This window comes from Lepus europaeus, chromosome Y (genome assembly GCF_033115175.1).
Source record: "Lepus europaeus isolate LE1 chromosome Y, mLepTim1.pri, whole genome shotgun sequence".
Classification (NCBI taxonomy): Eukaryota; Metazoa; Chordata; class Mammalia; order Lagomorpha; family Leporidae; genus Lepus; species Lepus europaeus.
In genome coordinates, this window is record NC_084851.1 from 14,660,582 (window position 1) to 14,732,670 (window position 72,089).

General features: G+C 38.5%; 1 protein-coding gene across 1 annotated transcript; it reads left to right on the forward strand.

Annotated features, from left to right (window-relative positions):
• Positions 1 to 20,723: 20,723 nt before the first annotated feature.
• On the forward strand, positions 20,724 to 26,738 carry LOC133754106 (zinc finger protein OZF-like). The gene is made up of 4 exons (XM_062184686.1): positions 20,724 to 20,850; positions 21,083 to 21,175; positions 25,602 to 26,206; positions 26,343 to 26,738. Exons 1-4 carry the CDS (start codon positions 20,724 to 20,726, stop codon positions 26,736 to 26,738), a joined length of 1,221 nt encoding a protein of 406 aa, XP_062040670.1.
• Positions 26,739 to 72,089: the final 45,351 nt, after the last annotated feature.

Consider the following 72,089-nt stretch of genomic DNA (forward strand, 5'->3'; position numbering starts at 1 on the left):
ATAGTTCTAGAGATTAGATATTTGAGAGCAAGATGATAATGGATTTGGTTGCTCCTGAGACCTCTCTTTGGTTACCATACAACCACCATGTGGCTGCACACTTACATGGTATTTCCTCTGTCTGTGTGCATCCCTCCTTATAAGAACATTGATCAGTTTGGATCAGGGCTTCATGCTTATGATATCATTTGATATCAATTATCTGCTTAAAGTCCTATCTGCAAATAGTGTCATATTGGTTGTCAGCATTCCTTGATATAAATTTTAGAGAGATACAGATCAACCTGTAGTACTTAAAAGGGCCCAGGGGTTTGCCCTGTAAGCAGCTGTCTCCAAGGAAGACTTGGTTTCTGAAATGTGTGTTGATGTTTCTCACAGTATCATTTTCAATACCGATGTAAATACTGGTGCATGAATGAACACGCATGTGCACAAACCCCTGTATACATATAGATACATTATTGTGAAAATATTTAATGGTTCATGGAGGTAAAGTAAATATAATAATCCATATGATGACATAGTGGGGCAAGCAGTGTGGAATAGAAGTTTGAACCTCTGCCTGCAGAGCCAGCACCCCATATATGTGTGGGTGCAAGTCCTGGCTGCTCAACTTCTGATCCAGCCCCCTGCTGATTCTCCTGGGAAAGCAGCAGAAAATATCCCAAGTACTTGGCACCCTGCACCCAGGTGGGAGACCTAGAAGAAGCTCCTGGCTCCTAGCTTCAGCCTAGTGTAGCCCAAGCTATTGCTGCCATCTGGGGAGTGAGCTAATGGATGGATGTTCAATCTTTCTCTCCCTCTCCATTTCTTCCTTTCTCCCTTCCCTTCCTTCCCTTCTTCCCCCCTTCCCCTCTGTCTGCATCTCTGCCTTTCAAATAAATAAACAAATCTTATTAAAAATCACACAGTAACAAACATTAAAACATGATGAAAAATAGAAAATGATACAACTGAATAAGTGTGTTATCCAATATCTAATTTCTAAAAACATAAACAGCAAACAGAGGGCTGTTTTCTAACATGTTCAAAATTTTAAATTTTAATTACTCAAAACTTAAACTTTTCATTATAGGGACACAATGGCAAGCTACATTACCAAAAGCATAAATCCAATGCCACTGTAGTAACTTTTTCATTGTTGTTTTATATTTTTTCAATATTATCTACTTAATTAAATCATGAACTATGGTGGGCTTTTCTGCTCTTTGAATACTACTTATAGCATTTAAGAAATTTAAAAATTTATCATTGAGTGTGTTTTTTCAACACAGGTACTGATATTGCCAGTTCAGTGAACACTGGGGTGACCATTGCAGGATTTAAAATGAAATTTATATTATAATAATATAAGTCTCCCTAAAATTTTCAAAGACTCCAAAGCACATCAATTATCACATCAGTAGTTTATTAGAGATATTTGATTTAGTTTAATTTTTATGGCTAATGTGTCATTACTATTTGGCAGTTAGAAATATAATTGATAGGCCGGTGCTGTGGCTTAACAGGCTAATCATCCACCTTGCGGTGCCGGCACACCGGGTTCTAGTACCGGTCAGGGCACCGGATTCTATCCCAGTTGCCCCTCTTCCAGACCACCTCTCTTCTATGGCCCGGGAAGGCAGTGCAGGATGACCCAAGTCCTTGGGCCCTGCACCCGCATGGGAGACCAGGAGAAGCACCTGGCTCCTGGCTTTGGATCAGCAAGATGTGCCGGCTACAGTGGCCATTGGAGGGTGAACCAATGGCAAAAAGGAAAACCTTTCTCTCTGTCTCTCTCTCTCACTATCCACTCTGCCTGTCAAAAAAAAGAAAAGAAAAGAAAAGAAATATAATTGATAAAGCAAGCATGTAAGCATTAAGATTGTATGTTTCCTAGAAAGAATTTTGGCATGACAGTGTGAGTATATGTGTGCTTTTATTTTAGTAGGATTTATAAAAAATGTTTTAAAAAATATATTACTCATTCATTTGAAAGGCAGAGTGACAAAGAAAGGGTGGGGGAGTTTACTCCATCAGTGGTCCAAGGCATAGCAAGGCCAAAGCCATAGCCCCAAATTCCTTTTAGTTTCCCATATATGTGGAAGGGGCTAAAGCATTTGGACAATCATTTGCTGTCATTCCAGGTGCATTATCAGGAAACTAGATCAGATTCTTAGTAGCTAGGACTGGAACTGGTTTTCTAATGCAGATCATGAGTAGTTCAAGTGGTGGCTCAGCCTACTGTGCCACAATGTCAGCCCTGACAAATTTTATTAAAAAAAAGGAATATTCTTGTAACATCTCTATAAATGGTTCCAAAGACACAGCAAGTAAAGAAATAATTACTGAAGACAGATTTGTTAAGAGCAGAGAGACTCAGTGCTTATGGATCCAGACCTGTTTCCTACCTTCCCTTTCATGATTCAGTACAATGGGAACTCCACTCCTAAGTGCAACTGAGAACACATGGCCCTCTCTCCTGCTAGCTGCCAGCTTGAGATGACATCCTCCTTTTTCTTTCTGTCCTCAGTTGCCTGCTGCCAGAACTATGCACTGTGTGAATTTAACTGAGAGGTAGGGCCCAGACCACACTTGAATAATGGAGACTCTGTATTGGGCATTAGGACACTTGGATCTCATCTCCCACAACATGCAATGTCCACTGTAGGCACATCCATAGAAACAGTACATTTGCAGTGACTTTGTGTTGAAAGTATTGGGGATATTGAGGAGACAGCCTTCTTTTTATTTACTTTTTTATTTTATAAGCAAGGACAATTAGCAATGAAAGAAAGCTTCCATCTGCTGGTTCATTCTCCATTCAAAATAAATAAGGTTGGGCTGGTAAGACAGGCATGATAACACTGAGAATTAAGTATTAATTGGGATGCTCACTTCCGTTTTCAGAGGGTTAGTTCAGATCCCAGCTACTTTGCTTCTAATCCAGCTTCACCTAATATGCCTGGGAAGGCAACACCTGTTGGCCCACACCAGCATGGGAGATGAGACCTGCATGGAATTCCTCAGTCCTAATTTTGTCCTGGCCCAACTTTGGCTGCTGTAGGCATTTTGGGAGATGGGGACATAAACCACCAGATGGAAAAATCTCTGTCACTCTCTCTGAATTTCAAACAAATTAATTTTTAAACAGTTATAAATTGGGAGCTAGGCACTCAATTTTGGTCACCAGCATAGCTGGTGTCCCAATACTCAAGCCTCTACCTTCTGGGTAATACGATCCTAGAGCGAGCATTAGCAGGAAGCTGGAGCTGAATCAGGAAAGAGCTAGGACTCAAACCCAGGCTATCTGTGATGTGTTGTCCCAAGCAGTGTATTAACCACTATACTCATCCTCAATACTTTAAGGAGATAAAAAAATATCCTAAAATTGATGATGGTGATGGTTACAACTGAATGGAAACAGTGAATTTTATCGATACTCTTAACTGGTGAATCTCATGGTAAGTTTCATTTATATCTCAATTATGCTATTTAAGAAAGTTATATGATTTAGAATATATTGTATTATTTCAAACTTTTCATGTAATATATATTTTAGTGTCTCAAACTCCAATGCACATAAAATGTGACTTTAATTTACATATAAATATGAATATAAATGTAAGACCAAGGGATGACAGCATGTTAACTAGAAAAAGAACAGTGATTGATTCAGGACCAAGGGATATTGGTTAAAAGATGGCATTAATCTTTTCTGTATATCTTTTCTGAGAATAAAATTAAGAAATGAATTAACATGAAACAAAACATGGTCAGACACCAGAGGCATGTGTCTATATAATTTACCAGAGATGAATCTGAGGAGACTAACATTTGGGACTGACATTGTGGTGCAGTGGGTTAGGACACTGCTTGCAATGGTGGCATCCTATATTGGCATGCCATTTTGAGTCCTAGCTACTCTGCTTCTGATCCACATTCCGGTGAGTGTGTTTGGGAAAGCAGTGGAACATAGCCCAAGAACTTGGATCCCTACCAGCCATATTGGAGATCCAGATAGAATTGCCTGGTCCTGACTCCTGGCCCCATCCTGGCTGTTGCAGACACTTGGGGAATGAGCCACAAGAAAGAAGATCTATCTATCTCTTTGTCAGTCTCTCCTGCCTCTTTCCTTATTTCCCTTTCAAATAAATCTTTAAAAAAGAAAAAAAAGATTAACCTAATTCATAATCCGTGTGGTGGAATCTTAATTACCCAATCTCCTTTCTATTTGTCTCTCCCTCTATACTACAGGGACTATTTATTCCCATTCATCCAGTACAAATTACTTACTAGAACTGCTGTCATGACTTGGTGCTCAAAAACTTGAACTGCAATCATCATATGATATCTATACTTAAGAAACAGATAAAGAAGTTGCTTAAGATTAGCCATCTATTTGTGAGTATGTTCTTCCCACTTTTATTCATATCAGGACTCCTCATTGAATCCAAATATCCAACCCCAGTAGGAACAGCTCCCATTGAAAGAGGTGTATGATGACCAGGGGGACAATTCCTGGGAATGGGTATGAGAAACCAGTACTTTGTGTTGCTAAACTAGTTCTTTGATCCCTGAAAGTTCATTTTATTACAAGGAATGTGCCATAGAGACCCATTTTTAAGCATGTAATTTCTTCTGTGTCCTGCGATGAGGGTACCTAGGCTATAAACTCAAGACTGAGGTTCCTGCTTTTGCACAATAGTCACTGAAGGGCAATGGCAGGACCAAAGAAGGCTTGGGAATTTCAACAGGGCAAACCATAGGTGAGGCACAAAGAAAGCCAGGGATAGGCTGTGGGCCAAGAGTCTAGCCCATCTCAATTCTAGCCATCCTTATCTGAGAGCTTCATGAAACCCTCTGGTAGCCTCTTTGCGTAGTTTGTAACATAAACCAGCAAGTAGAGGGGAAAGTTCAGATCCATTTCTTAGAACAGTAAGGGAAGATTTTTTAGATATTTAGATGGACAGATGGATTTCAGAAGCTATTAGTTATGTAATTAATGGAGATTGAAACTTTTGTGTTTGCAGACACTTTTTGTTTCAAAATATGCACTAGAATAGTTTTCTCAACTCTGTAATATGACCCAAGGATGGAACACTAATTATTTTGGTAAAAAAGACCAAGTATCTTTATATGACCATACTTCCCTTCCCCATACTTTCTATGGATTGTGTGAATCAAATATGTTTATAATGCAAGTTTTTCTCATTTAATGTCAGTTACCCATTTTTTGCCAATCATAAATGTTGCAGAGATTTAGTGTTTGTCCATTTCCAGTTTTTTTTTTAGTTTTTTTTTGACAGGCAGAGTAGACAGAGAGAGAGAGAAAGGTTTTCTTTTTCCCATTGGTTCACCCCACACTGGAGACTGCGGCTGGTGTGCTGCAGCTGGCGCACCATGCTGATCTGAAGCCAGGATCCAGGTGCTTCTCCTGGTCTCCCATGTGGGTGCAGGGCCCAAGGACTTTGGCCATCCTCCACTGCACTCCCAGGCCACAGCAGAGAGCTGCACTGGAAGAAGAGCAACCAGGACAGAATCCGGTTCCCCAACTGGGACTAGAACCCGGTGTACTGGCATTGCAGGTGAAGGATTAGCCTATTGAGCCACAGCACCAGCCCATTTCCAATTATTTAAAATGTGAGTAAATCAGACTATTGCTGATAATTACTTTGCAAAATATAAATAAAATGCAATACAGTGCCCAAATAGAATATAAAACATTTCAATACATTCTTTTTTAAAAAAGATTTATTTATTTATTTGAAAGTCAGAGAAGAGGCAAAGACAGAAAGAGACAGAGGTCTTCCATCTGATGGTTCACTCCCCCATTGGCTGCAATGGCTGGAGCTGTGCCGATCTGAGGCCAGGAGCCATGCATGACCTTCTGGATCTCCCAAGCACAGGGGCCCAAGCACTTGGGCCATCCTCCACTGCTTTCCCTAGCCATAGCAAAGAGCTGGATTGGAAATGGAGCAGCCGGGTCTCAAACTGGCACCCATATGGGATGCTGACACTTCAGGCCAGGATGTTAACCTGCTGTGTCACAGCACCAGCCCCTCAATACATTCTTTTTTTTTTTTTGACAGGCAGAGTGGACAGTGAGAGAGAGACAGAGAGAAAGGTCTTCCTTTTTGCCGTTGGTTCACCCTCCAATGGCCGCCGCAGTAGGCACGCTGTGGCCAGCGCACCACGCTGATCTGATGGCAGGAGCCAGGTGCTTCTCCTGGTCTCCCATGGGGTGCAGGGCCCAAGGACTTGGGCCATCCTCCACTGCACTCCGTGGCCACAGCAAAGAGCTGGCCTGGAAGAGGGGCAACCGGGACAGGATCAGTGCCCCGACCGGGACTAAAACCTGGTGTGCTGGTGCCGCAAGGCGGATGATTAGTCTAGTGAGCTGCGGCGCCGGTGCCCCTCAATACATTCTTATGATATCCAGGCAGTTTGTGTGGCAGCAAACTTACTAACAGTGTTGGCATGAATCGTGCTCATGAACATGTCTGTGTGAAGTTCTCTTGATTGTATTTGGCATGCAATTAAATTCTTCTCTACTCACCAAGAGTATATCAGCATTTGATACATAACACATCAACAAAAATATATGTTGTGGTTTTCTTTATAATTATTTTTTAAAAGGCAGAGCATCAGAGAAGGAGTGGAGGAGGGAGAGACAAAGGATGAGGGGGAGAGAAAGAGAGACTGTTTCATCTGCTGCTTGATTCACTCTCTAATTATCCTAACAGCCAGGGTTATGCCAGGCTGAAGCCAGAAGGAAATAATCTTACCTGGATCACTTATGAGGGTAACAGGAATCCAAGTACTTATCCATCATCAACTACCTCTCAGGTACAACAGCAAGGTGTTTTATTTTAAGTATGGAATAACCAGGATGAAAACCACAAATTTGCTTATGGGATGTGTGTCCCAAGCAGTAGTCTAACCCGCATCACCATATACAACCCTCTCAAGTTTTGTGGTTTGCTCTGGCTCTTGCCCAAATCCTGTATCTCCAATAGGCAAGTCCCAGACTTCTTCATAATATAAATGTTCAATAAGGTAAACTCCAACAAGCAAGTACTTTTCAAAGTGTGTAGGTGTCATATTTACTGATGTCCAGTGGGTAAAGCAAGAAAACTGGTAATGCCAAGGATCATTGTGATGAAGATTATTTGAAGGCTTGTGTGTTGGGAAGTGTGTTATTTGGGATAATTATGAGGAAAGTATAGAACAATAAGTATGTATTACATCCATTTTTACTGTGCAGTTGTAAAAATACACAGGTTGCTAAATGACTAAATTCTATAGGATTTTCAGTATATGGACTCCTATTCAGTACATCTGTTGTAATACCAAAGTAGTTAATAATCAAGTATTTTTTTTTCTGTAGTATGGTTTTAGTGACAAAATGATGTTTCTTTCTATGATATACTGAAATTTGTTTAAACAATCATCCTGAAAATAAGTTGCTTCGCAGCCATAAGATTAGTTTTTTTTATTTGAAGATTTATTTTATTTATTAGAAAGATAGTGTTACAGAGAGAGGTAGAGATAGAGAGGTCTTCTATCTCCTGGTTCCCTCCCCAGATGGCGACAATGGCTGGAGCTGTGCCAATCCAAAGCCAGGAGCTAGGAGCTTCTTCTGGGTCTCCCATGTGGGTGCAGAGGCCCAAGGACTTGGGCCATCTTCTACTGCTATCCCAGGCCATAGAAGATAGCAGGATCAGAAGAGGAGCCGCCGGGACTAGAACCATTGCCCATATGGGATACCGGTGCTTCAGGCCAGGGCGTTAACCCACTGTGCCACAGTGCCAGCCCCATCATTAGCTTTTTTAAAAATAAGTAGCAACAAAATGATTCCATTAACCTAAGGATAACTAGGTTTAATCACTGCTGGTTAGTAAAATTTTGGGGGCTCTTTCAAGATCTTCCCTTCCCCTTATTAAGTGTGAAGTGCTAACTCACCACAGAGATTGTTTCTGTTTCTCCAGCTAATATATCTATAATTCTGCATTCATTTCTACCATGATCTTCCTTAGCATAGTGGAGTCTAAGTGCAAGCAAGACCAGTTTTCTCACAACTCCTTGCATTCCCCTTCTTTTCCAGGTGTAATTGTAGATACCACTACATGCTTCAGAGGCCAAAGAAAATGAATACAACACCAGTAAGTTGTTTGCTTATTTCTCAACTTGCTTTACATTGTATTATAGGAGTTTTATGAGGATTTTTAAATTAAAACAGAAATGTAAAAGTGATAAACAAGGTAATATTGTCATAGTTATAAGATATTAGAGCCATCAGAGCTGATTGTAAATTTGTCTACAGTCTTTCTGATGCCTCAAAGACATATCTGTTACATGATTCAAATCAGAAATTAGAATTTGCAGAATTCTAGTGGAAAATGAATTCTGGAATGGTATTTATTGGTCATATAAATGCTAAAGTGGAAGTGGTTTAGTTCTAACCTAGAAATAAGCATACAACATTCTGCACTGGTAAGAGTTACTAACTGGTAATAAATTGGTTAATAAAGTGTCTTAGGAATTGTGAAAATACCCTTGGGAGGCTGTACCAGATTTATGGATTGGACTGGGGTTGTGTGGAGAGCAGAATCTCTTAGGATTATTAAACAGCTCTACATACATTTCTTCCTGCCACACTATACATGCTGGTTGTGCTGCAAACTTCCCAAAGCTCTGTCTTCCAGCAAATCATTCCATTCTTTACTCATACGTTAAGCTACTCAAAGTAGCCTCAATTCAATTATTTAAACATTTACCAATATTACTAAGTGTATTCTCTGGTTTTTGCCTTGCTTGAATCTTTTACATTTAAAATATATTTACATATTTGAGAATTAGAAAGAGAGACGGGTAGATTAGGAGAAATCAAAGAGCCTCTTATCCACTAACTTACTCTCCTAAATATCCATAGTAACCAAGAATGAATCCAAGAGCCAGGAATGTACTCCTTGCCCCTGACATGAGTGGTAGAAGCCAAATTAATTGAATTATCACCACAGCCTTCCAGCACATGTGGTAGCATGAAGTTGGACTCAAAAGCCAGAGCTGGGAATAACAAGCACTGTTAATTAGAATTAGAATATCTTTTTAAAATTTTATTTATTTATATAAATAGAACAGATTTCATGTATTTCCTATCTATGGTTTTAAGAACATAATGATACTTTTCACTCTCTCTCCCTTCCCTTCCTCCTTTTCCCTTTCTTATTTTTCTTTTAATTTTTGTGATAGCACATTTTCAAGTTACTTTATAACCACAAGCTCAGTCTCCACTAAATAAAGAATTCAACAAGTAGATAGTAAAACATCACTATTCCTGAAGAATATAGAAAAGGGATACAGATGATAATTAGATCTCAAGCTGTCAGTTTCACTCAGACATTTTTTTCTGCTGTATAGGCTACCAAAAATCAGAAAAAAATATTTTTGTCTTTTTAGGATTCACCTGTTTCAGTAAGCATAATTGTCTTCAATTGAATCCATTTTGTTGCAGAAGAAGGATTTCATTCTTTTTTTGGCTGAATAGTATTCCATCTTATATATGTGTGTGTATACACTTACACACACACACATACCACATTTACTTTATCTAGTCATCAGTAGATGGACATCTGGGTCGATTCCCTATCTTAGCTATTATGAATTGAGCTGCTATATAAAGTTGGGGGCACAGGTAACTCTTTCATATGCTGATTTTATTTCCTCTGGGTAAGTTCCCAGGAGTGGGATGACTGACATATGGTAGATCCATTTTTGGATTTCTGAAGAATCTCCAAAATGTCTTCCATAATGATTGTGTTAGTTTACATCCCCACTTAAGTGTATTAGGGTATATTTTTCCTACATTCTTGCTAATATTTATTTGGAGGGGGCCTTTTGGGTGAAAGCCATTCTTACTGGGGTGAAGTGAAACCTCATTATGGTTTTTATTTTCATTTCTCTTGTGCAAAGCTTGTTGCCTTGGCTTTGGTTCTAGGTGAACCCAGGATTGTAGTGTCTGAGTGAGTCCTTTTATTTTAGTGGATGTCAGCTGTGTCTGTTAGTGACACAAAGGTCTAGTCAGCTGCAGTTCCTAGAGATAGAAATGTGCCTTTGAGATGAATACGGGTTTCCTTGGGTGTGTATCTTTGGTCCACAGATTCTGTGTTTGTCTCCCTGATGACTGTGACAGCCAAGGGCTTGTTCTTGGTGCTGAGGAAGATGAGGATGGCTGGCCTTTGACTTACCGGCAAGCCTGAGTGATACTGGGATTTATGGCAGAGTTCTGTGGGTGTAGGACTGTGTGATATGGATTGTCCCCTCCTTAATTCTTGGTAAGAGAGTCCAACTGGTACTGTGTTTTGTAATAACAACAACCCTAGTCCTAGGATTAGGTGTATAGGCTTTAATCTGGAAAGTATGGGTCCAGAGAGGAGGAATGCAAGTAGGTTCTTCACTGTGTCCACCGGGTAGATTCCAGTGGCACTCAGAAATTTACAACAAATTGTTACAGTCCTGGTCTTGCAGGTATAGTGGATCATTGCCCAGATCTCCTGGGGTGGGAGCAAAAAAATTTTTTTTGACAGGCAGAGTGGACAGTGAGAGAGAGACAGAGAGAAAGGTCTTCCTTTTTGCCGTTGGTTCACCCTCCAATGGCCACCGTGGTAGGCACACTGTGGCCTGTGCACCACACTGATCTGATGGCAGGAGCCAGGTGCTTCTCCTGGTCTCCCATGGGGTGCAGGGCCCAAGTACTTTGGCCATCCTCCACTGCACTCCCTGGCCACAGCAGAGAGCTTGCCTGGAAGAGGGGCAACTGGGACAGGATCAGTGCCCTGACCAGGACTAGAACCTTGTGTGCTGGTGCCACAAGGTGGAAGATTAGCCTAGTGAGCCGCAGCGCCAGCCGGGAGAAAAATTTTTTATGGGCTGCTTTTGGTGGTAGCCTGCAGAAGCTAAGGTGATTTTCCCTGGCTCAGGTAGAGTGTGTGAGTGTAGCTCTGGGCTAAAACCCCCAAACTCCCAGAGATGCAGGATGCAGGGAGCTGTCTTTTGCCTTACACATTGTCCTGACTCTACAGTGCTGGTAGGAGCAGAACAGAGGCTCGCTGTGTATCTTCTCTGCTCAGTGTCATGCTCTGCAGGAGTCAGGGAGGGGAAGGAAACAAGGAGGCTTCCCTGCTCCAAGCTCAACAGTTGCTCAGACCCCTCAGCACTCCAGGAGGAGGTAGGAAGTCAGTGGGTGACTGACTGACTTTTGTTTTTTTACTTATTTGTCTAACATTTCGGTAAGTCACTTCTCTGGAAAATAGTCTTTCCTTTGTTCTCTTCATATCTCAGAGCAGCTTAAGTCATTGTGGCTATACCCTATTCAGCCATGTTGGATCTCTCCATGATATATTTTTGATTTGTAGCTCATCATTTATTCTGTTGTCATGAGTGTTGGACAATGGTTTATAAATATCATTTGGGTCAATACTGTCATTCCTGTTTATAGTTGATGTTTTATTAGTTTCATCAATTGCTATAAAATGTATATCAATTTTCTAACATTACTTTTGAGGCTTTTTCTTAAGTTTCTTTTTTAGTTTTGTGGACTTTGTTTCATATCATTTGAGGTTTTGTTTTTAGGCACATCAGCATTTATAATTATATGATCAGCCTGATGTATTATCTGTTTATTATGATGAAAAATCCCTGAGTATTTCTTTAGCCATATAAGACCCAAAAAATGGTTTGACCCTGCCAAGACAACCACAGGTGGTATTATTAATTCAAGAAGCTACTAACAAGCTAATTTTAAGTTGATAATTTTGTATGGACAGCACATAATATTGTAATATCCAAACGGCCTTTGGCAGTAAAAATTTCCTATGTTCCTAACTCCTACTAATCCAAGTATTCATTTTGTATCATTTTATCTGAAAATAGACTGCTTCTTTTATATTATGTTCTCATTTTCTTGTTCAGAAAATGTCTTTTGTGTATTTCATGGATTAATGTTTTATTTATTTTTATTTACTTGATAAACAAATTAAGAGCTCTATCTGCTGTTTCACTCCCTCAAATACCTGCAATGTCTGGAGCAAGGTCCAGGCTAATGCCAGGAGGCTAGAACTCAATCCAGATCACTCATGTGGATATCTGGGACCCAGCTACTAGAGCCATAATCTGACACCTACCTGGGTGTGCATTATTATGAAGTTAAATCACAAGCAAGGGTAGGAACTTTGATATGAAATGTGAGCATCCAAAGAAACAGCTTAACCCAATGAGTGAAAATGTCTGCCTTGTTCACCTCATATTTTAAAGTGTTACACTAGATAAAGAATCAAAGATGGAAGGATATTTTTTCAATGTAGTGAAGTTTCTTTCACCAATTTCTGAGAAGTCAGGTATCATTCATATATAGCTGACCCAGTAGGCTGTTGTTTCTTTCACAATGTTCAGGGTCTATTCTTTGTATTTGGAATCCTTCATTTTGTTATTTGCCTGCAGTAGCGTTGTATCTGTTGATTAAGGGGTCATCAAGCATTTCAAATCTATAAATTGATTTTTTAATAATATTTGAGAAGTTTTTCACCATTTCAAAATACATATTTTGTTTTTCTCATTGAAAATGCATACTATAAAACACGATGCATAAAGGTTATGGAAACTGTGTATTTGTAGATTAATTTTTTTAACCAAAGTGAACTTTTCTTTTAATTCTGCTTTTTAAATGTTAGATTGCTTTCTATATTGTTCCTGAACTTCTGAAGCTTTGCATAGTTATGTAGTATCTTTCATTAATTAAAAAAGGCTTTAGGGCCAGCGCCGCAGCTCAGTAGGCTAATCATCCGCCTTGCAGCACTGGCACACTGGGTTCTAGTCCCAGTTGGGGCTCCAGATTCTGTCCCGGTTGCCCCTCTTCCAGGCCAGCTCTCTTCTGTGGTCCCCATGGGAGACCAGGATAAGCACCTGGTTCCTGCCTTTGGATCAGTGTGGTGCGCAGGCTGCAGTGCACTGGCCACGGCAGCCATTGGAGGGTGAACTAACGGCAAAGGAAGACCTTTCTCTCTGTCTCTCTCTCTCACTGTCCACTCTGCCTATCAAAAATTTAAAAAAAAGGCTTTTGAGGGGTGACACTGTGGCATGGTGGGCTAAGCCTCTCTCTGTGGTGTCAGCATCCCATATTGGGACCAGTTTGTGTCCCAGATGCTCCTGTTCCAATCCAGCTTATGACCTGGGAAGGGAGCAGAAGGTGGTCCAAGTGCTTGGTTCTCTGTACCCACATGGGAGTCCCAGAGGAAGCTCCTGAGTTCTGATTGGCTTAACTCTGGCTGAGCCATCTGGAAAGTGAACCAGTGGATGGATGAACTTTCTGTTTCTCACTTTGTCTGTAACTCTACCTCTCAGATGAACACATACAGTCTTTAAATAAAGAAAAGTCTTTTGATCTATGCCCATCTTAGTCTCTTTGTGATAAGACTGTCCAACAGATTATTTAGAAAGAAAACATTTTTTGCCAAAATGTTTTTACTTTAAAATACTTTTTCAAAATGTATGTACCTTCCCTTTCTGTTAATAAAAGAGAGAGGGAGAGAAAGAGGGAGATTCTATCACCTGTTTCACTCACAACAGGAGTTATAACAGCCAGAACTGGGCAAGGCCAATGCCAGGAACCAGAAACTCCATCTGAGTCACTGCATTTGCGTCAGGAACGCAAATACTTGGGCAATTATACATTGCCTTCCTACATGCTTTAGAATCAAACTGAACTGGAAATTGAGTAGCCAGGACTCAAATCAGACTCTATGAGATGAGAGCTTCACCAGTGGTGACATAACATGCTGTGCCAAAAGACCAGCCTCAAGAAAACAGTTATTTCTTCTAGTCTGGGAGCTAGACGGTCTAAAGTCAGGAGGTCAATCTAGAAAGGGCCATCTTCCTGCATCATAATGTGGCAGATAACATCACATAGTAACAGAAAAAAGTAGAAGTCTTTTAAAATTGGTGTTAAGCTGTTCTTTATGATAGCAACTTTTACTGTGTGGACTAAACTTGCATTGAGCTATTTTTTTTCCTTTTCCTACAAATAGGTTTTCACTGTAATACTGTTACATCTATAGAATTTAAATAGCTTATCAGTCTTTACCTAACTTTATATGACTTGTAAATAATGAAGATACTTGGAGATTCTTTAGGTATCTTGTCTACTACTTTCAAAACCTAACTTAAATTTCTTTCTAGTTTTTCTTTCCATGAGTATAAGTCAAATTTTCATTTTTCCCCCAAGGATAGTGATTTTGAATTTTATCTTGAGTATTGTAAGGCATATGTTGCAGAAATTGTGGATACTGCAATATTCTTCAGAATGATTTGCTTTACATTAACTGGCTGGATTAAAATTCCAAATGCCATATTCTTTGCAGTGATCAATAAGTCATTGCTTCTCATAGTGTCAGTTTCACTTCTACAGGTATCCTTTTAGGTGCTCAGTTAGTTGTCACAGATTGGAGAGAACATATGCTGCTATTTGTCCCTTTGGGGCTGGCTTTTTTCACTCAGCATGCTGTTTTCCAGATTCCTCCATTTTGTTGCAAATGACTGGATTTCATTTTTTTATTTCTGTGTCATATTCTATAGAGTACATGTCCCATAATTTCTCTATCCAATCTTCTGTCGATGGGCATTTAGGTTGATTCCATGTCAGCTATTGTGAATTGAGCTGCAATAAACATTGAGGTACACACAGCCCTTTTATTTGCCAATTTAATTTCTCTTGGGTAAATTCCGAGTAGTGGGATGCCTGGATTGCATGGTAGGGCTATATTCAGGTTTCCGAGGAATCTCCAAACTAACCCTCATAGTGGCTTTACCAATTTGCATTCCCACCAACAGTGAATTAGTGTGCTTTTCTCCTCACATCCTCACCAGCATCTGTTGTTAGTGGATTTATGTATGAAAGCCATTCCAGTCAGGGTGAAGTGAAATCTCATTGTGGTTTTGATTTGCATTTCCCTGATGGCTAGTGGTCCTGAACATTTTTTCATGTGTCTGTTGGCCATTTGGATTTCCTCTTTTGAAAAATGTCTGTTAAGGTCCTTGGCCCTTTTCTTAAGTGGGTTGTTTGTTTTGATGTGATGGAATTTCTTTATCTCTTAGTAGATTCTGGATATTAATCCTTTACCAGTAGCATAATTTGCAAATATTTTCTCCTACTTTGCCAGTTACCTGTTCAATTTCCTGACTCTTTATTATGCATTACAGAAACTTCTGAATTTGAAGTAATCCCATTTGTTAATTTTTGCTTAGGCTTCCTGTGCCTCTTGGTTGTTTCCCAAGAACTCTGCCAGTGCCAGTATCTTGCAGGGTTTCTCTGATGTTCCCTAATAATTGGATCATGTTGGATCATAGATTTAGATCTTTAATCCATGTTGAGTGGATTTTTTGTAAGGTGTAAAGTAGGGCTCTTGCTTCCTAATTCTGCATGTGGAAATCCAGTTTCCCAGCACCATTTGTTGAATAGACTGCTCTTGCTCTGGGAATTGGTTTTAGTTTCTTGATCAAATATAAGTTTGTTATAGCTATTTGGATTGATTTTTGGTGTTTCTATGCTATTCTGTTGGTCTATCCATCTGTTTCTGTAACAGTAGCGGTGTTTTGATTATGAGTGCCCTGTAGTATGTCTTGAAATCTGGTTTTGTGATATGTCTGGCTCTGTTTTTGTTTTCTAGGATTGCTTTAGCTATTCAAGTTCTCCTGTGCCTCCATATGAATTTCAGCATCATTTTTTCCAGATTTGAGAAGGATATCTTTGGTATTTTGATTGGTATCACATTGAATCTGTAAATTGCTTTTGGAAGAATGGACATTTTGATTATATTGATTCTTCCAATCCATGAACATGAAAGATTTTTCCATTTTTGATATCTTCTTCAATTTCTTTCTTTAAAGTTTTGTAATTCTCATCATAGAGATCTTTGACTTCCTCGGTTAAGTTTATTCCAAGGTTTTTTTTGTAGTTATTGTGAGTGGGATTGATATTAAAAATCCTTTCTCAGCCATGGCATTGTCTGTATATATAAGGGTGGTTAATTTTTGTGTATTGATTTTGTAGCCTGCTATCTTACCAAACTCTTCTGTGATTCCAATAGTCTCTTGGTAGAGTTGCAGATCATATCATCTGCAAGGAGGGATAGTTTGACTTCTTCCTTCCCAATTTGAATCCCATTGATTTCTTTTTATTGCCTAAAAGCTCTGGCTAAAACTTCCAGTATTATATTGAATAGCAGTGGTGAGAGTGGGCATCCCTGTCTGGTACCGGATCTCAGAGGGAATGGTTTCAACTTTTCCCCATTCACTATGATGCTCTCCATGGGTTTGTCATGAATCATCTTGATTGTAATGAGGGATGTTCCTTCTATACATAACTTGCTTAGAGTTTTTATCATGAAAGGGTGTTGTACTTTAATTTATGCTTTCTCTGCATCTTTTGAGTTAATTGTATGCTTTTTCTTCAGCAGTTTGTAAATGATTTATTGATTTGCAAATGTTGAACCATCCTTTCATACCAGGGATAAATCCCACTTGGTCTGGGTGGATGATCTTTCTGATATGTTGTTGCATTCTATTGGCTAGAATTTTATTGATGATTTTTTCATCTATGTTCATCAGATAAATTGGTCTGTAATTCTCTTTCTCTGGTGCCTCTTTTTTAGGTTTAAGGATGAAGGTGATGCTGGCTCTGTAGAAATCATTTGGGAGGATTCCTTCTCTTTCAATTGTTTTGAATAGCTTGAGAATGATTGGGGTTAATTCTTTCTTTAAATTCCTGGTAGAATTCAGCAGTGAATCCATCTGGTCCTGGGCTTTTCTTTGTTGGGAGGGCCTTTATTACCATTTCAGTTTCTGTCTTAGATATGGATCTAATTAGATTTTCTATGTCTTTGTGGTTCAATTTAAGTAGGTTGTATGTGTCCAGGAATCTATCTATTTCTGCTAGACTTCCCAGTTTGTTGGTATACAGCTCTTTGTAGTAATTTCTGATGACTTTATTTCTTTGGTGTCTGTTGTTACATTCTCTTTCTCATCTCTAATTTTAATGATTTGGTTCTTCTCTCTCCTTTTTTTTGGTTAGTTGGTCCAATGGTGTGTCAATTTTATTGATTTTTCAAAAACCCAGCTCTTCGTTTTGCTGATCTTTGGAATTTTTTTGGATTAAATTTTGTTGATTGCTTCTCTAATTTTAATTGTTTCTTTTCTCCTACTAGGTTTGGGTTTGGTTTGCTGTAGAGTTTCTAGATCCCTGTTATGGATTGGTAGCTCATTTATTTGGTGCCTTTCCAATTTCTTAAAGTAGGCACCTATTGCTAGAAACTTTCCTCTTAACACTGCTTTTGTGATATCCCATATGTTTTGATATGTAGTGTTGTTATCTTCATTTGCTTCCAGAAATTTTGAATTTCTCTTTTGATTTCTTCAGTGACCCAGTGTTCATTCAGGAGCATGTTGTTCAGTCTCCATGTGTTTGCATATGCTCTAGAGATTCCTGAGTTGCTGATTTCCAGATTCATTCCATTGTGTTCTGAGAAGATGCATGGTAAAATTGACTTTTTTGAATTTGCTGAGACTTGGGAAGTGAAACAACTAATCGAAGATTTTTTTCCTATCTTTTTCTCTCTGTCATTCAGCCATGCAAATACATAAATACTTAAAAGGAGAGAACAACCTCTAAAATTTGGGTAGAAAATGTTAACATTTTTCTGTGTAGCTTGTGATTTGTAGCCTGAAAAAGTTGATCAACAGGATTACAATTTTCACTAGCTTAGGATATATATCTCTGACCCTACTCGCAGTGAGGTCTGCAGTTACATATGTACCATACCACTTGCTACCATCTCACACATCACTGAGTCTCTAGTGCTTTTATCTGAGATTCCATATTAATGAGACCCATTCCCATGGAAGATATTTGTGTCCTCAGTAAAATGAGAGTGAAAAAATCTCCTTCCTCTGTAGTCATTTTTGGCATTGGATTTAACCTCTCATGCTTCATATCTTCTACCTCTAAAAACTCTGCTGAGTTTTCTACCCTTGAATTTGAGCTTGCATAGTTTCTGGATATTGAGTTTCAGTAAGAATAGATTTTCCTAATCTAAGATTATTAATCACACACTGCATGTAATTCTGAAGTTGTCAAGTACTCAGTGTGAACTGTGGATTCACTTTTAATTTTATGTACATTTTCAACACAATTTACTGAAAAGTCTATAACCCCTAGCCTCTCTGCATTTCTTGCCCCTTTCCATGGACTTAGAGAGATCCATCTATTAAAGTGAACTGCTGTAACAGATGCTCTATTTGTTAGTGTCTCACAACAATAGGGTTGAAAAGCTAGGGTATAATTAGGTGACAAGTGACTCCCAGACACTGCAGGGCTTCCACATTGAAAGTGTGTTTCAGATCTCCTATTTTTCTTCATCCTGCTATAGTGACCTTTACTAGAAATGCTCATCTTTGTGATTGGAGAATATAGAAAGCATTGGACCAAGTAAAGCTCTTCTAGAAGTGACACGATTCATATCTACTGATATTTGCTGAGTGAGAATCATGTGACCTTGTGTGAGTTCTAGACTGGGAGAGGATATGTGATTTTCTCACAAGAAACAATACTGAAGTTGAGTGAGCAATGGTCACCACACATCAGTTAATCTTCTCTCACAAATATCTTAACTTCATTCCATACCTAGAGAGACAAACTTAAAAAATATCATCTATTCTCAACTTTGCAATCAAATCCAAGTTCTATAAATGAAACCAGAAATGTAACATATCCAGATGTGGCTTCTCTTGATTGTTAGACCTGTGTTGTCATGAGTAGACAAGGTGACTGCTTTGTTTTAATCAGTGTACATGATTTAAAAATGAGGAGGATAACCGCAACAGTCATTCCTTTTTTTCTGATTTGCATAGCTTTTTAATCTATAGTTCATAGTGAAGAATATTACCTTTAACACACACACAAACTCATGCTGCTGACACAAAAGCCCTTATAAAGTTAGCGGGTTCTATGTAGGTACTTGGAAAAGTTAAGGGAAGAAATACAATTAAAAGAAAAGTGTTCATTTTGGTTCAAAAATATTTTGAAATCCATGTATCTGAGGGAGGGATCTTTACAAATTTCACAGAAAATGCATATTATGAAAAAAACTGCAAGGATTTCAATGTTTTGGTATGAAAATAAACTTTTAAATACAATTTTTTTATTTAGTGAATATAAATTTCTAGCCAGCCATTCCTTTTTTATAATTTCATTTTAAAAGAAAAATTTAGGAAACCTGGAGGATAGCAGCACTGACTCATTTCAATATGACCATCCTGAGGATACATGTGGAGAGAGGCCTGTGCCCTGTAATTGAGACACAGTCTTTGCTGACACCTTCATTCTATACCTTGGTAGCTCTTCAGCCTGTTGTTTTCCAAGGAATCATTGTTTCTTCTCAGAAATAGCTTTTTTAACCATTATCAACATTATCCACATTACACTCATTGACCAGGGCTGACCAGAGCATGCTTCCTATGGGCTGAGCTGCCTTGTTGGCTGGCTTCTTGTTTATAATATAACTTTATCTTCTGGCACTTTTGAAGTAAATTTGGTTGTTTCTGACAGTATAACCCTTCAGAACGTGCATATGTGTGTGTGTATTTGTGTGTGTGAGTGTATTTGTTATTCCAGCCAGGTGTCGGCCTTTTGAAACATGACATTTTGTCTGGTTATGCTACTAGTGTTTTATCATGTTTTTTAGATGCACCTTGTGGTCTCCTTTCTGTGATTTTGAACAATTGAAAATTTTATTGAGAACAACATTCATTTACATGATTTAGCAATAGCTGTCATGGTCATAACCTTAATTTTCAAGTCAACATGGGTTTCAGTGATTGTATTGGCTTTCCAAATTATTTCTTACTGTATATTTTAATTGTAAGATTAAAAAAGGCAGACTTGTCAACCTTATAATAAAAGCAAAAATGAAAATGCTTTGAGAGTTTTCCATTCCTATGCATCCTCAAGTTTCTGGTTTCTTCTTCCCTTTATCTCTTTCTTGTATGATTCAGATATTATTATGAGCTCAGCATTTTCCTGTAGACATATGAGGTAGAGTGAACTGTACCTGATACATGTTACTGATATTCTTTTTCCTGCTTCAAACTCTATGTCCATGATGTAAATATTATTTGACTTATGCCTTGGTTACATAATTGTGGTAGTCATTAAGTACACACAAAAATTTATCAAATAATTAATGGAAAAATACATTATAAAAAACTATGCATAAATTTTAAAAAGTTTCCAATAAAATAAATGACCTGATAATACAGAAAAATTGATTTTTTAAAAAAAATTGCTTGTTCTCCAAATTGATATTCAACATTTTCTCCTGTAACTCATCTAATGCTAATTCAGTCATATGCTTACATTCATGTTTACAGATTACAGTGTGGGCTCTTTTCAAAATCATTAGGAGAAAGAGCAATTCCAGAATAACAAGGAGCAATCCATTGTACTGATTTTTGAATTATGAAATTAATATAGAAGCAAGACATTTTCATTGTAATTTTGCATTCTGTTGCCATATAGATTCCAAAATCATCTGCATCTTATATAAGATGCATAGAAAACACACACAGAAAAATGCACTCCTAGTCTTTTTGTGACAGAACTGGCATGATGAGCAAAAAAAAATGTGCTATTGCAGATGTTGGTGTCATTTGAAGGCCTGGCTGTGGACATCACTCAGGAGGAGTGGCAGTACCTGGACTGTTCTCAGAAGACCCTGTACAAAGATGTGATGATGGAGATTTACAACAGCCTGTTGTTTTTGGGTGAGTGATATTCCCCTCTCATGCTGAAGTGAAAAAAGTTACTTACCATGTGGCAAGCAAATTAATTTTTTAAAAGATTACATGCTAGATAAGCATAGAATTTGAGGCCAAGAAACATGAGGAAAGGATTGAAATCAACAATTTTGTTTCACAGTCCCTGTGAACAAGCTGTTGTCTTTCAAAACTCTAACTTAATGATTTGGTGACATCCAGCATTATTTCCCTTTAACAGGATACTGCAAAAGCAAACCTGAGGTGATCTTCAAGTTGGAACAGGGAGCAGAGTCATGGACAGTGACAAAACCCCTAAATCGTAGCCTGTCAGGTCAGTCAGCACCCATTGGACAGGGAGACTGGAATGGAAAATATCTCAAAGAATGTTGACTGGGTAGAGCATTTCTCACTATGTATCCCAAGTCCCAGTCCTGAGAACAGCTGATGTGATGCATCAGTCTCCAAGCAGGCTATCATTTTTGTGTTCATCTGCCTATTGTTTTCCTCTGGGTGAATACATTATCAGAACTACCAACAATGCAACCAATTTATTTTTTTTAATTTTATTTATTTATTTGAGAGGTAGAGTTACAGACAGAGGCAGAGATAGAGAGGTCTTCCATTCACTGCTTCACTCCTCAGATGGCTGCAATGGCCAGAACTGAGCTGATCTGAAACCAGGAGCCAGAAATTTCCTCTGGGTCTCCTATAGGGGTGCAGGGGTCCAAGCACTTGGGACACCTTCCACCACTTTTCCAGGCCATAAGCAGAGAGCTGATTTGAAGAGGAGCACCTGGAACATGAACCAGTACCCATATGGGTTGTCGATGTTTTAGGCAGAATTTTAGCTTACTGTGCCACAGTGCTAGCCCCATTGCAATCAATTTCTGCCTGTAACGAGACTAATTTTTAGGTTATACACATCCCCTGTATTCAAACTTGTCCTTCCTACTGTCACATCCTGTTTTTCTTCAGACAATTATTCATGTATTTATTCTTTTCTTTGACTGGCAGAGTTAGACAGTGAGAGAGAGAGACAGAGAGAAAGGACTTCCTTCCATTGGTTCACTCCCCAAATGGCTGCTACAGCTGGCACTGTGCTGGCCCAAAGCCAGGAGCCAGGTGCTTCCTCCCCGTCTTCCATGTGGGTGCAGGGCCCAAGCACCAAGACTATCCTCCACTGCCTTCCTGGGCCATAGCAGAGAACTGGACTGGAAGAGAAGCAACTGGGACAGAATCCAGCACCCCAGCCAGGACTAGAACCTGGGGTGCCGGCACCGCAGGTGGAGGATTAGCCAAATGAGCTGCGGTGCTGGTCTATTCATGTATTTATTGTATCAATGCTTATAAAAATTGGATCAACACAGAGGAACTGATTTCTTATTAGTTGCAGAAATTCAGTTCCCACTGATGGTTTTGACCAAGCACAGGCCTTACTGTTGCACAAATTTGAGTACTGAATTAGTGAATGCGAGCTTTCTCATTGTCTCTTTACTCTCTTTTTCTGTTTATTTTTATAAAGATTTATTGATCTGAAAGTCAGTTACATGGAGAAAGAAGGAAAGGCAGAGAGAGAGAGGGGTCTTCCAAATGCTGGTTCACTCCCCAATTGGCTACAGCTTCTGCCAATCTGATGCCAGGAGCCAGGAGCTTCCTCTGGGTCTCCCACAGGGGTGTAGGGTCCAAGTACTTCTACTGTACATCTTCTACTGCTTTCCCAGGCAATAGCAGGGAACTGAGCCAGAAGTGGAGCAGCTGGTACTTGAACTGGTACCCATATGGGATGCCAACACTGCAGGCAGTGGCTTTACCTGCTATGCCACAGTTGCAGTCCCTCTCTCCCTTTTTCTGTCTGATTCTCAAATAAATGAGTACAAAAATGAATGGCCATTGCAAGCAATTGAAAAGCGAATGAGTGAATGGGCTTTGTTTCTCTTTCTGTCCCTATCCCTGTAGTTCAAATAAATAAATCATGAAGAAAATACGATGCCAGTGTTGCAGGAAGCAGGTTAACCTGCTGAAATACTTTTCCTGCTCCTTTTAAAATATGATTATAATGTAATAGATTCGAAATGCATAAGAGAGTCAGTTTTCTGTAAAAAAATGGGAGAATTCTGAGTATCCAGCACAAATATTGAAAGACAGAACTTCAAGTTATAGAGCAAGAGTGTATACCAAGAACTGAGAGAATACCAAGTATGCTGGTTTCATAATGAGGTGGAAATACTTCTCAAAGAAGGTGAACATCACCCTAATGGCAGAACATATTTCCTTAAATTGGTTGGAAAGCATACAAAAAATGATGTATGGGACATTTATGGGCCTTCTGTGGTATTGAGAATCTGAAGATACTAGGTTTTCTTAGGAATCTGTGGAAAGCTGTCATCATAATGTGCATATAAAAGGTTTGGGTAGGGCTGAAATTGTGACAGTATGTTGAACCACTTCCTGTAATGACAGCATTTCATATGGGCACCAACTTGAGTTCTGGCTGCCCCACTTGTGATGCAGCTCCCTGGTACTGTGCCTGGGAAAGCAGCAGATATTTCTTTGCACATATCTGGGAGACTCATTTAGAGTTCTGTGCTCCTGTCTTTACCCTGGTACAGTGTTGCCATTGATTTCTTAACAATGTTGCAGTGGGTTCGTTTCTGAGAGGAGCAGTGTGATGGGGGCCAGAGGCGCAGAGTCAACAGACTCCAGGAGTTGGGTGAAAGCAGGCTTGAGGTGAGCAGCCCACAGACTCATTTATTACAGTTGGTACAACAGCTTATATAGCTAAGACAAGCCAATCTGGTCAAGGGGCGGTCTATGCCCCAACAAATCACAGCCTGTTGCCAGGCAGTTTCAAATCCATCCAATCACAGCCTGTCGCCAGGCAATTTCCAAAGCCATCCAATCACAACCTGTTGCCAGGCAGTTTCAAATCCATCCAATCACAGCCTGTTGCCAGGCAGGCTCCATTGCCAGGTGGGTTTCAAAGCCATTCCTAACTGATGCTCACTTGCCAGTGGCCACCTTGGCATGGCCTTCTCATTCCACTGCAGTACAGCCCTGACCATTGCAGCCATTTGGGGAGTGAATAAGTGGATGAACACTCTCTCTCCACCTCTCTTTGTAACTCTGTCTTTAAAATAAACAAATCTTTTTTTAAAGTTATTTATTTATTTATTTATTTATTTATTTATTTATTTATTTATTTGAAAGAGAGAGAGAAGTCTTTCATCTGCCAGTTCACTCCTAACTGACTGCAATGCATGGAGCTGAATCAATATGAAACCAAGAGTCCTTAGTTTCTTCTGGGTCTCCTATGCAGGTACAGGGACCAAATGACTTGGACCATCCTCTGCTGCTTTCTCAGGCACATTAGCAGGTAGCTGAATCTGAAGTGGAGCAGCTGAGACTTGGCACCCATATGGGATGCTGGTGCCAGAGGGCAAGGCTTTAACCCACTGCACTACAGCACCAGCCTCTGAAATACACAAATATTGCGAACATTTAAAGGAGGTGCTTTTGCTTAAGAAACCCCACAGATCTCTATAGCCATTCCCCTGGAAAAACTGAACATGCAGCAACCATAGAAAATGGATGCTGTTTCTATGTTATGGTCCTGCTTAGGGGAAACACACATGTCCTCCTCTGGTACCTATAAGTAAGTGATCAAATGAAGTTTTCCCATCTTCAAAGCTGAATGATTAAGGAAGCAAGAAAACTCACTTTTATAAGAATTGATGATGGCTGCTGGGAAGTTTGCAGCTTATTACTCAAATAAAATAGTTGGTAAATATTTCTACTAAGTGTTTCTCAACTTTTATAAATATTTACTTAGTTATGAAAATGTTTATTAGGTTCTCCTTGCATGGCAGAATGACAGTAACAGAGAAACAGAGAATGAGAGGAAAGTCCTCCATCTACTGATTCATTACCCAAATGCCTGCAACAGTGAGAATGAGGCCAACCTGAAATGAAAAGCCAGTAAATCTGTTTGGGTCTTTCAAGTGTGTGGCAGGCTCCAACACACTTAGAATCATCATTGGCTGCCTGCCAGGACACATTAGCAGGAATCTGTGTTGGAAGCACAGTAGCCAGGTCTCATCTGGTAATTTTGTGGGATGTATGCATCCTAAAAAATGGTTTGACCCACTGCCTGACATCACTTGCCCCCTCTCTCCACTTAAAACATTTAACATAGTTGAATGTATGAATCTGGGAAAGCTTCCTTTGTTTTATTACCTTAGTGTATTATGAAGAAAAAGATATATAGGGCAACATTGAATACCTCTTACTGACCTATTCAAATGCTATTCCACTAGGAAACTGCATTGCCTTTACTTGAACATTCTACAAGTAACACTTAGATATGTTTCATGGATATAGCATTTTTTTCTCATTTCAGCCTGCAGAAGGGATGACCTATTGGGAACCAACTGGAAAAGTCAACAAATAAATTTGAGGCAAGTTGTAATCACAAACAACAACTTATCAATGCACAAGAGAGTTAAATTAAAAAAGCAACACTTAATTTAAGCTCAGGCCATATTTTTACTGAAAGCTGAGACATATAATTTATTTCACAATTTGCTTCTCCCTAGGAGGCCTGATGAGATGCAAGCTGCAGAGAAATCTGATGGCACTAATGTACCTGGCAACTCAAGTGAATGCTGGGAGCATATCAGTCAGCCTCACAAGATTCAGACTGTTCAGCAGGTGTTTGAACACAGTATAAGGGTTCAGCAGGAAAAGGGTTTTCTTTACAGATGAAAAGGCTCATATGGGAGATACCTGTAATAAGTCAGTTGGCACTGTAGGAAAGACAACTGAACATGTAAAGAAAACTTCCCAGAAAAAGTCCTACCACAGTAAACCTCAACAAACACACAAAGGAAAGAAACTTTATGAATCTTTTGAGTATGAGGAAACTCTCATTTACAAATCAGATTTTACCACAAGTCAAAGAACACATACAGGAAGAAAAATCTATTCTTGTAACCCCTGTGGAAAATCTTTCAATTGTAAATCCTGCCTTTCTATCCATCATAGAACTCAGAAAGGGGAAAAGCCCTCTGGGTGCAATGAATGTGGGAAATCCATTTACCTGAGGTCAGATACTACAAATCTTATGATTCATTCAAGATACAAATCTTTTACATGTGAAACATGTGGCAAAGCCTTTTATTGGAAGTCGCAACTCATTCTACATCAGAGAATTCACACAGGGGATAAACCTTATCAATGTAATACATGTGGAAAAGGCTTTCATTGGAAAACAAGCCTTATTTCACATCAAAGAATTCACACAAAAGAGAAATCATACAAATGTGATATTTGCAGAAAAACCTTTTCATGGAAGTTAAATCTCACTGTACATAGAGAATTCACATAGGGCAGAAACCTTATGAATATAAGCAATGTGGAAAAGCCTTTATCCAAAAGTCAAATCTCACTTCACATCAGAAGATTCACATAAATGAGAAACCTTATGGATGTGAAATGTGCAGCAAGCCTTTCGCTGGAAGTCAAACCTCACTACAAATCAGAGAATTCACACAGGGGATAAACCTTTTGAATGTAATACATGTGAAAAAGCCTTTTGCCGAAAATCACAACTCATTGTACACCAGAAGATCCACAAAAGGGGGAAAACTTATGAATGTAGTACCTGTGGAAAATTCTTTTTCCAGAAGCCACAACTCACTCTACATAAGAGGGAGAAGATTTATGAATGCAAAATGTGTGGAAAACCCTTTTGCTGGAAGTCACAACTCTTTACCCATCAGAGAATGCATAGATCAGAGAAAATTTATGAATTCAATGCCTGTGGAAAAGTCTTTTGTAATAACTCAACTCATTACACATCAGAGTGTTCACACAGGGGAGAAAATTTATCAATGTGATGAATGTGGAAAAATATTTTAGAGTTTAAACTTCAGAAGGCATCAAAGAACTCACATGTAAGAGATAACTTGTCAATGCTATGGATAAGAAAAGACTTTTTGCCAGAAGCTACATCTCAACAGACAGCAGAACTCACAAAAAGGAAAAACACCTTTTAATGAAGTGATTGTGAAAATTCTTGATGCCAGAAGTCAGGGTTAAGCACACATCAAAGAACTCACAGATGAGAAAGCATGTGAATATAGGAAAACTTTCTACAATAAGCCAGATCTCACTATCAGGGATCTTAGAGGAAAAACTACAAAGGCAGTGGAAGTGGACAAAGCTTTTACTCTGAGGCAGATTTCAACAAGCATCAGCAAAATTATTCACAAAATTATTAGTACATAAAATAAATGCTAGCAAAATTACTCAATATTATTCTGCAAAACAGTAATGAAGGAGGAAAAACACCTGTTTAACATCACATCTCTGTAGGTATTAGGGAATTCACATGAGGGTGTAACACTGCACTGCAGAGGCTGGCTATGAACCCTTTGAAATCTACATTAGTCTCTGTGACATATACTCTGCTGTTTTACCAGCACTTATTATGAGTAGGGACGATATCCACATGTAATTTTTGGTAAGTAAATACTCATTCTATACTACTCAGTTTGAAATACAAGCCTAACATTTGCAAAATATTTGGTATAACTGTTTCACTACCTGCCCATGAGTCTTCCTACATTTATTCTAGTACAGATCAGTAATGTGACCACAGTTGTGTTACCTTATATGCCAGCCATAATGCTGTACTATTAGAGTTGGATGTTGGTTTTTTTCTACTTGGTAGGATTTGTCTTGTGACTTTTTCAGTCATGTGAATCCAAGATTTGTGTGTAGACTGTCTAATTTGTCCATATTACCAATCTATTTATAGATTGAAGAGGATTCATAAGTATTATTTTGGTGGCCTAATGTCCAAACTGTCTTCCTGGGATTGTTTCTGGGCCAATGTTTAATTTTTTTCCATTAAAAGACAATGACAGAAGAAAACATGTACACAGAGTTCTTATATTCACTGCTTCACTCCCACAGATGGCTGAAACAACCATGTCTAGGTGAGTCCAAAGCCAGGAGGCATAAATTCCATTTTAGCCTCCCACATGGGTAGCAGGGCCCCAAACATATTGATCATCAAGTACTACCTTTATAGGGGTATTAGCAATGTAGTGACTGAGAAACAAAGTAGCCAGGAGTCCCAGCTAACACTTAAATATAAAATGTCAGCATTGCCCACAGCAGCTTAACCTGTTGTTCCACAATGCTGGCCATAGTTCTGTTTATTTTTGTCCTTGTTCATTCTGTAGCTCTCTTGCCACTCTATTGTGGTTATGCCTGTTTGGAGTCATTTACCAATGTTGATTTCTGTTTTATTTCATTGTACTATCTGATGATATAGGCAGCTAGCTAGTGAGCTCTAGCAATAGAAGACTGCCAGCAGCATGTGTATTGCAGTCACACACTGTCCAAAACCCAGACCATCCATATAGCCTACAGGGTTTTCAACTAGAATTATTTTACATGGTTCCAGGCTCATCATACTCACTCCCCATCAAGAACCTGAGTTTTAATTCATTATGTTCTGGATTCGTATTTCTTAGAATAAAGCATATGTATTCCAGTTACCAATGCACTATAAACCTGTCCTGCTTTTTCCTCCAAAGAAACCTTTCATTTAACTATAACAGACTTCATGCATTTCATAAGTACAACACTCTTGCACCCATAATCCAGTCCCTCCTCACCAACTGTCTCCCATGCACAGTCCCATTCTCCACTAAGATTCATTTTCAATTAATAAACAGAAGACCAACTCTAAGTAAAGATTTCAACAATTTGCACACACATGAAATTGAGAACAATTTAACTCTCATAATACAACTCACTGAGGATAGAAGTCCTGCATATTAAGTTTGTGTACAGTGATTCCTGTTGTTAATTTAACAATTAACATGCCTGAGGCTCTTGACATAAACTGCTTGGGCTATGGAAGCCTTTTGAATCCTCAAATACCATCTGTATTTAGAAAAGGCCATACACAAAGTGGAAGTTCTTGCTTCAGAGAAAAGTACGTCCTTCTTTGGTGACTTCTTTCCACAGGGGTTTCACACAAAGATATCCTTCATATAGGACATTTTTAGCTGTGGTGTTGTAGTGTTCCATGCCTGAAATACTCTCATGGGCAATTCAGCCAGACCAGAATGAAGGGCTGATTATGAGGTCAAGAGTGCTATTTGAAGTGATTACCATTCTATGAGTCTGCTGTGTGGACTGTTTCCCATGTTGGACCCCATATTGAGGTCCATGAAAGTTTATAAACTATACTGTTAGAAAGAAGTCCATAGGAATGTATGCAAAACTATACAGCTTTACAGTTATAAATTTCTTCCTCCCTTATTCCCACTCTTATTTTTTTACTGAGTTCTATTTTTTTTTTGACAGGCAGAATGGACAGTGAGAGAGAGAGACAGAGAGAAAGGTCTTCCTTTTTTCCATTGGTTCACCCCCTAATGACCGCTGCAGCCAGTGTGCTGTGGCTGGCGCACCATGCTGATCCAAAGCCAGGAGCCAGGTGCTTCTGGTCTCCCATGCGGGTGCAGGGCCCAAGCACTTGGGCTATCCTCCACTGTACTCCTGGGCCACAGCAGAGAGCTAGACTGGACAAGGAGCAACTGAGACAGAATCCAGCACCCTGACCAGGACTAGAACCCGGGGTGCTGGCATTTCAAGAAGAGGATTAGCCTATTGAGCCATGGAACTGGCCGAGTTCTATTTTTAATTGACATTATACACGTATGATTAGCTCTGTTAAGTAAAGAGTTCAACAAATAGAATGAAAAAAAAGTTCCTTGATAGTCAAGATAAAGGCCATTCTCATTGCTTCTCAAAGTGTCAATTTCACTTCTACAGATCTCCTATTAGGTGCTCTATTAGTTACCCCAGTTCAGGGATTTCATTTTTTTTACTGCTGTAGCATTCCATAGTGTACATACCCCATAATTTATTTATCCAGTCTTTGGTTGATGGGCATTTAGGTTGGTTCCATGTCTTAGCTATTGTGAAAAGAGCAGCAATAAACATGGGGGTAAATATACTCTTATTTGCTGATTTCATTTCCCTTTTGTAAATTCCCAGGAGTGGGAGGCCTGAGTCACGGTAGATCTATGTTCAGATTTTTGTGATGCCTGATGGCTTTGTGGTTTTTTTGGTTTTTTGTTTTTGTTTTTGTTTTTGTATACAGTTGCTTTAGCTATTTGGGGTCTCTAGTGTTTCCATTTGAATTTCAGCATCATTTTTTTTTCACTCTTGCAACATTGTTTTTAAGATTTAGTATTTTGAAAGGAGAGAAGGAGAAACAGATCCTCCATCTGCTGGTTCATTCATCAGATTATCATAATTGATCAGGCTGGGGCCATGAGCCTCTTCTAGGTCTAAGAGGTGACTTTAGGGGTCCAGAAGCTTGGTCCATCTTCCACTGATTTCCCAGGGACCTCGCATGGAACTGGATTTTTTTTTTGGACAGGCAGAGTGGATAGTGAGAGAGAGAGACAGAGAGAAAGGTCTTCCTTTTTGCCGTTGGTTCATCCTCCAATGGCCGCTGCTGCCGGTGCATCATGCTGATCTGAAGCCCAGAGGCAGGTGCCTCTCCTGGTCTCCCTTGCAGGTGCAGGGCCCAAGGACCTGGGCCATCCTCCACTGCACTCCGGGGCCATAGCAGAGAGCTGGCCTGGAAGAGGGGCAACCGGGATAGAATCTGGTGCCCCAACTGGGAATAGAACTTGGTGTGCCAGTGCTGCAAGGTGGAGGATTAGCCTGTTAAGCCACAGTGCCAGCCAGGGAACTGGGTTTTAATTAGAGCAGCTAAGACTTGAACTGGAGCCCATATAAGATGTCAGCACTGTAGGCCATTGTTTATCCCACTGCAACACAAAGCTGTCCCAACCTTGGTGTTTTTAATTTTAATTTCTACCTCAGTTTTTTTTTCTGACTGACTGCATTACCTACACTCCTTTGAGATTTTTTTCTGAGTGTTCAGCAGAAGCCACATCATTACCATCTGCCTTGTTTAAATTTTCAGATTTTTTGGTTCTACAACAATTCTATGTTGACTGCTAAATACCTGTAGATGTAAGGCACATGACAAACTGCCAGCAACTGTGACCAAATAGTGAAATAGTGGTGTGGATAATGATAGGGCATGTTTGTGCCAGATGAAGGAATGGGGAATTTGTCAGGGAAAAATGGATATGAGCCCTGATTTCTGCTATTTGCCTGCATGTCCTGTTGCACCTGCAGTGCCAGACATCATGGTCCCAAAGCATGCTTGCACATCAGGGAGCACATGTACTTTGCATCCCTGGAGGTGCATTAGCAGGTGCCTTGAATCTTCTAGTTTGTTGGCATAGTGCTGAACATTGTCACTTGAACTCCTCATATCCTAATTCCTCCTCAACATGCATAAACTCCAAGGCACTTTGGCATCTTGCCTCTTGCTTGAGAAAGCAGGCATTGAAAGACATGCTGGCTTCTGGGCCCCCATCTCTGAAAGGCACTATGAGGCATGCTGCTCCTGGGTGCACAGAGAACTCTACCTCCCATTGAGATCTCCAGATTTGCCTTAGCTTGTATCAAGTATATTTCTGCCACCATGTTGACTATGAAACTCCTGCCTCATTCCTATCCAGGTGGCCTGGGGCAACAAAGACTAAGCAATAAGCACATGAAGTCCCCTTTGGGAACTCCTGGCTTCCAACATCTTTGCAAACCATGAGCAACAACTGTCCACTGCCTCATCCTGAAGACAGAGACAGCCCTAAGGCAGGAGAATTCAGTTTGGTATGAGAGTCCTGGGATATAGTATTTGCTAATGTAGAGGCTGTGAGACAGTTCCACATTGCCTTTATGCCTGAGAGTCACCCACGTTTTCCCTCTATTGGAATGCATTATCCCTGGAAACAGGATTGTGACTCAAGACATTGAGGTCTAAGAGTGAGTACCAGCTGACTGTGAGCACAATGCACAAGCTGCAAAGCAGTTTCCACTGGAGCACCAGCAGTGAAGCAAGCCTGTCCAGTGTGAAGCCTATTTTCCTCTTCCTATGTGATGGTATGGCTAACATGTCATACTTGGGATCAAGACCCTGTCAGGCACCAAGAATCTGAGCATTGAATCTAAGGGCAGCAATTTTGATCTACAATGCAATCCCAGGGTCATGTAGACCATGCTGCATTTAAACTTATGCTGAAGTTGGTGCATCACTACATAGTGTCCCCCACCCCAAGCACTCATATTTGTGAACCCTGGGCTGACCCTCTGAAGGGATGCTTGGGCAGCAGCCTGCCCAGATATTCCTTGCAGCCCATCCCAGAGTACCTATTAGATCTAATTTGGTGGTGAGAAGATTCCCTTTTTTCAAAATATCAGCCCCCTTGGACAGCACCCTACTGGTTGGTTGTCTTCTCTACCTCCTAGGAAGGGGACAAAGTGGGCCATGTGGGTTGGGGAGAAACTGCATGGGTGGACCCAGGTGCCCAGATGCTAAATACCCAGCCACTGGGACCAGAAAAATGGAACCAAATGTCTAGAAGTTACCAACCCAGTTTCTGGCTCTATCTACCTCTATAGAATGACTTGGACTTACTTAGGGTACCTAGGGTATCCCTGTATTCTCTCTCTTTTTTCTTTCCTTCTTGTTCTCATTTGACGTTCTTGCCTAACAATTGTCTGATTGGTGGGCTTTTCTGTCCTTACTAATAACATTTTTCTGTGCTTAAATGCTTTATCTTCCAGAATTTAGAGTTTTCCTGAGATTTCTGGAGTTTGTAGCAGCACTTTGTAAAGTATAATTATGTAACAAAGACAAGAATATTTTTGTTTTATGCTTAATTCCTCTAATATTAAAAAAAATTAAAGTAACTCTAGGTTAAAATCATGTGTGTTCTTAAATTTTTTATGTAAATTCAAGAATCCTGTCAGTAGGGGAAAAAGAAACAGGAAGCTTTAGTTATGGGAATGTCTTGGTAAATAAAGCTATGGCGTAAGAAAGAAGCCAATTCATGGGAAATTCAAGTAATACTCATCCTAAATTGAAAATGCTTGTTGGAGATATTTGGTTTCTTCACTGTGGTGTTTTTTCTTGTTACACTATGGCTCTATATTAAGTGGACTGTCTGCTTTCAGTGGAGCCTTAGAGGCTTGAGATGAGTGTGGACTGAGAGCTGTGTTTGGTTCCTCAGGGTTTAGGGTGTGTCAAAGATGACACTCCCAGGTTAGGTGTGGTAAATCTCTCTTTCTTTTTTTGATTTAAAAGGGAAGTAATTCCGCACAGCTGAACGTAATTGGAGGTAGTTAGCAGGCAAATGGTATACCCACAGGAGCCAGAGATCGGAAGCTCTTTCCCAAGGACCACACGGGGAATCTCTGCTGCCCTCAGTGTGGGCTCCAATTCTCCTGCAGTCTCCCACTGGGTTGCCAAGTTAGATGCTAATCTCCTGTTATTTCACCCCTCCCCCCAGAGTCAGGTTTTTCTGCTAGGCTCAGGGCTGGTGCAGACCTGAGGTCGCCCTGCTTATGACGTATGTCCAAAATGGTGCCTGCTCTGTCTTGCTCGCCTTTGAGAGGTGAGTGGAGAGAGAGAAACTTGTGTCTGTATCAGTCAGTTTTTTTATTTTTTTTCTCTCTCTTCTAGTTAGCCTGGTGAACTTTTCCCCACGGAGTTTCAAGCCTCGTTCCCTCTAGCCTCCTCTTTCCGCTTGCCTGCTGGTATCTCAGGCTATGGAGGTTCGGCTCACCTCGCGTTCCAGCACTGGTGCGTTGAGTCTGCTGCTGGTGTCCTGAACTTGGGCTCCCATGCTCTCCATGCAGGTCCACTGTGAATCACTAGTTCCGGAAGAGTTTCCTCTGCTGTTTCATCCCCTATTCTTCCTTGACCCTGCAGTATCTCCACTTATATTAAACTTTCTCTCCCCCCGGACTAATAGTGTGCTCCCTGCCTATTCCGCCATCTTGCCGCCTCGCTGGAACACAAAAACCAAGCTAACAAGAACAAGGAAGAAACTATGACGCCCCCAAATGAAAAAGACACCCCAATTCAAGATTATGAAGATGATGAGATCGAAGAAATGCAAGAAGCGGATCTCAAAAAATTGATAAGAACATTAAGAAGTTCTCAAAAACAAATTCTTGAACTACAGAAATCCTTCATGGACAAGATAGAAAATCTCTCTCGTGAAAATGAAATATTAAGGAGGAATCAAAATGAAATGAAACAACTAGTGGAACAAGAAACTCTGATAGTGACTAGAAATCATAATGAAATGAAGAGTTCAATAGATCAAATGACAAACACATTAGAGAGCCTTAAAAACAGAATGGGCGAAGCAGAAGAGAGAATATCAGACTTAGAAGACAGAGAACAGGAAAGGAAACAGGCAAACCAAAGAAAAGAAGAAGAAATTAGAAATCTAAAAAATATTGTCAGGAATCTACAGGATACTATTAAAAAACCCAACATTCGGATTCTAGGAGTTCCTGAAGGCATGGAGAGGGAGAAAGGATTAGAAGGCATTTTCAGTGAGATACTAGCAGAAAATTTCCCAGGTTTGGAGAAGGACAGAGGCATCTTAGTACAGGAAGCTTATAGAACCCCTAATAAACATGACCAAAAGAGATCCTCACCACGACATGTTGTAATCAAACTCACCACAGTGAAACACAAAGAAAAGATCCTAAAAGGTGCAAGAGAGAAACGTCAGATTACTCTCAGGGGAACTCCAATTAGACTCACAGCAGACTTCTCATCAGAAACCCTACAAGCTAGAAGGGAATGGTGAGACATAGCCCAGGTACTAAGAGAGAAAAACTGCCAGCCCAGAATACTATATCCTGCAAAGCTCTCATTTGTGAGTGAAGGTGAAATTAAGACTTTTCATAGCAAACAGAAACTGAAAGAATTTGTTGCCACTCATCCTGCCCTGCAAAAGATGCTTAAAGATGTGTTACACACAGAAACACAGAAACATGGTCACCAATATGAAAGAAGGTAAAGGAAGGAAACCTCACAGCAAAAGATCACAGGAAGCTCAATTTCTCTTTGACATATAATTAAACTCTGATGCTCTGTTAAAGCAATGTGTTAAAGTAATCTATTATGTTCTCTTGATGTCTGTTAAATTCTAATTGTTCAAAAACAGCTGAATTTTTATTAAGAGCTATGGGTTATGTAAATATGTGCTTATTTTCAAAGAATTGAATAATCACCTTGTAACAATGATCAAATTTGGTCTATTTTATGTCATGATTTTAAGAAATCTTATTTCAAGCAGATATTTTGGATTTTGAGCCTTCTTGGCATTCTTGACAGGCATTCAAAAAATCAAAGTCTCAAACAATCTGGTCTCTAAAATTTCCAGTAAATCCTGGACTTTGGTTTTTCCAGTTTGGGCCCAACTGAAAAAATCGAAGGACCTATGTCTCTCATCTTATAGAGACACCAACTAATCAGGCTATTTGGATTATATTAGAAGTACTGTCAAGATGTGATGTGGTACCAGACTTTAAGTTTCTATAATGGAAAATGCTATTAATACAAATGTTTGAGAATTAAAAAGTCTAATGATCTTGTGTTACTAGACATGAGAGTTATCTTAATGAGAAAGCCCCAGAGGCTTAAAGGGTTAAATACTTGTAAAATCCTACAGGTGCTTTCAAAAATACTGTGAAGTAAGCAAGTGCCTCTTGTTGGTTGATGAGTTTATAATTTTAAACATGGCGACTTAAAGTCTTTTGTCATCCACAGTTATATATGATATGCTGCTCATAAAACTAAAGTGTTGTTGCTTCTGTGTTTAGCTGTCCTCCTATAGGTTCCTATGGACTTTTTCCAGCCACTTTTATTGTACTCAGTACTTTGGGATGGCTCTGTAAACAGATGAAGCCAATAATGTATTAACAGTACCAACTGAGAGAAAGTATGGTTAACTGAGGTTACTAAAAAGAAAAAGCAATTCAAATCAATTGGCAATCTACAAAAAGAGTTAAAGATTTTAAAAGCTATTATTAAAATTGCTATATTGGTCTATTATGCTATATTATATGTGTGTACATATTGTATGTCCACATGGGGAAATTTTATTAAGAGTTTTATTTTAAATGGCTTATAGATAAGATTGTCTATAAATTTAAGCTGCTAAAATCAATCAAAGATACATTTTAATTTGTGTGACCTGAATCTCTGCATCATATGTTTTAGACTTGTTGGTAGAAAGAAACTAAAAACATTTTAGATGGTTGTGCTTAAGTTTACTGGCTAAACAAACTACACCATGTTAGATATTTAAGAGGTGTTTTCAAATACATGATTCTTAAAATTTATAGAAGGCATTGGACCTTCTGGTAAATGTTTTCTTAAATTGTTATCTAATGGTTGAAACAGTTTGCTAAGTATTCATGTGATATTGCTATTGTCAGCAAGCGATCTAGGACTTGCTCCCTCATTTCTCTATTCTAAGCCCAACTTGTTCTTTCATTTCTCTATTCTCTTCAAGGTAGGAAACTAATTCTATTATGAAGGAATCTGTAGGATGCACAATTTATTCTTTAGACCTTATAAAAGAGATGGCTAACATTTTTCTGCAATAGCATAGCCAAAATAAGAACTCAAATAATAATCTCATAGCTAGATTCACTTCGCCATCAGTGAAGTATACAGTAAGTAGAAAAAACCTCCCTTTCAGACCAAAGGGAAAGAAAGTTTTAAAGTGAGAATATAATTTTCCTCATGGGCATTGTCTACCTTAGAAAAACTACCTCAGAACATGCCTGTGACTATAGACTTGTAGTTCAGGCCACCGAAGATTAGAGATGGGACACGGGCACTCCCTTGACTTGCATCCTCTGGTCTGCTTGAACACAAACCAGGAGGAAAAGAAAGCTCGGCATCAGAAGCAATGGGTGGCAGGCCTATTAATGGCTGATCTGTACAGTGATCTGCCCTCAAGGAGACCCAACAGGCCAGTCCACTGCAGTGGCTTTCAATGTGGTAAGCCTGGGCTTCAGCAGAAGTCAGCTTGTGAAGAGCCCTGGCAGCTCTGCCAAGAGTTGGATCACTGGAAATGGACCTGCCCTGGAGTCGAAGGATGCCCAGGTCAGAGCCACAGATCTTATTGGCTCTAAGCTGAAAAGCCCTTCACTCAGCCCAACTTCCAAAGGGACCACTGCAGCTGAGGGGATGGTCAAGTAGGGTCAGCGACATTGCAGGCAGAACTGTAAATTTCTTGTTAGAGATGTCCCTTGCCTTTACCTGGCCAGCTCTCCTCCCAGCCCAGCCAAGTCATGAAAGTCAACAGAGTGCCTTCCCCTAGGAGGTTCACACCTCCCTTAGGATATACCCCATGTGAAGAGATAGATAGGTCTGGGCCTCTTAACTTACAAGGCCTAAAGCCCAACAGATTATTATCAAGCCCCTTCTATCAGGTTCTATTTGCCTCTCAATCAGAAAACTTAATTGTAGCTTAGACAGCACCTTTCTTAGCTCCGCTAATAATGACTCTGTCCTTTGTTCTAGGCCCTGTCTAGTGCATTTGGGCCTCATTCCTTTGTAATCATAACCTCTACTCTACCACCAATGGCTCTACTCCCAACCTGTGTGTACTGATGGTCCTCTTCCCCACTTCATGCTGTATAATTGTTCAAACCTGGTAAATGCCACTCTTAGGATCATTGGTTACTATCCTCACTCTGTCTTTTATGACCTTGTCTAAATATGATCAGAGTCGGCAAACTTGGAAGGCTTCCATAGCCTTGGCAACTCATGACGACAGCCTAGGATGGTTACTGGCGCCATAAACTAGAGTGTCAATTTGTTGGGTCAACAACAGGAGCCACTGTGCACTTGCTCCTCATGTGGGATCTCTGTCCTTAATGTGCTGTACATTGTGATTTAATGCTATAACTAGTACTCAAACAGTATGTTTCACTTTGTGTTTCTATGTGGGTGCAAACTGTTGAAATCTTTATACTAAATTGATCTTCTGTATATAAAGAGAATTGAAAATGAATCTTGATGCAAATGGAAGGGGAGAGGGAGCGGAAGAGGGGAGGGTTGCGGGTGGGAGGGAAGTTATGGGGGGGGGAAGCCATTGTAATCCATAAGCTGTACACTGGAAATTTATATTCATTAAATAAAAGTTAAAAAAAAAAGAAAATGCTGGTGATCTTTAAGAAGAAATAAGTGAGGCAATACAAGAATGTTTTAGAAGTTTGGTGGAAGATGAATCTTGTGTAGTATTTGGTTGGCTGACACTAGAAAAAAATCTTTATATGTATTTTTTTGACAGGCAGAGTTAGACAGTGAGAAGGAGAGAGACAGGAAGAGACAGAGAAAGGTCTTCCTTCTGTTGGTTCACTCTCCAAATGGCCACTGCAGCTGGTGTGCTGCAGCCAGCATCCAGGAGGTGGTGCTTCTTCCTGATCTCCCATGTGGATATAGGGCCCAAGCCCTTGGGCCATCCTCCACTGCCTTCCCAGGCCACAGCATTGGAAGAGGAGCAAGTGGGACAGAATCTGGTGCCCCAACCAGGACTAGAACCCAGAGTGCTGGTGCTGCAGGTGGAGCACTAGCCAAATGAGCCACAGCACCGGCCTCTTTATATGTATTTCTAAACATCAGTAATGCAGTAACATTAAAGGCACACTGTTATAAGATTAGAATTTAATCTTATAAATTAAAGCAAAAAGGTTTTGTACTAAACATTGCTCAAAAATTTTGATCTTTTTAATTTCAAAATCTAATGTCAACCCATCTTCTAGGCTATAGTGTTTTTTTGTCTTGTATTTAATTTGTGGCTATCCCCTTCCATTTTTACTCAGCTCCTGTCTGATTGTCTACCTCTCACTTTGTCTTTATGTGTTTAAGTTGTCTGAAGTAATGGGTTAATGTCATGTGCTAATTTTGTTAAATTTCTATGTGTTAATTATTTTATTCATTTTTCTATGTTTTTGTACTGATTTAACAAACTAATCTTAGTTTTGTAATAATTTTTGTGTCATTGGGAAGGAAATATATGCATTTTCTTTTGTATATTGAATTGTGATTACTTAGGTAGAGCTGAGCTGTGAAAGAGTCAAGGCTATTTACTTTTTTTCACACATTTGGTCACCTTGCAGTTGACTAAACCTAGTCAGTAATTCTTGTTGAATCACTGAATAAATCAATTTTTTCAGTGATGTAGTATCTTGATGATATTTTAAACTTCTGATAACATGCATTCATCTTTTTATTTTATTATTTTTTAAGATCCAAAGTTCTATATGAAATCCTTGAACTTTAAAATATCCATTTAGATTTTTAGAGCCTTCCAAGATCCAATCCCCCACTTGAATGGTTACTGAAGTAAAACCATGCTTACTACCCTGGGTACAGAACCTGAAGCAGATAAATCAACCTGGCTCTATTTCATTTTTCTATTCTTCATTTATATCCTCAGATTTAAGATGCACTAGACTGTGTGCACACTATGTTGGATTAAAAATTGTAGTTGTACTTTTGCAAGGACACTTAGAATATAAAGGGACCAAAATATGACAACTTGTCATTAGATTACTTTTCATTATCAGATTTGCAGTACATTAATTCACCTTTTTAAAAAATCAGCTTTAAGGGGGTTTTGGCTGTGGTGTAGTGCACTAAGCTGCCATCTGCAGTGCCAGCACCCCAGTTGGGTCCTGTTCAAGACCCTCTGCTCCACTTCCAATCATTCTCCCTGATAATGTTCCTGGGAAGGCAATGGATGATAACCCAAGTGCTTCAGTCTCTGCACCCACATGGGAGACCCAGATGAGGCTGCTGGCTTCTGGCTTCAGCCTGGCATAGTCTTGGACTTTGCAGCCAGTTGGGGAATGAGCCAGTGTATAGAAAATCTCTCCTCTCTTTCTTTCCCTCCCTCTCTCACTGTGACTCTGACTTTCAAATAAATATTTTAAAATAATCAGCTTCAGGGGTGAGCATTGTGATGTACTGTGTTTAACCACCACCCAAGATACCAGCATACTTCATGGGCACTGGTTCATATCCTGGCTGCTTCTCTTCAGAAGCAGGTCCCAGCCTAGGAAAGTAGTGACAGATTGTCCAAGTCCTTGGCCCCTTGATACCTATATAGGGGACCCAGAAGAAACTCCTGGCTTCTGGATTTGGCCTGCCCATCCTTGGCCAATGAGGCCATTTGGAGATTGGACCAGTGGATGGAAGATCTTCATCACTCTCAACATCTCTGTTTCTTTCTTTCTCTCATTCTGTAACTCTGCATTTCAAGTAAATAAATAAATCTTTAAAATCCAACAAAACAAAATGAATTAATAAAGGAAACTATTTTGTCCTGGACTTTTCTTTGATGCTGGACTCTTTATTACTAATTTAATCTTGCTGGTTGTTTCTCATCCATTTAGGGATTCTATTATTTCATGATTCACTCCTGTTAAAGTGTGTGCATCCAGGAATTTGACCACTTCTGTGTTATCAAACATATTGGCATATGATTGAATCTAATAATCATTAGTGACCCTTTGTATCTCTGATAACTGTGTTATCAGTTGTAGTGTGTCCATTTTATATTTACTTTCAATCACTTGAGACTTCTCTTTTTTTCTTAGTTAATCTAGCTGAGGAGTTTTCAATGTGTTTATGTTTTCAGAGAGCCAGGTCTTTATTTCACATCTTTAGTTTCTGTTTTATTTATTTATGCTCTGAGTTTTATTGTAAATCATCCCTAATTTAGGTTTGGTGTGCTCTTGCTTTTCTAGCTTTTTACATGCAGTACTATGTTGTAAACTTGCAATTTTCCTGCTTTTAAAATGGCTACAATGTCTATAACTGTGCCAGGATGAAGCCAGGAATCAGAAACTTCATCTGGATCTCCCACATTGGTATAGTGGCCCAGACACATGAGATGGGAGCAGGATTGGAAGTGGATCAGCCAGGACTTAAACTGATGGCCAATATGAGATATCAGCACTGAAGACAGTGGTTTTACCCTCTAGGCCATAGTGCCTGCCCATTTATAAATTCTATGAAACATGTAAAAACAATTAACATCAATACTTCTTAAACTATCCAAAAATAAGAGAGAAATAATTCTTCAAAATGCATTCTGTAAGGTCGCATTACCTTTAAACTAAAACCAAAGATACAACAAAAACTCAAATCTACAAACTAATATCCTTGGCAAGTTCAGATGGGAAAATTTACAAAAATACTAACACATTAAAAGGATTACATACCACAGTCAGAAGAGATTTACCCCAAGGATACTAGTATGTTTTTACATACACAAATCACTACACATGACATGCTATAACAACCAAAGTGCAAAAATTGTATGTTATTCTCAATATATGTAGAAAAGGCAGCTGATAAAAATTAGAGTCTTTCATTACAGGAACTCTGAACAAATTAGGTACACAAAGAATACACAATAACATAATAAAGAACATATACAACAAGCCAACAGCTGACACCATATTGAATGTGGAGAGGCTGAATAATTCTTCAAGATCTGGAATAACAAAAAATGTTCATTTTAAGCATTTCTATTTAACATAGTATGAAAAGTCATGTAGCAATTAGGTAAGAGAAAGAAATAAAGAGACATTCAAATTGGAACAAAGGAAGTCAAATTGTCACTGGTGGGAGATGACATGAGCACATACATAGAAAACATCACATACTCTAACAAAGATCTTTTAGAATTAATTAAGCAAATTTGCAAGATAAAATGTCAAAATATAAAAGTCAGTAGCAGTGATTTATACTAATAGCAAGTCTGAAAAAGAAATTTTAATACTATTCTTATTTCCAATGACTATAAAAATACCAACCTAAAACTCAGTTCAACCAATAGGACAATGAGACCTGGAAAACACTGATGAAAGAAATTGAAAAGGCACAAAAGAAATGAAGACATCTATGGCCATAGATTGGAAGAATAGATATCAGTAAATTATCATATTAACCAAGGCTGCATAATGATTCATGCAATTCTTATCAAAATGCCAGTGGCATTTTCATAGAACTAGAAAAAATATAAAAATTAATTTAAATACATGAAAGAGCCCCAAATAGCCAAAAATATATTGACTAAAAAGAACAGAACAGGATATATTTATATTACCCAAATTTAAAATATTTTTCAAAGCAAAGTAACAATGATGTTTCCTCTCACTCCAGTTAAAATGGCTCTCATGTAGATATCAACAAACAACAAATGTTAGGATATGGGGAAAAGGTACCCTAACCCACTCTTTTGGGATGTGAACTGCTCTAGCCACTGGGAAAGACAGTATGGAGATACATCAGAAATCCAAACATAGATCTACCATATGATCCAGCCATCCTATTCATGGGAATTTACACAAACTTCAAGAAATCAGCATATGAAGGAGTTACATGTACCCCTATGTTCATTGCAGCACAATTCAAGATAGCTAGGACCAGCAATCAACTCACATGTCCATCAGTTTTTGACTAGAAAAAGGAACTATGCTATATATACACTATGTAGTATCCTGTATTTTACAACAAGATGGGCACTATCAGAAACCGTTTTACTAAATGAAATAAGCCAATCCCTAAAGGACAGATATCATATATTTTCCTTGATCTGAGGTAACTAATACAATACCTGAAATGCAATGCCGTGAAATAGATATTTTGAGATTTGATGATTTTACAGCTCCTGTCTCTTCCATTAAGGAACAGTGTTTTTTTGTTTTTCTTCTTCATACTATTTGTAGAATTCTTTTGTTTAGTGTAGGATTAACTATATGATCTTTAAGTAAATTGAACATAGTTCTTGGTAAAAATTAGGAGTGGGAATGTGAGAAGAAAGAGGAAGAAGTTTTGGAGTTTGGGCAGGAAATAGGGTGGTGATGAGTATCACTATGTTCCTAAATCTGTATATAGGAAATACATGATATTTGTATAACAAACAAAATTTAAAAAGTAAAAACTGATTTCCATTGGGCATGCGTGTATATATATACCCTCTATATCTATATCTATATCTATATCTATATCTATATCTATATCTATATCTATATCTATATCTATATCTATATCTATATCTATATCTATATCTTTATAAAGATATATATCTATATATAGGTATATATATCTATATCTATAGATATACATAGATATACATAGGTATATCTATATCTATATATGTACCTGTATATCTAGATATAATATATATTAATAAATATATAATTATATCTCTATATATCTATGTAGTCTATATATCTATATATTACATATATATTATATATAGATATCTATATATTGTATATAGATTATATATATAGATATCTATATATCTATATCTACCTATTGGAAGATCAGAAGTACAAGTATATATATAGATATATATATATGGAGAGAGAGATATCTCAAATAGTGGCATTGCTGGAACATACGGTAGTTCTTTCAGATTTTTTAGGAATATTAACTCCTTTTTTGGGGATGTACTTAATTACATTGCCACCAAAATTACACAAAGATGCCCCTTTCTCCTCATCCTCTCCATCACTCATTGTCTTTGTCTTTTGGGTAAAAGGCAATATACTTAGAATAAAATAATAACTTATTGTAGCTTTCATTTGCATTTTCCTCGTGATTAGTTATAGCGAGCCTTTATTCATTAACCTGTTGTTCATTTCTACATCTACCTTTGAGAGATCTATGTTTCAATGTGTTGTTCATTTATAAATTGTATTTTTTGCTATCAAACTGCATTTCTCATATGTATTAATTATTAGCACCTTTTCAGATATATTGATTATAAATATTTTCTCCCATTTTTAAATTTATCTTTATTTTTAGAAATTGCTCTTTCATTTCTTAAACTTTTATTTAAGTTATACAAGTTTATGTATTTGATACATAAAGATTTAGGAACATAGTAATACACCCACCCTACCCTCCTTCCCGCCCATGTTCCAACAATTTTTTCTCCTCACTCTCCCATTCCCACTCTTAATTTTTATAAAGATCTATTTTCCATTTACTGAATGATCATAAAGTTAACCCTAAATTAAGTGAAAGAATTCAACAAATGGTATGAAGAAAAAAGATGTTATCCCTCAACAGAAGAGACAAGGCTGTAAACAATCATCAAATCTCAAAAGGTCCATTTCATACAATACATTATATTTTAGATACACTATTAGCATTGATCAAGAAAAATATATGATATCTGCCATTTTGTTTCTGGATTATTTCACTTAAAATAGTTTCCAGTTGTGCCCATCTAGTTGCAAAAGTGGGAAGCCACATCATATGGTAGGTCTATATTCAGATTTCCGAGATATCTCCATACTGGTGGTTACACCAGTTTACATTCCCATCAACAGAGGACAAAATAAGTCTTTTGAAGATACATTTGCTTTCCTATGTTTATTACAGAACAATTTGCAGCAATCAAGAAATGGAGACAACCTAAGTGTCCATCCACTAATGAATGAATAAGGAAAATATGATACATATAACCAGTGGAATACTATTATGTCATTAAATGATTTAAATCTTTTCATATGTAAGAAGATTGGAAGTACAGGTAATTATTTTAAGCGAAATAAGCCAAGCACAGAAAGATAAGCATTGTGCGATTTCACTCATGTGGAATCTAAATGGTTGATCTAATGTAAATTAGATATATAATGGTGGTTACCAGAGTCTGAGGAGTGGGGGGGGAGTGAAGGATGGAGAAAAAAATGATGAACAGATACTAAGCCATAGCTAGATAGGAGAAAGAATTTCTGGTGTTCTATTGTACAGTTGATTGACTATAGATAATTACAATGTATTATACATTATTCTAAAATAAACTGGGTGAAGGGCTTTTCAATATTTTCTTCAAAGGAAATGATGTTTGAGGAGGTAGATATGTTAACCCTAATTACACATTAAATTATAAATGTATACAAATATCAAGTCATAACATGATAGTCCATAAGTATGTATAAATTTTTGTGCTCATTAACAATTTTTTTTCAAATTATTATAGAGGAAGAAGGAAGGAGAGGGAGGGAGAAGTGCAGGAGAAGAGGGGAGAAGGGAGAAGGGAGAGGGAGGGTAAAATCAGGAGGGGGTAAGGAAAGTAATGGACAAGGGCATGGTGGAAGGAATTAAAGAAGGCAAGCAAAACCAAATATTAAGATTAAAAACAAATGGTGAACAAGAAAATATTGTGTTCAGCTTTTGCAGACAAAATGGAAATATATGCATTCATGCAAATAGAGATAAAATATTAAAATGCAGCTTTTTCAACATTCATTTATTCATTAATTCATTTATTAACTTTATTAAATTATACAATTTGTATTACCCTATGCCAAAAATTGGAGGAGAGTAAAAAAACAGTGTTATTTCAAATGAGATACTGTCACTGCGAATGATATTACATTTCCTTTTTAAAAGATTTATTTTATTTATTTGAAAGGTAGAGTTACAGAGAAAAGGAGAGAGAGAGAGATCTTTCACCCACTGGCTCACTACTCAAATGATTGCAATGACTGGGCCTGGGTCACTCTGAAGCCTGGAGATTCATCTGAGGCTTCCACGTGGATGCAAGGGCCCAAGGACTTTGGCCATCTTCTGCTGCTATCCAGGTGCATTATCAGGGAGCTGAATCAAAAGAGAAGCAGTCAGGGCTCAAACTAGTGCCACTATAAAGCAGCAGCTTTACCTGCTAAGCCTCAATGCTGTCCCTTTTGATATCTTTAAAATCATCTTCACTATATTTTCAATATCAGGTAAACAATTGATTGTTTTAAATTAAACTGTCACTACACTGACTGGTTGCTTGCAAAAAGTAAAAGAAAAATTTTTCTTAATAAATATAGGATCATTCAGAACCTCAAATTATGTCTGCATTTTTTAATGCAAAGTATCTAACATACAACTTAGATTTAATAGACATGCTGGGAAGAAAGATATATGAAACAGAATGACTGGAGATCTAGATATTGGAGTTATCAAGACTAGAATATAGCTAACTGACAAATATTCAAGATTCATGATAAGAGAGTTTTCACAGAGAAATAAAAAAATAGTCTAAAAATCACATAGACATACTTTAACACAAAAACAGAAAAACTAAAATAAGTGAATGAGATTAATAACAGTTTAGAAAAAGCTAAAGTGAAAGAGAAGTGGAATACTTGCTGGCCTTCAGAATTCATGGAGGATTGGCTCCAATGCCATTCACAGATATCCAAATCCATGGATTCCTAAATCTCTTGTATAAAATGGCATAGTATTTATACATAACATATTCACATCTTCTGGTACACCTTAAATCATCTAGATTTACTTAAATACCTAATAAAATGTAAATGCTATGAAAATAATTACTGTGTTATTGAAAGAATAATGTCAAGAAATATTTTTGACAGGCAGAGTGGACAGTGAGAGAGAGAGACAGAGAGAAAGGTCTTTCTTTTCCATTGGTCCCTCCCCCATGGCCACTATGGTGGGCACATTGTGGCTGGTGCACTGTGCCGATCCAAAGCCAGGAACCAGGTGCTTCTCCTGGTCTCCCATGCAGGTGCAGGGCCCAAGCACTTCGGCCGTCCTCCACTGCCTTCCTGGGCCACAGCAGAGAGCTGGACTGGAAGAGGAGCAACCAGGACTAGAACCCGAGGTGCTAGCACCGCAGGTGGAGGATTAGCCTAGTGAGCCATGGCACTGGCCAACAAGAAATCTTTGAATGTACAATTAAATCTATACATGTAGATTTCATTTTTTGAAAATTTTTTATTTATTTTTTTATTTTTCAAAATGCAATTTTTAGATATAATCACTTAGGTGCTTAAATGAATACATAAAAGACCCAGAGGGGGATCTTACCAGTACTCTAACAAGGTAAAGTATACAAATCCCTCTTTTTCCCCTAGCTTCCAGCTTTGCAAGAGGGAACACCTAGCAGAATCCAGTCCAATATATCACTATACCAGTTCTGTGCTTTGAAAAAATATCTGTCTACATGTGAGTCTGAATACATCAAATGCTGCTCTTGACCTTAAGACTTCTAAGAGTATTTATCATTTCTAGTGTGGCACTTCAGGATAATGAATAATGACCAAGGGAAAAAAAACTTTAAAGTAAAAGCAAGAATATATCATTTCTTCCCATATTTTTTGAAGCAGATTGTCAAATTCTTCAGCTTAAAAAAAAAGTCTAAAAAGACTGCTGCTATATTGTTCAAAGAACTGCATTCCTATAAAATGGACTTGGCCTATGTAGCTCATTCCATAAACACATTTAATATAAAACTCTTCATATTTTTAGCAAGGATAAGTAATTTTAAGGATAAATAATGGAGTTTTTATTCCATTGTGCTCTGGTATTTTAGTTTATTGAATATTTTTCTAACAAACATTTTGAAAAGTTTATTATCATTTTTTCTTTGATTACCTACCAGTTACTTAACTATGTGTTTTTTGTTTTGTTTTATTTTGTTTTGTTTTGTTTTTAAAGACAGAGTTACAGAGAGAAGTAGAGACAGAGAGAGAGATCTGGTTCACGCCCTGCAATGGGCAGAGCTGCGCTGATCTGAAGCTAGGAACCAGGAGCTTCTTCCAGGTCTCCCACATGGGTACAGAGGCCCAAGGACTTGGGCCATCTTCTTCTGCTATCCCAGGCCATCACAGAGAGCTGGATCGGAAGAGGAGAACTGGGACTAGAACCAGTGCCCATATGGGATGTCAGTGCTTCAAGTCAGGGCTTTAACCACCTACACCACAGTGCAGGCCCCTCAACTTTTCTTTTCAACATCATAAATACAACAGTTTAGAGTTAGCCTTTCTGCTTTTGTTTTTGAAAGTAGATCCTGGAGAAATTTAGAGTCCTAACTGGAGAGCTAGCAATAAAATAATATAATTTAATGATACACCACTGTCTCCTGTTTTCTTTTTTAAATTTATTTTAAAGGTAGAGTTATAGACAGTGAGAGAAAGACACAGAGAGAAAGGTCTTCCTTCTGTTGGTTCACTCCCCAAATGACTGCCACGGCCTGTGCTGCGACTGGAAGAGCTGGACTAGAAGAGGCGCAACTTGGACTATGCCCATATGGGATGCCGGCACAGCAGGTGGAGGATTAACCAAGTGAGCCAGGCACTGGCCCCAACTATGTGGTTTTAAAAGGTAATCTGCTTTAAATTCTCAAAGTCAATACTAAGAAAAGTATACAGCTTATCCTAATTGTTAACATTTATAAAATGTATAGTTCATTCAAATAAAAAATAATACTTTTTTTTCATAAATAATGCACACAAAGCACAAGAGCTTTTTAGTATATTTAGTGAAACCAAGCATTTTGACATCAACAAAAACATCTTTTTATCTTAAACTAAATTTTCAAACAGCATGCCATTTAGTTCATACTGAACTAAATTTCCAAAACAATATGATTTTTGTTTAATGATTTGCATAATTTAATATTGATAGGTACTTCAAGAAACATATAGTTTTACTGTCATAGTTTTGAAGAGAAGACATAATAAAAATAATATAGATACCACTGGAGGATTAACAGGACAAATAATAGAGATATATTACAGGAGGGTGAATCCATTGAACGAAAAGGAATTCTTTTTTTTTTTACCACTTCTACTGTTTCATTCATAACATTGATACATATGGCCCACAGAATTTCCATTCATAACAGTGAAAGAAGGTTTGTCTTATAACAGTGGACATCTCTACATTGTAATATTTCCCAATTCATCTCATGCCCCAGAAAATTCTGTTGTGCCTAACCCTGAACAGAACTCCCTGTAGTACATCTTGCTGCAACCTCAATCTTCTCCATGAGTCAGTACATTTTGGCATCAAGATAATGGTAAGTTCATTCCCTGGTCATGTAGGATAGCTGAGTTCACCACCATATGAAGAAGACGATCTCTCAGTTCAAATTTTTTTTCAGTCAGTGCTGTTTTAATGTGACTTGGTTCTTCATCAACTCTGACTTCCATCTGCTAGAAGATTCTGAAGAAGATGGGAATCCAGGCTTGGGCATACAGAACATCACAGCTTTGTTTAATTTGGGTGCCATGGTGCCATTTTAGGTGGCCCATTCCCAAAAGATAGCCCTGACCCCCAGATTAGATGTCATTGGCCTACCCCTTGCTTCTTGTTTTTTTGTTTTGTTTTGTTTTTGTTTTTTATTTCATAAATGTGAATTGACAAAGTGCAACTTTTGTATTGTTGTGGCTCCCCCCCCCCAAAAAAAAAGGAATTCTTAACAGAAGTTCAATACTTTTACTAAGTTCAATAGGAGAAATGACTATAAAGATGTTTGTAAAAACCTAAGCCCACAAAAGTGTATCAGAAGTCAATCTTAATAATGTTGCAGATTTTGCTCCAATTACAAAAATCAGAAAAGATGAAAGGTGTTTCTGATTTAGAATTATTTTCTAAGAACATTGGATTCATTTTCTGAAATGTGTTCTATCCATTTGCTTGATCAGAAAGCTCCAGCTTCAATGTTCATACTTATTTTCTAATGGAAAACAAAGTCTAGAAGTAATTAAAGTCTGATAAAAATGGATGGTGATCTTCAAGTATAGGCCATTTGGACTTTGTAATGAAGTCATAGTTATGACAGGTCGATAGTCTGAGGTTCATTTCCAATAAAAAGGAAAAAGTAAAAGAAGTCTGCTTTATTTCCCCTACCTTCTTAATAGTAACTAACAGATTTTACAAATCAAGCACCTTATAGCGTGACATGAAATCCTTTAAATCTGAAACAATATCTTAAGTCTCAATTTTTGAAAAAAAATCAGATAATCAATGAAGTTTTTAAGTAATAAACTGTGCTACCCACATTATTTAGGTGAAAACTGGACCATGAATTTAGGCCGAGTTTTCGATAGAAGATATTTCTTCTTTGATTCATATACAATAAAACATTTCAATATTTAATAAGAATCTCTGTTTCTGTATATTGGATCAAAAGTGTGTTATGTTTTAAGTAACAACTTACAGATAATTAACTCATATTCTGCATATCCAAATGGTGGCTTCATATGGGAGCCTTTCATCCACGTACAGCATCAATACTTTAAAAAAGCATGAATCTATTTTGCTTGAGGATTAAGTCTCATTCTCCATGGTTAATGCAGGATTGCTCATAGCAGCTTTGCCTTTTCCAGGGTCTATATTGCTTTCTGTCCAAGACTGAGAGTCAGTAAGAAGGTGGCTCTGGGATTCTCACAATGGCTTTGCAGGAACTTATGGTTTTCAGGATTTTAGCTGTTGAATTCAGTCCTGCAGGAGTAGATGGTTGTGCAGGATCCTGGTTAACAAGGCAAGCTTGGAAGGAGCAGCCATCAGACAGACGTGAAAAAATGGGTAGCAACCAGTACTTCTTTTTTTTTTTTTTTTTTGACAGGCAGAGTGGATAGTGAGAGAAAGAGACAGAGAGAAAGGTTTTCCTTTTGCCGTTGGTTCACCCTCCAATGGCTGCCATGGCCGGCACATTGTGCTGATCTGAAGCCAGGAGCCAGGAGCTTCTCCTGGTCTTCAATGTGGGTGCAGGGCCCAAGGACTTGGGCCATCCTCCACTGCACTCCCGGGCCACAGAGGAGAGCTGGCCTGGAAGAGGGGCAACCGGGACAGAATCTGGTGCCCTGACCAGGACTAGAACCTGGTGTGCCAGTGCCGCAAGGCGGAGGATTAGCTTATTGAGCCACAGTGCCGGCCCTAGTTTCTATCCCTTATACTAAAGAAAAGGTAAGGAACAGAGATGTTAAAATGAGGTAAAAATGTTGAATTTAACTGAGCAAGCCTGAGAATCTAAAAGCATTGTCCTGGTGCCTTACTAATGAATAAAAGTGATACCTAGACAGAAACCTTAGAATTTTCTCCTTATCTCTGTGTGAGATTACCACAGTAAATTACAGGATTATGCTTTGCCCATAGTAAAAAATGGTCTCAAAAATTAAAAAGTGGTTTTTGTTTCAGAGAACATAACTAGGCAGTCTATTCATATCAATCATCTCCAGGGGAGGAGGAGTGGGAGCAGGCCTGAGTGGAGGAAGAGGCTCCCACAGAGTAGGGAAGGATTGCATTTCAAACACAAGCAATTATGCAAACCCACACCCACCATGCCTAGAAAAAGAGAAAAGGACACTGAAGGGGAGAGCTGGGGACCTGCTGGAGGACTCCCTAAATGTTCTGAAGAGGCAGAAGACCTCAAAGTGGAAAAGGCTGCAGCCACCATACAGGGGAGTGGCCTGTCCCCACAGAGGTGAAGAAAAGCACCCGCTCCAACACAGGCCCCTGGTATGCCTCAGGCTCCAGGCATCAGCCTGGGATGCCTCAGGAGGAAGAGATGGAGGAGGAAGAGGCTTCCAAGGAAAAGACTGAGCCCCCCAGCATCAGAGATCATAGGAGACTAGCCACCAATATTTCAAGAGGGGCCTCCCCCACATTCCTGCCACGGACAGGGTGTTCCTGAGGACTTTGGCCATAGCCTGCAAACTGGGAACCTGTTCTCCCCCTCCACTCATTTTCCTCAGTACAAGTCCAGCCCTTGAAGATTAATCTGGACTAGGTAATCCATCTGGCCCTTCCTTGCAGGTCCCCACACACTTAACATCAGTCAGGGCCATGTTTAAACTCTGGATGAGATTACTCCTCAGTGTGCCATCTTAATTAGAGCTGTTTCCCAGGGCTTCTCCTGGGGCACCAGCCAGCTCCTTCCACCTCATGACATCCCTCTACCCTTCCCCCAGGCGTGCTGGAGCACTGGGTTTCTGTCCGGGGTAGGGAGTGAAAGGGACAGAGCATAAACAACAGGGTGGCTGCTGGGGCCTGGGAGAAGCAATCCTCAAATGGGGGTGGGTGTGTTTTGTTGAGTTCCTGTTTCCTCCCACTCCTATTTTACCAGTGGTCTAAATTCAGGTAAAATAGGAGAGCTTGTGGTGGATGGGTGCCCTTCCATAAATCTTTGATGACTGATAATATCCATTCTTCCTTTTGCTGACCCCAGGACTTCTGGGAGTTGTAATTTATAGGGGAGTTGTAATTAATTTTGGCAGATTTGGGATTTCCAAGTTGTTTGGGCCAAGGAACTGAGATGTGAAGAGTTGGCTTCACCCATTTGGGGGATGTTGAGCATCTGTCTCCCTTTAGATCTCAGGGGTCAGAGATGAGATTCCCTGGGGAGTCTCCTAGCTGATGTTCCCTCCCCACAGTGCTCAAGACCAGCCTATAGTCATATGTATCACCCAGAAAAAGGAAAAGACACTATTTTAGGAAATATTTTTAATAAAAGGTTCTTAATAAAAGGAAAGTTTAGAAAAGTTGTCTCATAAAATAGAGCTCCTGTCCCTTTGTGTGTTCTATGCTCTGCTATTCCCTCCTCCCCCATTGCTCTCACTGTTGGGGTGCATTTAGGGGCTTCCCTTCTGTTTGGGACTTATGACTTTGTATTTTGTAGTCAAGTCTCCTGTCTTCCAGTGTCACTTCCCATCCACACAGTCTACTTATTTCCCTTGTAGTTATGATATACTTATTTCCTTTATAAATATGATCTATAAGCCATTGAGAGAGCAGGCAGAAATGAATACCTGCTCCCAGTCTCTTCCTAGTGGTCGCTCTCTGCCTTTCTTTCATCTCTTTCTCCCTTGCTCCTCTCATTTGGACTTTCATGAAAAATGCTTACTATAGTTTTGAAAGTTTACATATGAGAAACATAGACTTTTTTTTCAGCTTTAGGAAAATAAAGTGTTAATTACTAAAAAGTAAGCAAATAAAAATTCTTCTAGTGGCAAGTACTTGGGTGAGAAGCATGTAGTTAACATGTTGATATCTTCTGATTCTCTTTCATCTCAGATATTACTATTTAATAATATTGATTCTGAAAACATAGATACAATCAAAAGAGAGAAAAAAAAACAAAGTTTTTCAAACAATAATTGCAAAACTTGTATGTAGCCAAGGTACCTATTGGGCAAGAATCAAAAACACATATGGTGATTTTCAAGCAATGACACCATACAATGTGTCAAGTATCACAAGAGTAATGCACTCCAGCCTTAAACAATAATAAAAAAGAAAGAACAAGAAAAATTCGGTTATCAATACTAGATGTTACCTACAGGAAGCCAGAGCTTTTGTTATTTCAATTTTATTGCTCAAAATGTAGATATTTTCTCACATGTCTAGCTAATCTAAAATGATGGGAAAGATAACAGAATATTCAGAAACATTCTTGGTATTTGGTAACTAAATTCATTGTTCCATTAAAGAAGCATTATTCTGACAAGAACATTCTTTTGAGAATAAGTAGTAAGTTCTATTTACCAAAATAAACCCTACCCCAGGTGATGGATACCTGGCACTAAATACATTTCTCCAGATGGTGTCTATTGATTCACTAATTCTGAAGGACCTGAAAGCATTGCAATATAGACTTTAAATTTTATTAATTCAGTTATCTCCCCAAATGATGGACTTGGCCAGGGCTAGGCCAGGCTGAAGCCAGGAGCCAGGAGCTTCATTTGGGTCTTTCACCTGGATACAGGGGCATAAGGACTTGGGCTATCTTCTGCTGTTTTCCCAAGCACACTAGCAGGGAGCTGGATTGGAACTGGAGCAGCCTGGACTAGAATTGGTGCCCATATGGGATTCTGGCACTGTTGGCAATAGCTTAACTCATTTTGCCACAATGGCAGCCCCAGCATATATGATTTTTGCCAATGCATATAAAAATATCTTTTCATTATATTTAACTGCAAACTAAACCTAACTGTGTACAGAAAATGTTTTTTTTTTATCAATCTATTGGTATATTTTAGTGGGTTATAGTAAATGTGACTTTAACAGATAAATATATTAATTCTTACCCATGGCCTGTATCATTCTCTGAATCTATGTCAAGTATTATTGAGTAAGAAAACAAGTATGTATTGATGACAAGTACAAAACATTTAGTGTTTTGCATTCTATGTACTTGTAGTAGATGTTCAATAGTTCATAATTTGTATCTTTTTTTTCCTTTTGTCAATTCAAATCAACCTTTTGTTAATGATATAGGAGAAATTGTTCCAGATAGAGGGTATTTGTAAAATCTAAATGACTTTTATGAAACATTTATTTATCCACTAAAGATATTTTCTTAATTGGATACTTGAAGGTTAATAGAAAATAAAACAAAGAATATAGAATATATTCCTTCTTTGTTTTAAAGACTGACATCCCAAGTGCTGCCATCTAATGAAAAATATTTTTTCAAAAGGAAATGAAGAAAATGCATTTAAAATCAAGGAATGTAAGAAAATAAAATTTAAAGTTTTTGAATGTTAATACAAACTGTTATTTGTAGCAGAATTTACACACTGATCAAATGTTTTTGAGTAATTTATTATAATAAATATAGGTCATTATACTAATACATTTGGGAGTAATAATGAATATGAGGAAGTCTTTAAAATAAGAAACTTCTAATTTAATAGTGAAATATGATGTTTCACAACTCTCCATTGCAGGGAAGTATGCTGGTAAGTGCCAAGTGGAAATATAATTTCAGAATCACAGAAAAGACAGCTGAAGGCTCCTAAGCTACTTCTGTTATTAAGAGAAGACTTCAGGAAGTCTTTTCAAGGGTGATGAATGAAGGCACAGAGGACAAATACTAAGGAACAATTCCTGCCATCTTGCCTTACTACCAAGGACTAATAAGATCTTCAAGAGAAGTTTTTCTATTTACATCCAAAAAGCCCTTTGTTCCAAGAGGAGCAGAGGTGGGAAAGCAAGACCCATCTCCTTAAAAACCCCCAGCCTCAACTGGACTCGGACAAATACTAATGATTTCTGTGTCCTAGTCTAAGAACAGAGAAATAATAGAGACAGGGGTTAAGGGTGATCCATAAAATTTTAAGAATAAAATTGGTCAAAAACAAAAAGGGGGGAATAAAGGACTTCTGAAAATTTACCTGCTAAAAAACTAGGATCTTAGGCAACTCTAGTAAAACATTTCCTGGAAATTGGGTCGAAACCATAAGTCAAGGGCAGGCAGCTGCGGTTTGAGATAACGGCGCCAGATAAAGGCATGGGAAGCACCCAACCGCCCCTTATCTGTGGGTCCCGGCAGACGGCAAAAGTATGCAAGGTATTTTCTGCATGCCCCCACCCCATTGTCTCATTGAAACCCTGTAACCACGTTTTTTCTGCTTCTGTATCCCCAGCCCTGCTTGCTTAAGAAACTGCCCGCACTACCCCCTTCCCTAGCCCCTTACCCAGTAACCATTAACATATCCAATGAAATTGTAACACGACTAGATATGCTAATGTTGTGGTTTTAAGCTTTAAATACCCTGTAAAACTGATGTTCGGGGCCGCTCTCTCTGCACTACACTAGAGGGTGCTGTTGAGACGGCCCATTTGCAAATGAAATAAATTTCCTCTTGCTATTGCAAAAAAAAAAAAAAGATATGAGAATCATTTTCAAATAAAAATCTGCAGACAATAAAAATTCAATTTCCTTGATTATGTTACTGTGTATATTATAAATAAAATGATCACTTTGAATTTTACTACAGGTGAACATGAGAACCTAAGTCCATCATAGATGCTAAAGTGCTTATTTTGCAATTCAGACTTTTATATATAGCTTTAGTGTTTTAAAATCTGGTATATCTGTTCTCCATGAATAAGGAAGAAAAGACTGTATTTTTTTAAGATTTATTTATTTATTTGAAAGTCAAAGTTACACACAGAGAAAAGGAGAGATGGAGAAAGAAAAAGAAAAGCCTTCCATCCATTGGTTCACTCCCCAATTGGCCACAACAGTTGGAATTGCATCAATCCAAAGCCAGGAACCAGGAGCTTCTTCTGGGTCTCCCACATGGGTGCAGAGGCCTAAGGACTTTCGCCATCTTCAACTGGTTTCCCAGGCCTTAAAAGAGAGCTGGATCAGAAGTGGAGCAACCAGGACTTGTAACAGGGCCCATATGGGATGCCAGCACTGAAGGTGGTAGCTTTACCTGCTATGTCACAGAGCCAGCCCTGACTGTATTTGTTATGTGACCAAACCTATGACACACCTCTTTGTATGCTTTAACTGTGTCTATTAATTGTCATCATCATAGTAAATTTATCAGCTATGTGTATTCTGTCTTATTTGAATATTTCAACTCTATATCTCCAGAGAATTTCATCTTGATAAAAATTCACAAATTTCTATTCCATTAAAATATTGAAGCCGTGGATTTATTTTTCTTGCCTAATGGTTCTGCCGACAACTTCCAGGACTATATTGAATAGCAATGGTGAAAGTGGGCAGGCATCTTTATCTAGTTGCAGATCTCAGTGCAAATGCTTCTAACTTTCATCCATTGAATATGATACTGGTTGTGTGTTTGTTATCTATTGTCTTGATTGCACTGAGGAATGTTTCTTATACACCCAATTTGCTTAATATTTATATCATGAAAGGATGTTGTATTTATCAAATGCTTTCTCTGCATCTTGTGAGATAATAATATGGCTTTTACACTTCAATTTGTTGATATGCTGTGTCCCATTTACTAATTTGCTTATGTTGCACCATCCCTACATACCAGGGATAACTCCTATATGGTCCTGGTGAATGATCTTTCTGACGTGTTGTAGGATTCAATTAGCTAGTATTTTGTTGAGAGTTTTTGTGTCTATGTTGATAAGGGACATCGGTCTATAGTTCTCTTTATATATTTTTTCAGTTATGGAATTAAGGTGATACTGGTCTCATAGAAGGAGTTTGGGAGGAAATAACCCTTTTCAATTATTTTAAATACTTGGAGAATAATTAGAATTTGTTCTTCTTTAAAGGACTGGTGGGCCAGTGCCATGGCTCACTAGGCTAATCCTCCACCTGCGGTGCTGGCACCACGGGTTCTAGTCCTGCTTGGGGCTCTGGTCCTGTCCCGGTTGCCCCTCTTCCAGTCCAGCTCTCTGCTGTGGCCCAGGAGTGCAGTGGAGGATGGCCCAGGTCCTTGGGCCCTGAACCCACATGGGAGACCAGGAGGAAGCACCTGGCTCCTGGCTTTGGATCAGCGCAGCATGCCAGCCACAATGCACCGGCCATAGTGGCCATTGGTAAACCAATGGAAAAAGGAAGACCTTTCTCTCTGTCTCTCTCTCTCTCTCACTGTCTAACTCTGCCTGTCAAAAAATTACATAAATAAATATTTAATAAAAAAGAACTGGTGGAGTTCAGCAGTGAAGCCATCTACTCCTGGGCTTTTCTTTGCTGTGAGGATCCTTATTACTGATTTAATTGCTATCTTGATTATTGGCCTGTTTAGGTTTTTTGTCTTCATGACTACAATATGGTAGACTCTATGTGTTCTGAAATACATCCATTTCTTCTAGATTTTTCAGTTTGTTGGATAAATGGATTTAATAATTATGAATATGTGGTTTTGAGTTCAATTTCTCAATTCAATGAAATATAATGTAGCTTGTTTTCCTTCCTCCCTTCTCATCAGTTCATATATGTAGGTTCCCTGTAAGTTTCACTATCAACTGTGTCAGTAAGACCACATGTCTCAGTTGCCTTGGTTCAGTCCTATTTTACACCACTCTGGTGTCCTGCCCTGCTTCAAATTTTCTGAATTTATCATTTTTAACAAAAAAGTTACTTAATAATTCCATTAATGGACGTCAAGTCAGGTTAGGACAACCTTCACATTGCATTTCCAGATTCTGCCATAGTATCTTGTTGTGGTACATGAGGCTTTTTTTTCTGTTAATAGGCATTTCACTTTAAAAAATCGTTCAGTCTGCAAGACACTTAGAACAATCTTCCATCCTTATTGGATCTTTTCTAAATGTAACATACTTACTATCTCCCTTACAAGGACAGCATGTGGAGCACCAGCTCATAGAATGAAATGTTCCTCTAAAGAAGTAGATAGGCAGAACAAACACCTTCTTGTTTTGAATAGTGAATGTGAGGGAAGGAATTACCTGTTTATCCTGATGTCCCTTGGTCTACCAGCTCATTGCCTCCTGTGACAAGCCTGAGGTTGGGTTGGGTTAGTGGGAAACTTAACACTCTTGTCTATGTACACAAGAATTATGTGTATATGGCCTAATAGCTGCTAAGCTATTGCTTTTCTTCTTCTTTTTAACTATCTTTGAACCACTACTTGTTAATATCATCCAACATAATTACAGGTATTTAGCCACTGTTGATGTATGTGAGTTTCCCAGGAGACCTTCTGATTCCTGTTTTTTCCCCTTTACAACACTGACTTGGGACACAAAATTCTAAGGCACTGCCACATTACTGCTCAGTTTCTCCCATGGGTATATGGTCGTCCCTCAGTTTCCTAGATCATTTTCAGGATAACCACAGCTTGTCTCAGATAGGAAGTTTCAAAGCTCTCCCAGTCATCTAAATAATTGTAGTTCACCTTCTAGCTTCCCACAAAGCACCTTGCAGTAGGTTTTACAATTATCAAGAACTTACTGAAGATTTCAGGACAAATAGGAACATAACACAGTCACACACCTGCACATCCACAAGGTAAACCAACATAAAGATGTGTTGGAAGCTTGCATCAAGTTAGAAGACACCTCCATCTTATATTGTAATGATTCCTTCACACTACACTAAGAAAACACACCAGGCTTTGGAAACATGAATAATTTCACCATAGTCATTATATCCCTCCACAGATCATATCAAGGGGAAATCTACTCCCACCTTACAGGGAGAGAAACAACTGTATACACACTCAGCATATATTGGGCACCACTAAGGGCACAGCCAACATCTCTTTCTGCAGCAGCCAGGAGAAATTAGGACCACCCACCTCAGTGTGAATATCCCCAACTCAGAAGAAGACAAAGAGAGCAGGTCCCACTCACCTGGACCCTGAATTTACCCACTTGTGCTGAATGAGCCTCCTAACCAGAAAAACAAACTCCAAGTCAATAGTGAGTTATCTAAAAATCAGTGGCATCTAACTGCAGTGGAACATGGAGGGGTGCTGGACAACAGTGACTTCACAGAACCAGCTCTGTCACAATGGTGCACTCTATGTACAGGAGAGCCAGAGCCAGCCTCCTCAACCCACTGAATAATAAAAATCTCCAGAGGTGGGGTTCTTGAGGCCTCCCCAGGGCACAGGTGAAGATCTGGGACAGGTATTCCATGTGACCAGGCCCTGCTATACTAGAACCCATGTTCCTGCAGGTCTCTACTTTCTACCCATCCTCTTCCTCCAATGCACTTACATTTTACAACAACTTTTAAGTCCTTTTTATTTTTAATTAACATAGTTACTCACCTGAAGGAGAGAATATGGCAAAGGGACAAAATCAGATAAATGTATTATTTTGTATTTTTTCTATGTCAAAATCCTATGGATTTTGCTCCTATGTCAAATTTTATAGCCTTTGCATTTCCAAATGTTTTAATTATTTGAGAGAGAGAGAATGAATTTCTCTCTCCAAATTCCCACAACAGTTAGGATTAAACCAGAACAAAGCCAGGAGCCAAGAACTCCATCCCAGTTTCCCAGGGAGGTGGTAGAAACCTAAACATACATGCTATCACCTTCTACTTCCTAGGGATATTAGAGGGAAGCTGGATCAGAAGGCCACAATTACTGGGACTTACACCAGGCCCTCTGATATGGGATTTCAGTCTCTGCTGTGGAGACTTAAACAGCTACTTCAAAACAACCACCCTTGAAACATATTTTCAAACCCCTTATAGATCAATGACATTTTCAGGCACAGTGATAATTTGGGAAAGATAGAAAAATGAAGACAAAACATGATGAAAATTGTTACTTTATATCACATGAAAAATTGGAAATTATTCCTTTCAGAGTACAGTGGGGAACTGCTTTGGGAACTCTGCATCCCATATCAGAGTGCATGGCTTTGAGTCATGGTTCTGCATCTCACTCCAGCTTTCTGCTAATGCACAACATGGGAAGCAGCAGATGACTCTGGCACTCATGTCCCTGCCAACTCAGAGACCCAGATCAATTCCCTGACTCTTGGTTCTGTCCTGGCCCATCATTGGCAGTGAGCCAATGAATGCCAGATTCCTGCTTCTCAAATGAAAAATGAATATGTGAATAAAAAACTCTATGGAAACTGCCCTTTTAAAAAGATTTATTTATTTATTTAGAAGTCAGTTACAGGGAGAGAAGGAGAGAGAGGAAGACACAGAGAGAAGGATCTTCCATGTGCTGGTCACTACCCAGGTGGCCACAACCACTAGTGCTGTGCAAGGCCAAAATCAGGAGCCAGGAGCTTCTTTACATTCTCATGTGGGTAGCGGGGATCAAGTTACTTAGGCCATATCTTGCTGATTTTCCCAGGCCACTAGCAGGAAAGTGGATCAGAAGTGGAGCAGCTGGCTCACTAACTGGCACCCATGTGGGATGCTGGCATTGTAGGAAGTGGCCCCTGGAAAGTATCCTTTTAATATCAAGAGAAAACACGGTTATATTGTATTGAAGGTGGTAGGTCATATGACAAATAGAAAGTTATGTAACAGTGAAAAATGAGACAAAATTATAAAAGTTTTAGATAGTATGCTGATATACTTGAAATTCTAAAAGAACTATAAACAAATAGCACAAAAAGATAATTTTGCTGGTTGAATATAAATATTTTTCAAACACTACTCTTCATAAATAGAAACAATAATGAGAAACTATGATGGAAAGAAAGATATAAATGCTTAGAATAAAATGAAGCAGCAGCAGAAAATCTGTGTAAGCAAAGGGTAAAGTATTAATGCCAGACAAAATTAAAAAAAAAAAGGGAAATGGAAAAGTTTGAAGGAAGAGAGGAACAGAATAACAGAGCCACTGTGTGTGTGTGTGTGTGTGTGGTGCATAAAAGGATGTTAGGTTTGTGTGACTGTGTAAGGCTGCAAGGTGAAAATAGGCCACAGCATCTGCCAGGTGGGAAATCATTGAAAGCAAAGGGTACAGAGCTGCTCTGAAGGAGTTGGCTCGTAATGCTGGAATTGCTTCTGATGATTTTAAAGCAAAATGGAGATGATTAGGACACTGAGGGACATTTAGTGAATTAATCTTTCCTGCTTTTTGCATGCTCAATCACTCATGAGAAGAGGGTGATTGTCATCTGTGGTGTGTATTTTCTATAAGGTGATTTTAAAGTTCATGGGGAAAATTAGCATGAAGAATTTCTAAAAATAAAACAATGAGAGGTGACAATTCTTTCTAGATTTAGGCAATAATTTGAAGACACAGACATTTAAACAGAAAGTTATTACTGAATTATCAAATAGAAAAGTCAAGGAAGAATATAGACAACAAATCAAAGTAAATAAATATAAATATATCTTAATGGAAGCAGGTCTAATTTTACCCACAAGAAAATAAACATATGTAAAAGAAAACTGAGATTGTCATTTTAGCTAGTGTTTATATTTCTTGTTGGATATTATAATTAATAATAATAATTTACTTGTTGGATATTATAATTAATTACTGGCAAATTATGTCTTTTAATATAGACTGGATTAAAATTATGTCTCTGCAAGAATTGATGAAGGGGGCAGGGTGGGTGGGAGGGGTTGGGAGAGGATGGGAGAGGGTTGAGGGAGCAGGGGAGTAAGGGGAAGTGTGGTTATCTTTTTGGAACTGTACCTATGGAATGGGTAAGATCTGCTCCCATTATATTAATAAAAATTAAAACAAAAATTCATATTCACATCATAAACATATTGATATATGTGTCATGAAAATAAAAGTAGTACCTTCTTACTATAGAATATTTGGATAATAGAAAAAATAGAAGGATGAAAAAGGAGAAAAAAGTAAACTGGGATACCAAATACCACAGCATGACATATTAATAATGATACAGGAATCAGAAACTCTTAGATATTGTGGAGAATATAAATTATTGAGGTCCACCATGATGGCCCTCTCTGACACAACTGTCTCCCCTAGAAATGCAGTTTGTATCTGTCTAACCCAAGTGTACTGCAGTTTCTGAGATCTATATCAAAGTGATTACCTGCAATGTCCTAATTTTATTAGGGTGTCATTCAATAAATACAGAACATCCAAGCTGCTTCATTACTCATGTGGCCACGAGGCCTATGCTGGAATTTAAGATGGCAGCAGGGGTGGTGGCATGTGCAGTGGGATGTCAGTCAGTTGCTGGGGTGGGTTGCAGGGGCTGTGGCAGCAAGTTAGATGCTGGCAGAGGCATCTCTTAAAATCCAGAGATAGGCCAGTGCCTTGGCGTAGTGAGTAAAGCCACTGCCTGCAGTGCCTGCATCCCATATGGGTGCCGGTTGGAGTCCTGGTTGCTCCACTTCTGATCCAGCTCCCTGCCAATGGCCTAGGAAATCCAAAGATAGTGGTCTAGATGCTTGGACTCCTGCACCCACATGGGACACACGGAAAAAGCTCCTGGCTCTGGGCTTCAGATACGCCCAGCTCCAAGCATTGAGTTCATTTGGGGACTGAAGCAATGGATAGAAGATGTTCTCTCTCTCTCTCTCTCTCTCTCTCTCTCTCTCTCTCTCTCTCTCTCTCTCTCTCTCTCTCTTTCTCTCTCAACATTGCCTTTCAAATAAGTAATCTTAAAAAAAGAAGCCAAAGAGAGATTCTCATAGGGAGAACACATACAAATCCACATACTTCATGCAGAGATCTTGATCTTCTCGCTTGATGCTGCTTTTATTGGCTCCATAATCACCCTGCAGCTCTGATGGCTGTGAGCAGTCCCCTAACACACTGCTACCATTTCTTGTGCCTGCACCAGTGATCACTGTTTGCCAAGGTTGGAGATATGCTTTCAGCAACATATCTGTTTATTGCCAACAGGACCCCAAATACAGACATCAGTATTGTGGTCAGGTGGACAAGATGGGCTCCAAATCCCTGAACTTCCTGGATTTGAAAAACCCATTTTTCTGATACACAGGCATAGAGGCCTTACACTACTGGTTCCCATTATGAACCCCATCTGAGGCCATATGGAACTTGGACAGCACCTGCAACCTCAGCAATGGGATGGCCATGCCTGTGATCTATGCTCTACCCACTCCCTGACTGGAGCCACTTGTGGCAGCTCCATTAATAGGCCACAAGGACCTGATGCTTTTTGCCAATGCAGGGATTGTCAGTGACACTGCCTCTTGGACAGGCTGAATAAGGAGCACAGTGATTGTTCTAGTCTCCTCAAACAGTGGTGGTGGTGGGTTCAGTACCCACTATGCAATCACTAACCAATTTACTATGAGCAGTCCTGCCATCTACATGACCAACTCATGTCCATCATGACTGACACAATGCACTATGGAGCCAAGTGCCTCTGCCCTCAACAGACTGACAGCCTGTAAACCAGATGAAGGCCCTGACCTGCCTGCTGCACAGCAGCTGTCCATGTTTAACTGGAGGAGCCCAGATATCCAGCCATGTCTCTACTTTGGGAACTTGGAACTCTTTATACCATATTGCTGTTGCTGTCCACGCTCTGGAACTCAGCACATGCCACTGTCATCCTTTACATAAAATCACATCAGGAGATTCCCTCATCACCAACCTTCCACCCTGCTCTCTACTACCTGATGCTCATCTGACAGCTGCTGCCACAGGCCTTTTGGGTCTGACAGCTGCAACTAGGTGGGCTGGGAGGAGAGGGAAGTATTAACCATCCCAGCTGGCCGGACACCCCCTTTCCACCACGAGGCTTTGCTCACCATGGGTGTGGCAAGCTGCTTTTTAGTAAATTATTTATTTTTGACATGAAACAGTGTCAAGTGCCAGAACCTCTGAGAGACCCAGCCAGCAACCCTCTCTCTCCTCAGACTCAGATGCTCAGTGGTGAGGAGCAGTCTTGTTGAGTATTCAGGGAACATTGGGGCAAAGCCCTGAGGGAACTTCCTCTCCCAGAATTTCCTCACATTTATGTGTATGACCCACCCCAGCTGTCTGAAGGCCTCCATCAGACCCTGCCTCTTGCTGCCCTTCTGTCTTGGAGTCCCTGCAGGTCCCTCTCCCACCCCACAACAAGAGCTGGTACAGGTGGCCAGCAGGGAAGGACACCATGGACCACATTGGGTAGACACAGAAACATGAACATTTGTCATACAATGTGTTCCATGCTGTTTCCTCACAGCTAATGTTAGACCTGTGTTTCCCTCCATATCCACGGTTACTACAATCCCTACTGCCATGATGCCATTTTTCTTCCTGCCAATCTGGGAAGGGACCAGGCAGGGACCTCTCCCTCATAGTAAGGAAAAATAGAAAGATAAAATCAGCAAAAGAGGAAATGTATGTTTCAAACAATAAGTATGGTATATAAAATGTAACAGCATGTGATTTTACAAAGTTACAAAAGCACTTTTATAGTATTATATGCAAGATTTATCAGTTGGACACCATAACAAAATTCAGACCAGTAACTTTATTCTTCTTTTGTTGGTTCTGAAAAAGGCAATAAATTACAGATTGAATGGGTGGAATATCTCTGAAAGAGGGAGACTGAAGTGATGTCATGCACTGCCTTTAAAGCTGAATACTTACATAATTGAACAGCAAGGCAGGTATTTTTCACTACATTAACATCTTACAAAAATAAGTAGAAATGATTCAATCGTTAGAATATTAAATAGAGCATCTTATCAACCCCATCACACTATATCCCTTTGTCAGCCTGCCAAATTCACCACCTCTGTATATGGGAAAATTATTTTTGCTAGAACTATGCACATTATAGGGTAATGATTTTTATTTTCAATATCTGTTTGATCTTTTTGCTTTGTTTCAGTTTGTCTGTTTTCAAAAACATTTGTTTTCCTTTCATAATCAGATTTTTAGCCCTATGACTTTGTGTTAATTTCCCCTGTAATATCTTCAAATGTGTTAATAGTTGATATTTATTTTTAATTCATTTTTCTTTTTTCATTTTGAATACAGCACACAGGGTTAACAATGATGATGATTGTATTATATTTGTTTCTTGTGTATCAACATGACTTACATGGTATCAACACATCTTGTTTAACTATTTTGGTAGTTCACAGTATATGAACAAAAATATCTGTTGTGGTATATTCTCTTGAAAAAAATAAGGTGAAAATGGAAGTCATTGAGATAATTTCCTTGGAATACTCATTGTAATGGAGCAAGCTTTTGCTACAAAATCATTTTCCTATTCTTTCCTGAAACACAGAGTATTTGGCATACAGAGCTATTGTGTAGCCATGAGCTAACAATACAGGGAATATAAGTCACATTGTCAGCATCTTGTCACTTTTACACTCTCAGATTACCATATTAGCCCCATATCAAGCAATTTAGGGAGCTTATGACATAGGAAGATACAAATGATTTAGATAAGCCCATGGGTTCAGTTTTCCATTATATGCAGTCAGGTTTATTATTAACTGAATGGTAGCAATAAGTCTTTTTATTTTGTTAGTAAGCAAAATTGTCATCAATGAACCCCCTTATCATCTACCCAGGTTATCCTTTATGGTACTTTTGTCTCCCACAAATGAGGCATGAATTCCCTCTGATATTAAGGAAAAGGCTTCCCAGTGTCTGTACTCCCTTAGCTTCAACAAAATCCTAGCATTACTTTAGGAGTATAACTTTGAGAAAGATTTATCAAGTAATATAGACATCCTATAGACTATAGTAATACTATCTTTTTAGAGTCTAAAATGATTTTTGCTATTCCTATCTGTTCCATTAAAAGATACTATTAATTATGATTAATCTAAGTAAAAATAGCAGTTATGTTTACTTGTTCATGAATTCACTTTTGTGATTTTCTTTTTTCCAACAAACATAGGTCTTGGTGCATAGTAACACTCCTGTTATTTGTGCATGTATAATTCCTGCTAGTAGTGCCTGGGTCACTTTGTTTTTTATTACTTATTTTTATCTGAAAAATAATTTTCATCTTAAGGTGAGTGTTATAGCACAGTAGGTTAAGCTGACACTTGGAATGCACACATCAATCCACATTCCTGATAATTTATTGTGAGAAGCGGATATTGGCCCAAGTACATGGGTTGCTGCAATCTACATAGGAGACCTGGATGAAGTTGCTTCTTCTTGGCTTTGGCCTGGCTCAGCTCCAGCTCCAGCTCTTGAAGGCATTTCAGGAATGAAACTGAAAAGTTCTCTCTCTCTCTCTCTCTCTCCCTCTCTCTCTCTCTCTCTCTCTCTCTCTCTCTCCCCTCCCTCCCTTCTTCCGTCTCCTCCTCTTTCTCCCTCTGTATCTTTCTGTTTCTCCATTTCTAACATTCTATCCTTCCCCAAACAAATAACTTTATAATAGAATATCTAATGTGCCCATAGAATCAAAGCTGGAAGCATTGTTTGACATGATTTGTTTACCTTTGTATGGAGTAAAATTGCTGTAATTTTCCCAGTACATTTCTGTATTTATTTAAAAGCCTGAATGCATTTATCAATATAATTAAAATAAAACAGGAATTCAGGCACAACCCATGTAATCTTTACCATAAATGAGTCAAATAAATGTTGATGGTGGCTTAAGTACTGAGAGTTCGCTGGATTTTATGAGCTAAAAAGGGTGTATATCATCAAGAATTATGCATACTGATGTTAAGCTCTATGAAAAGAGCTTATCCAAAATTTTGCCATTTGAGAAATTATTGTCTTTTACTTTATGCCCACAATCCAGATAGATACAGTTGAGAAAAAGAATTCCCAAGGGTAGAAAACATTTTTGGATTAGTAACTGAAAATGAAATATGTCGGGTAGAGAGAACACTAGGGTCATACAAAACTAGAGTTAGAAGACACCATTTTTCACTGGGGTGTGTTACTTTGAGGTACTAGGCATTGTAGTGATATTTTTTTTCACCCTCACACATTCAGCTTTAAACTATGGTCTCCAATATTATTGTACCTTTTATTTCAATGTGTGTGTGTGTGTATTTGGGATGGTAAATGATAATTAGGCTAATCAGTCTAGTGATGGTTCTCTGGGATATCCAGAGTTGATACTGAAGTCAATGAGATAAGTGGGGTCAAAATCAAAGAAGAGGTTGAGATAAGTTAATGAACAGATGCTTTACATGAATCACAGCAATTCTATGTCTAGTTAGAAAGCTAGCAATAATCAGGGTTAGGTACAGAGACGTCATGTACAAGGATATGCATAACAGTGTTTTTATAATATCAAAAAACCATGGAAATAGCTCAAATGTCACCATTATTAGAGTGAACAAACTAATCAGTGCATATTCATGTAGTAAAGACTATGTACAGTGAAAGTGGATCAACAAGACATGTCTACTCTGATGAACCCTAAAAAGTATATTACGGAAGCAACTTGGATATAGCACCATGTGATTTTTTTCATAAACAAAATGCAAAAGCAGAAAATATTAAATAATATCACATAAAGAATGTTTATAGTTGGGTGGAGGAAACCTGACAGTCTACCTCCCTGTGCAGGAGAGAACAATCCGCTTAAAGAATGATTATCATAAAATCAGAGAGTGACTTTCACTGGGGAAGAATTGTAACAGAGAGGTAGGAAAAGGTTTCCAAAGTATAGTAAAATTTAAATTTGTAATTTGGTTAGTGGATTCATCAATGCTTGAAATGCACAAACTGTAAATTATATACAAAATATAGAATGCTGGTATTGACTCTTATTGTGTGCTGTCTCCTGGAATTTTCAGAGTATCAGTGACTACTATTGCTTCATCTTATATAAAGATAACTTTGGGCATAGTTACCTGGTCAAAGTCACATGGGGTAAATTATCCATGAATTCTCCATGAACACACGTAATGGCTGCTTTTCATTTCTTGTGTAACCTTCAATGGAACTTGGTAGAATTTTCTTTCACTATTTCCTTAAAATATACCAAGGTGGTTAATTATATGGCATACTTGAGGGCAGAATTTGAAGGTCTTTTGTGTTGAGTTGTTCCGCATGTATCAAATATGCAGACTCACTATTGTGAACAAAAATATTTGCCACATAATTAATACATTTTCAAGAGTTTTTTCTACCAAGAGATGCTTTCAACACTTTCTTTCCACTTTTCTATTTTCAACTTAGTTTTCTACTTATCAGTACTCTTTACTTGGCTCTATTCATCCTTAAATATTATTTAATAACTTTTCACAATGTTTTGCATAATAACAAATATTACCTTAAAGATAACTTTTTTGTATCCAAGGTAGAGTGGCAATGTCTTGCTGAGCATAGGCAACAAGCAAGTAGAAAACAACTGAAGATATAAAGGTAGAAACTTTAAGTATAATTTATTTTTACATGATGGAATTAAGGCCCATAGAAGTGGTATCATTGATATGAATTATCCAAATGATATAGTCAAGGTCTAATTTCTAACTCTTTATGAAATAGAAATGTCTTGAACAACTTTAAAAAGTAGATTTTCTTTTTGACTTGATAGTGAATAGGGCTGCCCCTTAATTTCCCTTTATTCACATCTTGTCAAATTCCTGTTATATTGTGTAGAACCTTCTCTTCAGCAACATTTTGAGCAACCAAAGTATATATGTGTTTGATGTCCCATTTATAAAATCAGTGACAAAGTTAACTTTGAATGATTATCATGCCATATATTCACATTAAGACTTTATTCTTATAATGAATCCAATTACACTTTACTCAGTGTTACTATTCTGATGAGATTTTAGAGGATATCTTTATATAAGAGAGGAGATTTCGCATGGACATCATCAGATTTGCAAGAAAACCTAAAAATATCAGATAAAATCTTATAAAAGTGTATACATACATTTTGTGGATTAAGCAGGAAATTATTTGGAAGAAAATGTTATCAGTTTAATTTATAAGAATCAATAAATGTGTCCATGAAATGGTAACAAAGTTGCACTGAGTGACAGTACATCCTGGTGAAAATTTGGAAAGTTGACTCTCAGAGCTACTTGCTACATCTCACTTTTCTTGAGAATAAAATATTGGAAAAGGAATACAGGGATGTATCAATTTTTCAAAAATATAAATGCAGCATACTTTCATTACAATGAAATACATAAGGCAGCTACCTTATGAAAAGAAAAGATTTAACTCATTTTTGGATACCCAAAGTCCAATGACATAACACAGATCCCTCTGGTAAGGGTCTGATACTAATGGCTAAGCCTATATGGAAGAAAGATCACAGGGTGAGGAGGAAACAGAAAGTGCACAAATCAGGCTTTTACATCAGGCTTCCATGAAAGAACTGAAAATATCACATGGAAACACTTCAAGGGTATCCCTCCACAGCACCCTGCTTCATAAAGTGTGTAAGCTCCCTTTTAACATGACTTTTGATGTATCCCATAAGTTTTTATATGTAATATTGTCATATTCATTTTTTCTAGGAATTTTTTGGTTCCTCTTTTGGTTTCTACTATGACCCACTGTTCATTCAGGAGTATGTTGTCCAGCCTCCATATGTTTGAATATTTTCTAGAGATTCTCAAGTTGTTAATTTCCTGTTTTGTCCCATTGTGGTTAGATAACATACATGATATGATTTCATTTTTTTTTTAAATTTGCTGAGGCTTGCTTTATGGCCTAGCATGTGGTCTATCTAGAGAAAGTTACATGCACTGATGAAAAGAATGTGTATTCTTCAACTCTTAGATGAAGTGTTCTGTATAGACATCAGTTAGTTCCATTTGGTTCATAGTACAGATTAACTCTGTTTCTTGATTCTTTTTGTCTAGTTGATCTATCTATTGCTGAAAGTGGGGTGTCAAAGTCCCCCATTAATATTGTGCCTTAAGCAAATTGGGTATAGAAGGAATATTCCTAAATACCATCTGGGCAATAGATGACAAATCCACAGCCAGCATTATATCGAATGGGGAAAAGTTGGATACCATCAAATTAATGTAGGAGGACATTTAGGGAAATGCTATAAGACATTGGCATAGGCAACGACTCCTTGGGAACCACTCAAAAAGCAAAGGCAGTCAAAATAAAAATAGACAAATGGGATTATGTTACATTAAGAAGTTTCTGGGGGCCAGCACTGTGGTGTAGCAGGTAAAACATCCCATATCAGTGCCAATTTGAGTCCTAGCTGCTCCACTTCTAATCCAACTCTACATTGTGACCTGGAAAAGCAGTAGAAGATAGCCCAAGATCATGGGTCCCTTGTATCCTTGTGGGAAACCTGGAAGAAAATCCTGGCTCCTGACTTTGGATTGACACAACTCCGGCCATTGTGACCAATTGGGGAGTGAACCAGCAATGGGAGATCTCTCTCTCTCTCTCTCTCTCTCCCTCTCTCTCTCTCTCTCTCTCTCTCTCTCTCTTTCTCTCTCTGCCTCTCTTTGTATAACTTTGACTTTCAAATAAATTAATAAATGTTAAAAAAAAGAAATTTCTGCACTGCAAAGGAAACAGGAAAGTGAAGATTCAACTGACAGAATGGGAGAGAATATTTGCAAACTAAGAAACTGGATAAAGGATTAATATCTAGTCTACAATTGGCTCAAGAACCTCAGCAACAATAAAACAAAGCAACAAAAAAACCCAAGCAATCCACTTAAGAAATTGAGAAATGACTTGAACAGGTGTTTTTCAAAAGCAGAAAATTAAATGGTCAACAGATACATGAAAAAATGCTCAGGATCACTAGTCATGCAAATCAAAACCACAGTTCACCTCACCCTAGTTAGAATGGCTCTCATACATAAATCAACAAAAAATAAATACTAGTGTGGATGTGAGAAAAATGGTACCATAATCCACTATTTGGTGGGAATGTAAAATAGTACAGCCGTTATAGAAGACATTATGGAGATACCTCAGAAATCTGAAAATAGATCTACCATATGACCAAGCAATTTTACTCCTGGGAATTTACCAAAATGAAATTAAATTAGCATATGAAATGGTTATCTGCACCCCCATGTTTATTGGTGCTTAATTCATGATAGCTGAGATATTGAATTAACCCAAATATCCATCATCCATTGACTGAATATAGAAAATCTGTTATATATACACTGAGATACTACTCAGCCAGAAAAAGAGAATGAAATCCTATCTTTCACACCAAAATGTATGCAAATAGAAATCATTATACATAATGAAATAAGCCAATCCCCAAAAGACAAATACCATATATTTTCCCTGATCTGTGCTAACTTATAGAGTACAAATAATGTTTTTATATGAGCAAAACTGACATTTGAGATTTGCTGATTGATTATACCCTTTCTCTCTAGTGTTGAGGAACAGTGTTTTATTCCTAGTATTTAATTATTTACATTAGTGTGAAGTTAATATTATGAGTATAAAATAAGCTGAAAGTAGATCATTGTAAAAGTTATAAGAAAGAACAAGAAAGGAAGAAGGAGGGAGGATGAGTGCATGTGTGGGAAGGACGGTGGGGTGGGAAATATCTCTATGCTCCTAAATTTGTATACCTGAAATACACTAAATTTGTTCACCTTAAAAATAAATAAATATGGGCTGGCGCTATGGCATAGCGGGTAAAGCCGCCATCTACAGTGCTGGTATCCCATAAGGGTGCTTGTTTGAGTCCTGGCTGCTCCACTTCTGTTTCAGCTCTCTGCTGTGGACCGAAAAAGCAGTAGAGGATGGCCCAAATGCTTGCACCTCTACACCTGCGTAGGAGAAGCTCTTGGCTCTTGGCTTCGAATTGGCACAGCTCCAGCCATTGCAGCCAACTTGGGAGTGAACTAGCAGATGGAATAACTCTCTCTCTCTCTCTCTCTCTCTCTCTCTCTCTCTGCCTCTCCTCTCTCCGTGTCACTCTGACTTTCAAATAAATAAATCTTTAAATAAATAAATTTAAAAAGTTGAAAAAAGTGTGAGGAACCAAATCAGATTATTCTGCCAGAATTTCATTAATGACTTTCAACCTCCCATTAGAGTTCTAATAGTGCTCTTCATTGTAATAATTAGCAAACTTCTTTCTTCCTAGTTTTCCCCATTAAATAGATATCCAGACTCTACTGACAGAGTTAACTGGAAAAAACATCTTATGAGGACATTTTGGGGAATTAAAGAAAGATTAGAGACTAAGGAGAAGTGTTATTGACTTTGTAAAACTGATTCTGTGATAAACTTAATGTTTTAAGCAATTAATTAAAATTCTATGAAAAGTTCTGATATTTGCATTTTTAGATATGAAAATGACTATATAATTTATTTTGAAAGTCATAGTTGCAGAGAGTGGGGGGAAAGACAAAGAGGGAGATTTTCCATTCCTGGTTAACTCCCTAGATGGCCACAAT

Coding starts and splice junctions, on each gene's coding strand:
- LOC133754106 (XM_062184686.1), top strand. CDS start 20,724: ATGTTGGTGTCATTTGAAGGCCTGGCTGTGGACATCACTCAGGAGGAG. Junction 21,176..25,601: donor CCTAAATCGTAGCCTGTCAG/GTCAGTCAGCAC, acceptor TTTTCTTTACAG/ATGAAAAGGCTCATATGGGA. Junction 26,207..26,342: donor CATGGAAGTTAAATCTCACT/GTACATAGAGAA, acceptor TGAAATGTGCAG/CAAGCCTTTCGCTGGAAGTC.